Below are 71,183 nucleotides of genomic sequence, written 5' to 3'. Positions count from 1 at the left end.
GTCCAATCAAAGCTATGGTAGATATAATGTGATTTGATGTCATTTCATCTGTAGCCAATGACCTTAAGCCTTCTTTGACGGGCACTTCTAATGTAAATCTATGGCAGCACCCAAGGGGGCTTGAACTGCTATCTCTCCCTGTAGATTATGTGGTGACGTAGTGTCCCCATGAGTGACAGAACACTGAGCCAATCACGGCGCAACTAGAGAAGATTACCAACGCCTACGCTCTCTATATTCTGCTGGCTGCCCCTCCACCACAGAAAGCACTGAGCTAGGCTGAAACACCTGCATTTTGGAGCTGCCTTTGAGAAGACGCTTTTGAGCATGGAAAATGAGTTTTCACACATTGCTGTGGAAGCTCCTAAAGTTAGGGCAAGTGTGTAGGCTGTGAGAACAGTCGGCATAGCCTGGAGTGCACAGTTGAATGTGCTGAGGATGTTGGCTATTGTCCATTTTCCATCTTCGGGGGGAACCGGGGTGTCAGTCATTTTCTTCACCAGGAACTCACGAGCCACAGTATATTCAGATTCAACCACATCAGTTCCAGCTAATACCAGGAGAGGGGTTACCTTTGATGGGTCCAGGAAATTATCCTCGGCCTCTGGGTTCAAAGCAGCCAGTGCGCCAATGAGCTCGCTACTGCGCACTCCAAAACGCGCATTCATCTCTCCTTGCACAGCATCGATAACACTGTAAAACAATCTCATGAACTCAGTCTTTTCATCTATGTCACTTTGTGGCTGACCAACTGTTTCTTCAACTGCAAATCCGCAGAGGTTCTTATTAATTGTGCGTCTTCTCTTGCTTGGACCAGGGTCGGTGGCCGATGCTGGAGGAGCACATAGATCCCACAGTGCAGAAAACTCGTTTTCTGAGCGCAGTGTCTTCACGCAGTCAGAAGCGCTGTTCACAAGTGTCACCGCAGTGAACAAGTCCATATCTTCGGCCTGTAGTAGTCTGTTAGGCGGCTCGAAAAGTGACAACAGTTTCATAACAAGGTGCGCAATGAAAAGAAAACTGCGCTGCGTAATGGCACGAAGCAGCCCCGTAGCCTCGACGCGCACCTCCGCTCCAAGGCCTCGTGTGTTTTCCACCTCGGTCAGTAATGTGGATATGTCGTGAAAACTCTTTACCACAACTTTGATCGTTGCCAAGTGGCCAGTCCATCTATGGTCCAAGAGACGTTTCAGGGGGATCGCCTTTGTACAGAATAGCCACGGTTAGCTTCCTGATGAAGTTGTACAGCATGTTGCATACTCCAAAAAAATAATCGACAGCTGCTTCACTGGACATGGCATGAATCACAACCAGATGAAGTTGGTGATTAAAGCAGTGAATATATGGTATGTTACGATCCAGCTGGTTTTGGAGCAATTTCTGCACACCACCATGCCTGCCAGACATGAGTGATGCGCCATCATAAACTTGACTCAGGATTTTGTCCGTGCTGAGTCCGGCGCTGGTGAGCTCATCAATGATGACACCTGTCAGAGCCTCTGCATCACCTTTCTCAGATGTGGCCATTACCAAGAGGCGCTCACACAGACCATCGTTTTTCGAACCAGGATCTCTAGTGGCACAGCTAGCACTGCGATGCAGTGCCTTAGACCACTGCACCACTCGGGAGGACATTATCTCCACGTAACGGCAATTAATTCACCACTAAAAACTCCAGCATATCAATTTCAGCTGACATGTATCTGTTCTCTCTACGTTTTTCTGAATCTCTCCACATTGCTTCACAGGCTAAATGTTATTTTGAAGCTGCATGCTTATTTAAGCCCTTGCCTGTTCCAATTGCATGTTTCCAATCATTAAATCCCTTAATGGAGAAGGTCGAGTCCGATGATACAGATTTGAATTTCCTGCAGGCATAACAAAATGCGGAGTCCTTTTCCACCGAGTACTCAAGCCAGTCCCTGTTCAAATACCAGCTAGAGGAAAATGATCGTTTTTTTGAACCAAACATTTTGACTGGATATTTCCTCAACACAACCTGTTTGGGTTTGTCCATGCCGAGGTCACTCACACCCAATGATTCAACAGGCAGTTGTGGCCCAAATGCTGCCCCAGTCGCGGTTGCACTTGACCTGCAGGTCCTGCCAGGCCCAGGGTCGGACTCCACGGAGCTACTAGCATCAGGCTCAGACTGTCGTCCAGGGTCTCCTTCTCCAACTACAACATCAGGAGGCGTCGGTGTCGTATCCAATTTGGCAGAGGAGACTGTTGGTGGGCTTTTCAACCACTTACGGATATCCATGACGAACTGAAGCGAGTAAGCCTGGCGAAAACTCATCCAGCTTTCAAAAATGCGCGGTAACTGTTGAGCGGCTACACTGACGTAGGCTACGTCACGTACGTAGCCTAACTTTCTTTTTATTAAGGCCGTGATAGGCTGTTGCAGTGTAGATTACCATCAATCAAACAAAATCACACCATTGTTTCTTTATATTTTTAATGTTTTAATGATAAAGAATGCAACATTAATGCAACACAAAATTAGCAACTATTATAATATAAAATTAAAGTAATTTTTTTAAGAGATCTGGGCCTCAAGTGGGGGGGGGCACAAGCATTTTTGGGGGCGGGCCCCCGCCCCCTATGGCCCGCCCATAGCGACGGGTGTGCCATTGCTCAACCTTCTAGAAGGGTAGTGAAAGTTCTCTCTTGTGTTCAGAAGGGACCAGCGGAGTACATTCTGTCTGTGGTAAAATAAATGCACTTGTTGGAACATATCAAGCACCCTAAACCAATCTCGCAACCTGAAACTAAACACAGGTTCATAAAAATTGACCTGTGTGCAAGTGTCTGAAAACAGAAATGAGTTAAGAGACTTTGTAGCATTCGCACATTCTGAACAACCTAAATGGTAACTCTGGACTATAGACTAAAGACAAGATTTGTAGGGCCTTCAGATCCTCTAGGCCACAGACTTCGTCTTCAACAGCATAACCAGGCAGAGAAGATCCACTCAGTGCATGTTCCATCTGACATAGAGCCAAACGTATCTTAAGACATTAAGACACACGAAATGGAGGTAAAAACTTCCCATTTTGGGCTGAAATAGGTTGTCACAAGGTTTACTTTTGAAAATCTTCAGTTGAATCCTCTGGTTGGAAAATGTATCCCATATGACTGTCACTGATATGAATAACACTACTAAGACTATCAGGTGCCTCATGAAGAATGTCCTCTATGGTTTGTTGTTGTGACTCAGAAACACAGGACACAGCACACCAAGAAATGGTCTAGGAGTCATATTTGCAATATTGCATCAGTATTTCTTGAGGTTTTTTCCTCACACGTAATGTTCACAGCGTTTACAGGGCATTTGACACTTCTAGTTATAGTCAGGCAATTTCAGGCCTACCCGGAAATGACTTTTTACAACTCAATCTACACTGAACTAAAATATAAACGCAACATGTAAAGTGTTGGTCCATTGTTTCATGAGCTGAAATAAAAGATCCCAGAAATGTTTCATATGCACAAAAAGCTTATTTCTCTAAATTTTTGTGCACAAATTTGTTTACATCCCTGTTAGTGAGCATTTCTCCTTTGCCAAGATAATCCATCCACCTGACAGGTGTGGCATATCAAGAAGCTGATTAAACAGCATGATTATTACACAGGTGCACCTTGTGGTGGGGACAATAAAAGGCCACTCTAAAATGTTCAATTTTGTCACACAACACAATGCCACAGATGTCTCAAGATTTGAGGGAGTGTGCAATTGGCATGCTGACTAGGAATGTCCATCAGAGCTGTTGTTGGAGAAATTAACATTAAATTCTCTGACATCATTTTAGAGAATTTGGCAGTACGTCCAACCGGCCTCACAACCGCAGACTGCATGTAACCACGCCAGCCCAGGACCACCACATCCCGCTTCTTCACCTGCAGGATCGTCTGAGACTAGCCACCCGGACAGCTGTTGGTTTGTACAGCACAACCGAAGAATTTCTGCACACACTGTCAGAAACTGTCTCAGGGAAGGTCATCTGCGTGCTCGTTGTCCTCACCAGGGTCTTGGTTTATGGCGTTGTGTGGGCGAGCGGTTTGCTGATTTCAATGTTGTGAACAGAGTGCCCCATGGTGGCGGTGGGGTTATGGTATTTCAGGCATAAGCTACGGACAACTAACCCAATTGCCTTTTATCAATGTCAATTTGAATGCACAGAGATACCATGATGAGATCCTGAGGCCCATTGTCATGCCATTCATCTGCTGCCATCACCTCATGTTTCAGCATGATAATGCACAGCCCTATATCGCAAGGATCTGTACACAATTCCTGGATGCTGAAAATGTCCCAGTTCTTCCATGGCCTGCATACTCACCAGACATGTTTGGGATGATCTGGATCGACGTGTACGACAGTGTGTTCCAGTTCCCGCCAATTTCCAGCAACTTTGCACAGCCATTGAAGAGTGGGACAACATTCCACAGGCCAAAATCAACAGCCTGAACAACTCTATGCGAAGGAGATGTGTCGCGATGCATGAAGCAAATTGTGGTCACACCAGATACTGACTGGTTGTCTGATCCACGCCCCTACCTTTCTTTTTAAGGTATCTGTAACCAACAGATGCATATATGTACTCATGTGAAATCCATAGATTAAGGCCTAATAAATCTATTTCAATCGACTGATTTCCTTATATGAACTGTAACTCAGTAAAATCTTTGAAATTGTTGTATGTTGCATTTATATTTTTGTTCAGTGTAGATTGTGTCATGCCTTTATCGATCTAATATATTGTTTACTAGACCTACTACTTGGTACCTCTGTTTTGTTCTTTTCGCATTAATTCATTCATTCAATCATTCACTTTCGCAGTTGTGTCTGTATTCTAAGCCAAACTACTATTCAGTATTTTTGTTTTCATGCATGTATAACTAGGCTACTATTTTCAGCATTTAGTTTGCATTATTTTGGTAAGACAGCTGTGTGTACGGCTGCATTCACATAGGCTGCTTGTAATAGGGTAATTTCCCATCTAAACAGTATTGCTGTAGGGCACAGTCCATTGTGCTGATACAGCGCAGCAGAGATATGCTACAGACTTCAAAAGCACTCAGTGATCTTGGAGTCTCTGCATTTGGACTTTATGTTTATTATGGTATAGCGTGATTATATAAGCAGAATTCAGTATAATTCGAATGCAAGAATGTAACAATTTTCAACTGCCCCCTTATGGCCAGGTCTGACACACAAACACACACACACAAAAAGACCCCACAAGAGTCTGATGCTTTCACACTTTCACTTTCCACTTCTTAGAAATCATGTGGTGTTCAAGACAGCGTTGCTGATAATGCCGTGATGATAAGAAGTCCGCTTACACTGTTCTTTGATTATAAAGATTTATTGTATCAAAGTTCACAGTATTAATTTACAGATATCTGCAGTTATATCTGGAGAGAAACGGCCAATCTGTTGATCCAATATGTTGTCTCTCTCCCAGTCCTTTGTTTAAGACACAGTATTTATATCCAATGTAACGTAATATGGCATGATTTGAATAAACCAATCCCCGGCTTTCACATATCTCCAAATGTCCTCTATTCCAAGAAACCTATGTAGCAATGCTTTTCCAAATGCTTCAGCAAAGCAGAGTAAAGTTCATCTATTACACCATTTGCAAACATCAGCAAAATCAATAGACCTTCAGACACTACATATTTCCCCCCTTCGAGACTAATTAAGTCTCGAAAACAAAAAGAATAGAATTATGACAAATAACAATTTTTGTTCTTGAGTAACTTTAGCAATAAACCAAAATTTATGGAGAGTAAACACATGTTTATATAGACACATTTTTGTATGGGGTGTAAATAAATTGTTATGGAGTGTAAGAGCGAAAAACCTGTCTGGCAGCTTTCATTCCAAATATCCATCAGTCAATCAAGACAGGAAAATTCTCTCACGGCCCCTCTGCCCTAGGCGACCACCTAAGTACTCCAGATCAATTTATAAATCTTTATCAATGCATTTTAAGCTATGATGCAATTGAATACACATGAAAACCTCAGAAAACAAAATACAATCAAAAATGTCCACATTCAGGCTGGTCGACCCATCGGACCCTCCTGTGGATTCTCTCTGTCCCTGCCTAGACCCAATATCCCTAAGCTTCAACGAAATAAACAAAAACATCTGAGGTCCCCACATGTACCCAACAACAGAAAACATAATTCTTCAAAAATTAATACAGAAAGAATATAACACTGGAATGTAGTCCACTACACTGCAGCTCCTCCACAGTGTCGACTTTCAATGCGACGTCGATGATGGAATCTGAACATTTCCACACCTTCCTTGTTCCACTTCTTCCAGTCCATTCATATTGTCCATGTTTGAGTATTTGAGTCCCTCTACATATTCCCCCATATGCTTCTGGAAGAAAAGAAAAGACCAAACAGTATCTTTTGCAAAACAACACATTCAAATTAAAACATCAATATCAGCAATAATATAAGAATTCAAAAAATGATATGAATTCCATTTCCCCCCTTTGATTCATAAGAAAACACTAAATATCACAATAATATAATTATCCCACTATCAGATATTCAACATTTCCTATAATTATTTCAACCCTAGTTTTCATAACATTTTAGTCTGACTTTTTCAAATGTTTTCTTTCTCTAATTTTTTCAAAAACCATTTTACTGATTTATTTACAAAACTCATTCCCATTTTCTGAGGATATTAAATTGGGAAATTCCCACTTGCTGATGACTTCTTTACACAACAACTTTGCAACCGACTGAGCATATTTTAGCTTAGTTGGACATCTTATGCACCTCTTGGTATATGAATGTAACCAAGAATAACAGTCAAACATTATTTTTCAGACAGATTATGCACCTGCCTATGACATAGTCAACCTATTCAAGAAAATATGGTTCCCAAAAATCCTACTCCTTTGTGATCTTCATCCTAATCTCCCCTCTTGCAACATTAGCTAACCCATAGCTTCCTAAATCATCATGGTTTCTCCAAAACAATAATTGATTGCTACTCTAAGGATTTTTTTTTTCTATTGTCTTCAAAACACCTGCTTTTGAAAGTCCTTCAATTTCTGGTTCAATCCCTTGGATTGCTTCATCTTTCAATGGATACTGATTCTTCCAAGGAGGTCTGGCTCCTGGTCGAAGTTCAACTTTCACCTCGATTGGGCTGATTTCATAAATCCAATATCAGTACTACTTTGATATCTCAAACATTCTTGAACTTTTTGCAACATCTTCTCTTTAATAGGGTCTGAATCCATCTTCACACTGCAAATAGATTTGTGTGTTATCCGTACAGCTTGTGGCTCTCCTTGTCCTTCAGCCGAAATCATCATTTTGAGAAATCGGTGATCTTCACTCCTCCAAATCCCTGTCCTAATTAGTTGATTTGACATAGTGAGATGTGTAACCTCTTCAGGCTGAACACAGATAAAAGCAGCTCCGTTATCCGCCATCACTTCCAATGGTCGTTTGTTTACTTTCACCTCAATTGTTGGATCTTTTTCCGGTCCTGATGCTACCAGCTGACACCCCCCTTTCGGATCTTCTGGGCACCTCTAGAATCCTTGCTCCGGGCCCCTATAAGGGTTCACCGGTCCTCCAGATGATCTTCACTTGCTCCTGTATCTTCCTCTGAAATTCTTTCTTTCCAGAAACGATCTATGGATATGAAACAACTTGTACCACTAGTTGTGGCTGGTACAGTTGCATTTGACCTTGTTCAGTTGAAGCTGTGGCAGTGATTGTTGATTTGGTTCACACTGATTCTTCATAACCAAAGCTTTTCTTATCCTTCTTATTCTCTACCAGTTGTATTTGATTGAGTTTTCTGAGAGTTTCTTGGTCCTGTTCTTTCTGGTTGTGTTCCTTTTTCCGGTACAGATCCACTTGATGGGCTATATGATCTGTATAGACACCTTTTGTCATGCTTCCAAGTCCAACCACCTCTGCCAGTTTGCTCCTTACCGGTAAGGGCAGTCCCATCTGTAGTTTAGCTCTCAAGATTGACTGCTCAATTTGACTCACATCTGGATCATTTCCGGTAATATTTCTCCACACTTGATGAACTCTTGACACGTAGGCTCTCGGATTTTCTTGTTGTCCTAGTGGGTCAATCAGAATGTTGTCAGGATGCACATTTGTTGGAAACGTATCTCTCAGTGCTCTCCACAGCCGATTTCTACTTGCAGCCAACAATTCAGGGTCGTTCACTGCAGTCCCCACATATCTATGAAGTCCAGCTCTCTGAAAAAATTTTTCCATGCCTGGAATCCCAAGGAGATTAGCCAAAAGTCTCTTAATGTCTCCTATGGCAGACTGTGTTCCCACCGTAATTTCTTCCAACTTTGAAATCCAAGGATATGCTCCATCTTGAAGAGTAGGCAGCTTCTCAAGTATATCTGACATATCGGTATTCTGCAAAGGCTTATATTCTAGGTTTTGTCCTCGAATGATCACCGGCATAATTTTCTTACTAGTGCCCTCTTTTCTTGGCCTCAATGTATATTTATTCTCAGATTCTTGGGATTCTTTTCTCAGCAGCTTCTTTTTCTTTATCTTCAGCTTCTGGAGTTGTTCCTCCAGTTTTTTCACTTCTTCTAAACTAGTCACTTTATCCAGGCATGAGACGCATCGGTCTATATCTCTTTCTATTTCTTCTGTGCTAGTCATTGTAGGATAAAATCCTCTTGAATATGAAGCACCTTTAATCTCCAAATCTTCATCGTTGTCTCCATCTTCATTTTCATCAGAACTCGAATCACTTGTATTCTTCTTCTTCCAACTTCCATCACCCCTTCTTTCCGCTCTGGCCAACCTCTGTCTGATGACAGGGTCATATCCACCCATGATCTCTTCTGAATCACTCTGATCATCATCATCATCATCATCATCATCATCATAAAGTTCCATCCTCCTGAACCTCGCTCTACCCTTAGTTTCCAGACATCTCGTTTTCTTCCTGCTTTTGGGGTTTGGATTAATCTTTATGGTCGTTTCTGCTTGTCCTCTCTCTATTATTTGTTCATCTTCATCTCTGATGCAATAGTCACCCTCCTGAATGATCACTGGAAGCTGAGGATAAACGTCCTTAAACTTGGCTTCTTTCTCATAAGGTGGGGGTGTTTTTGCTGAATCCATATGTGAGAAAGGTGTATTGACTTCTGCAATTACTTTTTCTGTCACCTTCACCTCTTTTGCCATTTTCTCTGTACCTCTGTCTCTCTTATCTTTTGTATCTTTTATCAGTTTTTGTCCTTCATTTTCAAACAGCTTAAGAACACCCAGCTCTCTTTGTCTTTTTTCTTTGCGTAGTTTTCCTTTCTTCCCCTTCTTTTGATCTGCCTTATACGTGGATACAAGCACTTGCATTATCTTGATGACGTCTGGGTTAAGAGTCCCTTCCACTGGCCATGGTTGTTCAATGTCAGGCCAACGTTTATTCAATTTTTCGGATAATCTTGCTATACCATTAACTAGAGGATTACTATTCTGTACTACATCAAGAGGAGTAATTGCTTTTGTAGTTTTGATGTCCTTTTTCCCCATTGTAACGACTCTGTTATGTGTTTCCCAATTTTTTTATTTATAGTTTTATTAACATTTTTTTATATTTTTTTTTATTTTATTTTTTATTTATTTTTTTAAATTAAAAATAATTAATCAATTAATTAATCAATATATCAATTTATTTTATGAATTTTATTTTACCAAATTATTGATTAGTGGCAGTCTTACCACATCCGATCAGGAAAAGTAAAGGAAAGTAGTCAACTTCAGAGCAATCCAAAAATAAAAGACCTCTAATCCTGCAACACTACAGCACTCACAAACCAATTGCTTAATAAGCACCCAATTACCTTAATTTTACAGAATAATGTCAATGCTGGATTTCCAACACAACTCTAATTAAAACAAGTCATTCACAAAAACTCTAATGTGCAATTATCAATTACATCAATTCATCAGTCTGTTGCCAAGTTCCTGCGAAATGGTCACAACATGAAATATCCTATGTATACACAATGTATGTATTATATCCTGTAAGGGAAAGTAGGTTTTGTGGATAAGAACAGTACTGGCCTTGATTGGACTGGGTTGTTGTCGCTGATGTACTGGTCAGCACCTCCTCTCTCTCTCTCTCTCTCTCTCTCTCTGTCTCCTCCTTCTCGTCTCTCATATGACAGAAAAACAAAAGGAACAGACAACAATTTAGGATTTTATGCATACTTATATTCACATTCACGCTAAGAAATAAGCAAACAGCTTAACTCAGGAATATTATAAATAGCTCAATAACATTTTATTTTATTTATTTATTTTATTATTATTATTTTTAATCCGTCAATATATCTCTCATTCACCAACTCAACCGATATCAACCAAACAGTTTCACAGTCAAGCAACAGTTAATTCAACAAACAGAACACTCCACTTGTGTGCAAGTCTCTGTCTGCTCCCTCTCTGTCTACGTAACTCTAAACTCATAAAATCCTACGCGTGCGCAGTTCAGTCACCAATGCGATTTCAGAGTGAAAGGAACAACAGAGTAGACAGACCCGCTGTCGCTCCGTTCTCTCCTCCCATAGACAAACAATAACACTTAACAAAACTCACAAACGAACACGGAACACATAGAACATAGAACACAAATCCCACTTCCAAGTTTGTTATCTTCACTTATCGTAATCTGCAGATTTATAGTTATGTTGTTATCAATTACAAAACATCTCTATACACTCTTAAAAAAAAGTCCTCCCTGTAGGCTCATGATTAGTTAGTAAACGTTCTCTTTTTATAGAGACTCATATGATTTTTTAACTTATTGTCCTTCCAGGGGGCTCATAGTTTATATAGTTAACAATTATTAACGTTCTCACAAACAGAGACTCATAAGGTTTTTAACCTTAACTTCATTCTAGGGGCTTAACTTTATTCTAGGGGCTTAACTTCTTACAAAAATCCCTGTTCTTAACCAATATATATATATATATATATATATATATATATGTGTGTATACATCTCTAACATAGATTTTATCCTAACATGAGTCGACACACAGTTTAAACACAACAGAGACGTCTTTATTTTATTATTTTTCTCTCTCCCACACACACACACACACACATAGGCTCTCTTCCTCTCACACACACACAATTCAAGAGGAATGCATCCGTTCATACAATACACTAAGCATGCTACCGTCGCTCCTTATTTCTCATTGTTCCTTCCTAAATTTGTGCTACCTCGAGTTGCAGATATTCAATGAGAGGTTACTTCGAACATATACTTCGTCAACTATATTCCGAGAGGTAACGTGCAATTGAATGTATCTTCCACAAACTCACAGTTCCCAGAACTGACCCGAAAGTCAACCTAGTGACTCTCCTAGGATTTATGGCCCATCTTAATGATCGCCTCGTTTGAGGGCTTCCTTAAATCAGCGACGTCCTAAAAGTATACTTTTCCTTATTTCCTGGCCTTATTCCTTCATGCTTTTCCTGGACACTCTCTCACACTTTTTCCAAGCCAAAATATGTGTGTCCAGTGTCAATAATTCCTATATACTCTCCCCCCTGTTTGCGTTGTTCCCAACGCAAACAAAGGTAGAAATTTAGAACGGACTTTCATCCCACAGCAAATAACAGCAAAGCGCACACACACAAGTCCTTTAACGGTACATCTGAACAAACACAGACACAAGCACACGAACCGACCAGCGCCCAAAGAACTGTGAGTAATCTCACCTTATCTGCCGGCGTCTTGAGCGGGAGTCATTTCGTAGCCCATGAATGGAATGCTGAGAAAAGACGTAGCACGTCCCAAATCCTCGTCGCCATTAAAATGTGGTGTCTCTCTCCCAGTCCTTTGTTTAAGACACAGTATTTATATCCAATGTAACGTAATATGGCGTGATTTTAATAAACCAATCCCCGGCTTTCACATATCTCCAAATGTCCTCTATTCCAAGAAACCTATGTAGCAATGCTTTTCCAAATGCTTCAGCAAAGCAGAGTAAAGTTCATCTATTACACCATTTGCAAACATCAGCAAAATCAATAGACCTTCAGACACTACAATCACTACCGGGTTTTACTGAGTTATTGTAAGAGTCAAAGTTAACATGTTTGTCCAATTAGGCTGGAGGATGGAGACATGTTGGCTGGGTGGCGTTGGAGGAGTGGGATGGGAGGTTGGGGGTGGAGGCCCACTTCTTTTCCTGTTTATACTCTACAAGTAGTGGCATGTTATCTAAACAGATAAGTACCCAGCCTATCAGTTTCCCCCTCCCCTTCTCTGATAAAACCATGTACTCTAATTGGTTGGTTCGATTTCATGGGCTAATAATGATAGAGAAGTTGAACTATATATGTTTGAGCCACAACAGCAGGACATCACATCCACTTCAAGATTCCCATCCTGAGAACACCTGTAGACTGAGCAGAAAGGTAATGATCAAACTAAACTACTCTGAACAAACTTTTAGTGTCACATCACTTAGACTATGTGCATAAGTATTTGTGAGCTTGGGGTGTGAACAAAAGAAAAGGATGACTGTGTATATATTATGTCTGACTACCTGTATAGGGTTTTCCTTTGGCATGTGTGTGCTCCGCCCTATGGTCACGTAACCTCTGACATCTGCCTTTAACTCAATGGATCACTGCTAGGATATGAGTGAAATATATGCTCCCACCCCTCTGATCACAAACAAAAATAACAATGGGAGATTCTCAATTGGGTAAAAGTCCGTCCTCTCCTCGGCACATCAGTCCTCCTCTCCTTCATGAACGGGAAACCGATGAGTGGTTGAGTGGTCAAGGAAAGGGTCAATTCGTTAGTAGGCGAATGGAGGAGTGTCCTCGCCTCCTCGATAGTCTCCTCCTGCCAAGAAAGCTCAAGAGTATCCTACCTGAGTCCTCCGTGGAAGAGTTTTGAGATCCGCCACATCACCTTTGAATCAGCTGTTTTGTCAGAAGAGAAAAACATGCATATGTTAAAAAACAATATTCTACTTTTATCTAAAAAAATGTCTAGCACAACTAGCTTAATTTATTTGTACTACTTTACACTTATTTTGGGATTCCAACCTTGAAGCAACCACAGATGCAGCCAAATATATTGGCACTATTGCACGATTCACTATTTATTTTAAAATAAACATTTAAATAAATGTTTGGGGTTCATTCGTGTATTTGTTTGATTTACAACTGCACAGGACCAAAAATTATAATCAATCTAAATGGAAATTGCGATTTTTCACTTCCAAGTCGTAATATGGCCTGGATTAAGGATCTATTAAATCTATATTGCTGAAGCGTTAGAGATTGCACAATATAAATTGAAAGCTAATTAAGGTAAAAAAGTAAGAAGTTATTTAAGGTGATTTCCGATTGAGCTGTCATATGCATTGTTTACTGTGAATGCAGTCTCCTCTAACACGGGAACATTGCCTTTTAATTTCAATCATGCTGTAACGCTAAACATCCGCAATACAGATAGAATAGAGCCCTACATTTCGTTGGAGGCAAATTATTCTGGTTTATGTGTAATGAATCTCACCTGTGGCAAACTCAATGGAGAATCTCAGCTGGGGATGGTTTTTGTGTGTGGGAGGCATAGTACAGTGTCTCTATGTACAGTACATGAAATGCAAACATGTGCACATTCCAGATACGTGTCCCTTGGTCCATTCAAAGATATAGCATCATGATTTCAAGTATTGTCTTACATAGTATATATTCCAGCAGTCTATGCTGATTATTAGTATTGTTACATATTTGACGATTTGTCAAGAAAGACAATCACACAACAGGGATATAAAAATAAAAACTACAATTAATTTGGTGGTTGCTTATATTTGTGTTATTTCGCACATGTACAAGTGTGTATTAATGCACATATGTGAATTGGAAATGTGTTTTTTGCATATCCCAACTCCCACTGATGCACCCTCGGAGACTGAGGTTCACGGCCAGGGTCTGCCGATATCAACGACGACCCTGGAGCAGTTATGGTTAAGGCCCTTGCTTTTCACCTTTTCGGCTCGGGGATTTAAACTAGAGACCTTTCGGTTACTGGCCCGAAGTCTTTAACCGCTAGGCTACCTGCCACCCTAAAAATAAAAAGACCGGCATGAAATTAAGTAGACATTTTGATTGTGGGATTTATTGGTAAAAAATATTATAGGACAGGTGAGGACGATGACAGCTTTGCACACGCTTGGCATTCTCTCAACCAGCTTCACCTGGAATGCTTTTCCAACAGTCTTGAAGGAGCTCCCACATATGCTAAGCACTTGTTGGCTGCTTTTCCTTCACTCTGTGGTCCGAGTCATCCCAAACCATCTCAATTTGGTTGAGGTCGGGGGATTGTGGTGGCCAGGTCATCTGATGCAGCACTCCATCACTCTCCTTCTTGGTAAAATAGCCCTTACACAGCCTGGAGGTGTGTTTGGTCATTGTCCTGTTGAAAACAAATGATAGTCCCACTAAGCCCAAACCAGATGGGATGGCGTATCTCTGCAGAATGTTGTGGTAGCCATGCTAGTTAAGTGTGCCTTGAATTCTAAATAAATCACAGACAGTGTCACCAGCAAACACCCCTACACCATAACACCTTCTCCTCCATGCTTTACGGTGGGAACTACACATGCGGAGATCATCCGTTCCTCTGCAGCAGAGGGAATTCTGGGTCAACCATTCCTATGACGGTCCTCATGAGAGCCAGTTTCATCATAGCGCTTGATGGTTTTTGCGACTGCACTTGAAGAAACTTTCAAAGTTCTTGAAATGTTCCGTATTGACTGACCTTCATGTCTTAAAGTAATGATGGACTGTCGTTTCTCTTTGCTTATTTGAGATTTTCTTGCCATAATATGGACTTGGTCTTTTACCAAATAGGGCTATCTTCTGTATACCACCCCCCCACCCCACCCCACAAATTAACTTTTAAGAAAGCACACCTGTTAATTGAAATGCATTCCAGGTGACTACCTCATGAAGCTGGTTGAGAGAACGCCAAGAGTGTGCAAAGCTGTCATCAAGGCAAAGGGTGGCTATTTGAAGAATCTCAATATAACACTTTTTTGTTTACTACATGATTCCATATGTGTTATTTCATAGTTTTGATGTCTTCACTATTATTCTACAATGTAGAAAATTGTAAAAATAAAGAAAAACCCTTGAATGAGTAGGTGTTCTAAAACTTTTGACCTGTAGTGTATATACAAGTGTTTGAAAAAAGGAGATATGGTGAAACATATGTTATTGTTATACTAATTAACTTTTGATGGTCTGTGGCACTGGCCTTTCCCCAGGCCCTGACACAGTCATGATATCACAACTGGACTGATTTGAAACTAGAAAAACTCAATAGATAAATGTATTTTTTGCTATGATTGAATATTGTAAACTGTGTCAAATCAGCAAACATTTTACTTTCAGTTTCTTTTTTACACTGGCTGTTTCCCAATGTCTCTTTTCTCTCCCTACTGACAGCCCTGTTACCAAAACCATGTCAAGAAACCAGCCTGAAGGTATGTAATATGAATCACACAGGACAGGAGCAAGCTAAAATAATCATATTTAGAATAATGGAATATTGAGATTGGCGAATGGGAAATGCAGAGTGACAATAACTCTTCCAGATTTTTGAGACTGTCTCTCTGTTCTGTGTTCACAGTTGACGGCATAGAGGTGAACGGGCCCAAGAACAGCACCGATGTTGAGTGGTCGGATGACCATAAAAAAGTAATGCATACAATTGAGGTCGGAAGTGTCTCTGCATCCGCCGGGCCGACGAAGGCCACATTGGGTCTGGCAGCTACCACCGGCTTTGATATAGGCAAGGAAGGGGTCGGGGCACAATTTCTTGGTTCAGGCTTCTCTATCGGGAAGAAAACATCAATTTCTCTGTTTGGTTCCAAGCTTGAATGGGACTTCAGCAAGTGACACACCACCACTCAGAGCCCAGAGGTCCACTGCTTTGGAGATGTATTCATTCCACCTGTTTAGTTCTCTTATCGCCTACAGACAAGGCTTCAGGGCCACAGATGTGCTTGGTTTACTTACACTTAATGAAAACAGCTTGATGTATTGTACTTAATCAGTGGACTGAATTTACAATATATTCTTATCAACTCTATTGGTGACTGTTCTTTTTTATGCACACACACACACACACAGACACACACAGGTATGTACATGTATATATGGGTTAGACAACATCATGAAAACAATGCGCACACTTCAATGGGGTAGAAGTCTGTGAGTTGATGTGATTCTGGATAGCCAAATGGATAGCAACAATGACAAGAAACTGCCATGTGGGGAATCATAATTGGCTTGTTTCAGCTAGTTTTATCTTATTCTTGATACCATGTTATGTTTTGACTGATTTCATGTTAATGCTAATATGGCTCAAATTCACTAGTTAGCTAACCAACAACTGTAATGATGTATCTGAGAGACATTAAAGTGCTCATTATGCAAATGTATTTATGTTTTCAACAAACTTTGGAGACTAAATATATTTTATATGTTGTCAACATTCTAAACCAATCCTGTCTGTTTTGCCCCATAGTTGCGCATGCATCGGTTTTGTTGCTAAACAATCAACCTATACATGTATCACAGAAGCCTCTTCTCCTCCACAGCACTATATCACCCCCTAGTGTTCAAACTGAGCTGCTGCAGAACAGGACACTTTCTTTTGGGGCTGGATACATCCGCATACACACGCACTCATGGACACACACACATGCACTTTTGTTGCACAGTGATTTCTGAATCAGAGATCCGAGGTCAGACTAGCTCCATATTAATAGAAGCTACATCGTCTAGACGGCAGGGGCGACAGGTAGTCTAGCAATTAGTAACCGGAAGGTTTCTAGTTAGAATCCCCAAGGTGGAAAAATCTGCCTTTCTGCTCTTGAGCAAGGCAGTTAACCCCCCGGGCGCCAATGACATCGATTAAGGTAGCCCGCAGCATCTTTCTGATTCAGAGGGGTTGGATTAAATACGGAAGACGAATTTAGGTTGAATGCATTCAGTTGTGCAACTGATTAGATTTTCCCTATAACTATAACTTTCCATAACAAATTAAATAATTGAAATATACCTCTCTCTCACTCTCTCCTTCTCCTTCTCCCTCTCTCCTTCCCCCTCTCTATCCCTCTCCCTCTCCCTCCCCTCATCTCCTCTCTCTCTCCCTCTCTCTTTCTCAAGCTCCACACAGCTGATTTGGGAGGTCAGGGTTCAACCTGTGGTCCAGTCCATCATGAGCAAGATCCAGAGCACTGGGCCCCTAACACAGAGCATCTAATGCAGACGTCACTTTATCCTGGTGCCGGGTCTGACACATACAGACACACGCACGCATTAGAGGACCTGAAAAAGAGCAAAAGAAAATATTGAAAATACATAATTTTGGTTAAAAAGCCATTGAAAGCTGTATTTAACAAATTGTGCTCACTGGCTAGCGTATAGGAAAGTTCCCAGCACCTCGATATTGATCCCAGTCTGACCAAACTCAACGCCAGTGTCAACGGCCACACCCGTCTTGATCTTCGATGGCCCGGGGACGCGGATGCACTCACGAGCTCCGCCTTGGCCTTCGCTTATACACACAGCAGGGATACCTCAGTACCAATGCCAGCTTTTGGCCCCATGGCCTCTGGTTCGATTATGCTGTCTTAAATTTTGCTGTGACACCCTCCAGCCTTCGCGCCCCATCCCACTTTGGGGACGCACTTTCCTGGTTTATTCTCTAATCCATTCCAGTAGCAGCCCTCCTCTTGTAGGATTCCTTTGTGGTAGTTTACAGGGCCGGACAAAGTTGTCTATAGTATCCACCCATCAATTTCTTTCCTTTTTTCAAAATACATTTGCATATAAGGGGGGAGGAGGGGCATACGAGCAACACGTCAACTTAATTTCATGCCGGTCCTTCCCTAGCCTAGTGGTTAGAGCGTTGAACCAGTAACCGTAAAGGTTGCTAGAGTAAATCCCCAAGCCGACCAGGTGAAAAATCTGTCAATGTGCCCTTGAGCAAGGCGCATAACCCTAATTGCTCCGGCGTCGTCATTGATAATGGCAGACCGTGACCCCACTCTCTGTGTGTGTCTCAGTGGGAGTTGGGATATGCAAAAAACACATTTCCAATACACGCTTATACATATTTGATTTGAAATAGGACAAATATAATATTTTATTTTTATATCCCCGTTGTGTGATTGTCCTTCTTGCTGAATAGTCAAATATCTAATAATACTAATAATCAGCATAGACTAATGGAATGTATACTATATAAGCTAGGGCTGTGGCAGTCATGACATGTTGTTAGACAGTAACTGCCGGTCTCACAGTAATTGACCGGTAATGAACATAAACACGTTTTCCCCATTCCCGAGCGAGTGCGCATATGAGCTACGTTGAGTGGAAAAGTGATCATTTGAAACAGGTCCTATATGCTAGATTTAGTGTTATTTGAAAACATTAGTTGTGAATGATACAAACCTTAGAATGTCTCAGAAATCAGAACGTGGGCTGCATGGTGCTTCTACATCTGCATTGCTTGCTGTTTGGGGTTTTAGGCTGGGTTTCTGTATAGCACTTTGTGACATCTGCTGATGTAAAAAGGGCTTTATAAATACATTTTATTGATTGATATGTTGGAAAATTGATTGGATTTGGAAAAAGTCGCAAAAACAACAAGTAATAAAAAAAAATCACAAAGTTATGGGTAAAAATTATTGACACCGCTATAGATTCTTATAAATAAAGTGTCAAAAGTGTTTTATTTGGTCCCATATTCCTAGCCACAATGACTACATAAAGCTTGTAACTCTACAAACGTGTTGCATGCATTTGCAGTTCGTTTTGGTTGTGTTTCAGATTATTTTGTGCCCAATAGAAATTAATGGTAAATAATGTATTGTGTCATTTTGGAGTCACTTTTATTGTAAATAAGAATATAATATGTTTCTAAACGCTTCTACATTCATGTGGATGCTACCATGATTACGGATAATCCTGAATGAATTGTGAATAATGAAGAGTGAGAAAGTTACAGAGGGTCAAAGATCATACCCCCAAGACATGCTAACCTCTCACCATTACTAATAACAGGGGAGGTTAGCATGTCTTGGGGATATGATATTTCACCCTCTGTAACTTTTTCACTCATCATTATTCATTATTCCTTCAGGATAGTCTGAAACACAACCAAAACGAACTGCAAATGCATCCAACAACTTTGTAGAGTCACAAGTGTTATAGGAATATGGGACTAAATACTAAACATTTGACTATTTTATTTATAAGAATAAAAAACATCATCTCTTTCTCTGAGCAATTGTATTAGTACAATATAATATAATTGTAAATGAGCTCAGTATTTGAATTATTTATTTTATACAGTCATTACTGCTCATCTTTATCAAGGGTGTCAATAAATCCAGACCCCAATGTATGTAATAATCAGCATAGACTGCTGGAATGTATACTGTTGCGGATATTCTGAAGTAAATGCCCAGTTCACTATAAACTCACTATCACAGTGGCAAAGTACCTCTCCATAATGTCCGCCCAGTAACCTGACAGCTCACCTGACGGGTCAGGTGGTCACCAGCTGACCATATTAAGATGGCCGCCACACACACACCACACCAAACAATTAATGGAACAGCAGCCATCGATGAAAAGCACATTATCCGCGAGGCGAAGAGAGGAACACAGCTGGATGATATGGGGGTAGCAATAGCGGAAGCATTGTGCGATTCTGTTGGCGCGAGAGTCCAGTTGGTGAGAATGAGTGGACGATGGTGAAGAGTGGAGTAAAAGGGGCTAAAGTTGGAAAAGAACAGCAGGTTATGGTTGGAGTGAGATTCACCAGCAAGGATGGTTTTTGGGGTGACACATTTGCAGTCTGGAAGATGGTGAAGGACGAATTGGGAAAAGTGGAATCGGTCAGAGACCAGGAGCGGTATGATGTGTATTTTGCATGTGTCAAAAGCGCAAAAGGAGAAAGCTCTGTGGCTCTACAAGATATTAAAGTATGATGTGGAAAGCTATGATTTGTCAGAGTAGGGCACCAGTTAAAGGCGTCATCTCTGGTGTCTTGTTGGACATAGAGGCTGTGTGGTTTAGGGATAACATGCCAGGAGTGGTAGACGCATGTTGCTTGACCCGAATGATAGACGGAAAGAAGGAGCAATGCCTATCGGTTTTACTGTCATTTGATGAAGTGGTTTTCCCGACTCATATAAAACTTGGGTATGTGAGATATGCGGTGAGACCGTATGTACAGAAACCACTGCAGTGTTACAATTTTAAAAACTTTGGACAGGTGGCAAGTGTTTGTCGAAGGAATAAATATGTCATAGTTGAAGAGTCAGATGAAGCATGTTACTGTAATAAAACATCTAAGAAGCTAGACATCATTGTGAAGGCGGCAAATAGATTTCTGGATCTCCAGGACTTTACAGCCGAAATGTTACCGGGAGTACTGAATGAAGAGGTTCCCCCCTCCCAGGTTCCTGATCCTGTGTAGGTATCTGAATAGACATGTAAATCCAACAGAAATTCAGGGTAGTAGAGTGAAATTTTGTTCGTGTTTTTGGTAATTAGTATGAATTTGTTCATCCAAAACAGATTTTGGGGGATTTTTTTTACTACTTCGTACAGTAGGTGGCGGCATTACACCTTATGAGTGTAGTCTGCCAATAAACCTCGAAGAAGAAGAACAGCAGTATGCGTCTGACCAAAAGTGAGTTATCTGATGTTTTGTCTTACTATGTACTTTCATTTGTCCTATAGTTTCCGATTTATCAGATGATGATCTTGAACTTTACTTATGATGCTGTAATTGCCCTATTGTTTAGCATGTTGCATATTGTTCATTTAAGTTTAAGCAATTTCAGTACTGCTACTTATAGCACCCTTTGAGTAGCATTATATGGGAAATGTCTATTGATGAATTGTGCCTTCGGTAATTGTAGCTTATTGTGGATTTATGTCGATAACTGTCACTTGTTTCCTTTGATCCTAGAACCATACATACTACATTTTATAACTTAAATGTCCTCTGATTGACCTGCGTAAATAAAACGGATCAAAGAGAAGTCCTGAATCTCTCTGACAGGAACCCTTGGGCGGCCATCACTGTGCACTAAAACCAGCCATACAGTCCTTTCAAAACTAGACCATTTTTTACATGGTCCTTCAAGCGGATTATACAAAAGGATATATACAGGACATTCTCATTTAGCCAGCTCTCGGGAAGGACGCCCAGTCCGACAGTGCCATTCACCAAAGCGGTATGGCTATGAGCACTTTCACCTAGAGGATGGCAACCTCCACAGAGCTGATGCACCTACCAGCTTACCACCGGCACAACCAGTGCACCATCTCCACAGAGCTGATGCACCTACCAGCTTACCACCGGCACAACCAGTACACCACCTCCACAGCAGAACCAGCAACAAGAGCTGAACATGAAGTCATTAAGAGAGCTTGTGGTGTCTAAAGCCGAAATTGAAGAGATGGCACAGGCTGAGCACTTTAGGAGCCAACTGCGCCAGTACAGGAGGCGCCATGAAGGCATCAGGTGCTTGACCACATTTCTTAATTCCTATTGGAGGAGAATCACAGTCACTCAATCCCTGGCCACAGTCAGGACAGTGGGCCTCCGTCTGGTCCCCGCACAACTGCTCCTCAACCAGCAACAGTACAAAGTAACACTTCTGACGCCGATGAGTCCTATGTCTCATTTCAAGGTTTGCAACCAGAGCAAGAGGAAGCCGAGCCTGGACCTCAAGACAGGCTCCAAGAGACAAGCCTCTTCCTCACCTTAGAGGTACCTCTACACCAGGTAGGTACCTCTACACCAGGTCCCAAAGACAATCCCCCTCAGTGGTCCTCCGGAAGCTAGAGGCTTCCCACTTTGACCCTGAAGTCCTCCAACTGGGTAAACCCCAACCACAAGGTTCTAGCAGTCCTAACCTGTTATCCTCCGTAGAGGGTGCTTTCACAACATACAAGTTGTTCCAACTACCTACACCTTCAGCCTCAGCCAGGCCTTCAGATTGGCAAACTGCCCTGTGGAGAACACTGAGGAGCAGTGCCGGATCCTTTCATCCTATCCAGACTGCATCCCATGGACAGCAGAAAAGGGTGCAACAGTTTAGCAGAGTGCAACACTGCAGCTACAGCAGAAACCTAAGTCTCTCAAACTCAAGCAAGATGGACATCTGACCTACCATGGTCGCTCCTCTCCCCGTAGGCTTTACAGATGCTCCCCACCCCTTGGCAGCAACCCTTCTAATTTTGTGTACCCTGCGCGCATAACCCATGTGGAATTCCGGGTCTCTGGCAGCGCTTGGAACTGACGATCTGCGGTCAAGAACGCTGAGTTCATCTCTGCCCATTCTGTCCTTCAGTCCCTTGACTTTTTGGCCCTGACGGAGACATGGATCCACCCAGAGAACACTGCTTCTCCAGCTGCTCTTTCTTCATCAAACTACATTTTCTCTCATTGTCCAAGAGCATCTGGTCATCGCGGTGGTGGCACAAGTCTACTAATTTCTCCTAAATTGAGATTTTCGCTTTTCTCCCTCTCACCTGTTCATCTCCCCTCATTTGAATTCCATACTGTCACTTGTCCACTCAAGCTTAACATTGTTGTCATCTATCGCCCACCAGGTGCCCTTGGAGAGTTCCTCAATGAGCTTGATGCGTTGATGAGCTAATTTCCTGACGATGGCTCACCACTCTTCGTACTTGGCGACTTCAACCTCCCGACGTCTCCCTTCGAATTCATTTCTTTCCAACTCTCTCTTTCCCCTCCTTGCCTCTTGACCTCACACTTTTCCAATCCCCTACAACTCACAAGGCAGGCAATACACTTGACCTCATCTTTACTGGAGGCTGCTCGCCTACTAATCTCACTGGAACCCCCCTACAGGTCTCTGATCACTACTTTTGTTTCCTTTTCTGTCTCCCTTTCTGCGGGTAGCTGAGCAGAAATTGAGGGAAACTAAACCTATCATCCTTTCACTCCCTCTACCACTCTGAATTTCAAGCTTCTGCCTCTAACCCTAGGAAACTATTTTCCACCTTCTCCTCCCTCACTGCGGACAACTTTGTCAACCACTTTGAAAAGAAGGTTGACGACATCAGCTCCAAGTGATTTTAATTGTGTAAGCAAGGTTTGAATTGATGTTTTATCAAACATATCTGTCTGTGCTTCTTGCGGTCAATTTGCAGTCTACAAATTATTTGTAATTATGTTCCGGCCCCCTGACCATACGCTCAAGAAGAAAATCGGCCCATGGCTGAATCTAGTTGATGATCCCTTCCATAGATTGTGATCCCTTCCCCCAGCAAAATGTTCTAAAAACCTGTTTTTGCTTTGTCATTATTGGGTATTGTGTGTAGATTGATGAGGAAAAATAACAATTTAATCCATTTTAGAATAAGGCTGTAACGTAACAAAATGTGGAAAAAGTCAAGGGGTCTGAATACTTTCCGAATACACTAGCTGTTATAAAGGCTTTATGAATGCATAAATAAGGACACCTACAGTAAAGTGTTACCAACATTTCTTTCAGTCATTTAACTTCATTACTAAACATGATCACTCACAATGCAAGAGGGAACGTTTCTTTGTATTTTCCTGGAAACCCTGTGACCCAATTAGATTCATGTTGGTTGCCCTAATGTGTTGTTAATGTCTCTTCCTCATCTTTGTGACAAATGGATGCAGTGGAAGACGCATGACATCAAAAAGTGAACACACAGACGTCATCTTGGTTTTATCCAAGAGTCTCTCACGCTATCCTGAGTGTGCACTACGCACTCAACAGAGAGTTACCTGATACGTGCATAGGTCTGTCTGTGTTTAGAGGGATTACCCCCTCCCCCTCCCGCAAGCAGAAGAGGCATTAGGAGAGGAGAGATGGCACTGTGTACCTGTAGGGAGACTTGTTAATACAGCCACAGTGTCTAGGACCCTGGGTAGGCACCCTCTCAAACTGCTAAGCCTGCTTCTGAGGGCTTAGTGTGTCTGGGTCCCTGGCCCTACACTTAGCTACTTGTACTGGCACACTTCTACTGACCAAAACCCTACCAATATTCCATTTGTATGACTGATGCCTTGTATGGAACTCATGCACAGGTGTCATGGAAGTACATTCAGTCATATAGGAGCCTGTCCATACAGTCAGTACACTAGACAGCTCATGCAGTACGAAGTCCTTGACTTGTCTGAGTTCTACTTGAGGTTCTCTACTCACTCTGTCACTCTTCATTCATGTCTATTCCTGACCTAATTTGTCTCTGTTTGTTTACCTGTTCAGTCTGGCAGCAGTAAAGATTAGTGCAGTGAAGAGACCATTCAGCAGTGGGTAATGGGGCGGCGCACAATTGGCCCAGCGTCGTCCAGGGTAGGGGAGGGAATGGTCGGCAGGGATGTAGCTCAGTTGGTAGAGCATGGCGTTTGCAACGCCAGGGTTGTGGGTTCGATTCCCACAGGGGGTTGGAAAAAATAAATAATGTATGCATTCACTAACTGTAAGTCGCTCTGGATAAGAGCGTCTGCTAAATGACTAAAATGTAAATGTAATGTAATCCTATTCCGAATGATCCAGGAAATGGTTTCCTCCCTTCAAGTCACTTCATGTACATAACTACTTAGGAGTCATCATTTAGAGTGAATTCTTCCCTAATAGTTACATTTGTCATAACATTTCAGCATGATACAAACATTTGCAGTTTGTTGATAGCGAGAAATCTAGAATTCTTATTGCCAAAACTCAAGTGTGAATCATGTAAAGCTTATTTCTCTCCAATTGTGTGAACAAATTTGTTTACATCCATGTTGGTGAGCATTTCTCCTTTGTCAAGATATACCACACCTGTCAGGTGGATGGACTATCAAGAAGCTGATTAAACAGCATGATCGTTACACAGGTGCACCTTGTGCTGGGACAATAAAAGGCCACTCTAAAATGTGCAGTTATATCACACAACACAATGCCACAGATGTCTCAAGTTGAGGGAGCGTGCAATTGGCATGCTGACTGCAGGAATGTACACCAGAGCTGTTGCCTGAGAATTGAATGTTCATTTCTCTACCATAAGCCGCCTCAATATCATTTTTGAGAATTTGGCAGTACGTCCAACCGGCCTCACAACCGCAGACCACGTGTAACCACGCAAGTCCAGGACCTCCACATCCGGCTTCTTCACCTGCGGGATCATCTGAGACCAGCCACCCGGGCAGCCAATGAGTCTGTGGGTTTGCACAACCGAAGAACTTCCAGAAACCGTCTCAGGGAAGCTCATCTGCGTGCTCGTCGTCCTCACCAGGGTCTCGACCTGATTGCAGTTCGGCATCGTAACCGACTTTAGTGGGCAAACCGCTCAAGTGGGCGAGCGGTTTGCTGATGTCAACATTGTGGCGGTGGGGTTATGGTATGGGCAGTCATAAGCTATGGACAACGAACAATTGCATTTTATCGATGGCTATTTGAATTCTCAGAGGTACCGTGACGAGATCCTGAGGCCCATTGTCGTGCCATTCATCCGCCACCATCACCAAGTTTCAGCATGATAATGCACGGCCCTATATCGCAAGGATCTGTACACAATTTCTGGAAGCTGAAAATGTCCCAGTTCTTCCATGGCCTGCATACTCACCAGACATGATGTCACCCATTGAGCATGTTTGGGATGCTCTGGATCGACAGCGTGATCCAGTTCCCGCCAATATTCAGCAACTCGCACAGCCATTGAAGAGGAGTGGGACAACATTCCACAGGCCACAATCAACCGCCTGATCAACTCTATGCAAAGGAGATGTCGAGTTGCATGAGGCAAATGGTGGTCACACCAGATACTGACTGGTTTTCTAATCCACGCCCCTATCTTGTTTAAGGTATCTGTGACCAACAGACAGTATTCACAGTCACATGAAATCCATAGATTAGGGCCTAAGGAATTTACAGTTGAAGTCAGAAGTTTACATACACTTAGGCTGGAGTCATTAAAACTCGTTTTTCAACCACTCCACACATTTCTTGTTAACAAACTATAGTTTTGGCAAGTCGTTTAGGACATCTACTTTGTGCATGACACAAGTAATTTTTCCAACAATTGTTTACAGACAGATTATTTCACTTATAATTCACTGTATCACAATTCCAGTGAGTCAAAAGTTTACATACACTAAGTTGACTGCCTTTAAACAGCTTGGGAAATTCCAGAAGATGATGTCTAATTGACATAATTTGAGTCAATTGGAGGTGTACCTGTGGATGTATTTCAAGGCCTACCTTCAAACTCAGTGCCTCTTTGCTTGACATCATGGGAAAATCAAAGGAAATCAGCCAAGACCTCAGAATAAAAATTGTAGACCTCCACAAGTCTGGTTCATACTTGGGAGCAATTTCCAAACGCCTGAAGGTACCACGTTCATCTGTACAAACGATAGCACGCAAGTATAAACACCATGGGACCACACAGCCGTCATACCACTCAGGAAGGAGACGCGTTCTGTCTCCTAGAGATTAACGAAGTTTGGTGCGAAAAGTGCAAATCAATCCCAGAACAACAGCAAAATACCTTGTGATGATGCTGGAGGAAACAGGTACAAGAGTATCTATATTTTTATCCACAGTAAAACGAGTCCTACAGTGGGGGAAAAAAGTATTTAGTCAGCCACCAATTGTGCAAGTTCTCCCACTTAAAAAGATGAGAGAGGCCTGTAAGTTTCTCAATACTTTGTTATATACCCTTTGTTGGCAATGACACAGGTCAAACGTTTTCTGTAAGTCTTCACAAGGTTTTCACACACTGTTGCTGGTATTTTGGCCCATTCCTCCATGCAGATCTCCTCTAGAGCAGTGATGTTTTGGGGCTGTCGCTGGGCAACACAGACTTTCAACTCCCTCCAAAGATTTTCTATGGGGTTGAGATCTGGAGACTGGCTAGGCCACTCCAGGACCTTGAAATGCTTCTTACGAAGCCACTCCTTCGTTGCCCGGGCGGTGTGTTTGGGATCATTGTCATGCTGAAAGACCCAGCTAAGTTTCATCTTCAATGCCCTTGCTGATGGAAGGAGGTTTTCACTCAAAATCTCACGATACATGGCCCCATTCATTCTTTCCTTTACACGGATCAGTCGTCCTGGTCCCTTTGCAGAAAAACGGCCCCAAAGCATGATGTTTCCACCCCCATGCTTCACAGTAGGTATGGTGTTCTTTGGATGCAACTCAGCATTCTTTGTCCTCCAAACACGACGAGTTGAGTTTTTACCAAAGTTTTATTTTGGTTTCATCTGACCATATGACATTCTCCCAATCCTCTTCTGGATCATCCAAATGCACTCTAGCAAACTTCAGACGGGCCTGGACATGTACTGGCTTAAGCAGGGGGACACGTCTGGCTCTGCAGGATTTGAGTCCCTGGCGGCGTAGTGTGTTACTGATGGTAGGCTTTGTTACTTTGGTCTCAGCTCTCTGCAGGTCATTCACTAGGTCCCCCGTGTGGTTCTGGGATTTTTGCTCACCGTTCTTGTGATCATTTTGACCCCACGGGGTGAGATCTTGCATGGAGCCCCAGATCGAGGGAGATTATCAGTGGTCTTGTATGTCTTCCATTTCCTAATAATTGCTCCCACAGTTGATTTCTTCAAACCAAGCTGCTTACCTATTGCAGATTCAGTCTTCCCAGCCTGGTGCAGGTCTACAATTTTGTTTCTGGTGTCCTTTGACAGCTCTTTGGTCTTGGCCATAGTGGAGTTTGGAGTGTGACTGTTTGAGGTTGTGGACAGGTGTCTTTTATACTGGTAACAAGTTCAAACAGGTGCCATTAATACAGGTAACGAGTGGAGGTCAGAGGAGCCTCTTAAAGAAGAAGTTACAGGTCTGTGCGAGCCAGAAATCTTGCTTGTTTGTAGGTGACCAAATACTTATTTTCCACCATAATTTGCAAATAAATTCATTAAAAATCCTACAATGTGATTTTCAGGATTTTTTTCCCTCAATTTGTCTGTCATAGTTGACGTGTACCTATGATGAAAATTACAGGCCTCTCTCATCTTTTTAAGTGGGAGAACTTGCACAATTGGTGGGTGACTAAATACTTTTTTTCCCCACTGTATATCGACATAACCTGAAAGGCCGCTCAGCAAGGAAGAAGCCACTGCTCCAAAACCGCCATAAAAAAGCCAGACTAAGGTTTGCAACTGCACATGGGGGCAAAGATCGTACTTTTTGGAGAAATGTCCTCTGGTCTGATGAAACAAAAATAGAACTGTTTGGCAATAATGTTTGGAGGAAAAAGGGGGGGCTTGCAAGCCGAAGAAAACCATCCCAACCGTGAAGTACGGAGGTGGCAGCATCATGCTGTGTGGGTGCTTTGCTGCAGGAGGGACTGGTGCACTTCACAAAATAGATGGCATCATGAGGAAGGAAAATTATGTGGATATATTGAAGCAACATCTCAAGACATCAGTCAGGAAGTTAAAGCTTGGTCGCAAATGGGTCTTCCAAATGGACAATGACCCCCAATCATACTTCCAAAGTTGTGGCAAAATGGCTTAAGGACAACAAAGTCAAGGTATTGGAGTGGCCATCACAAAGCCCTGACCTCAATCCTATAGAAAGTTTGTGGGCAGAACTGAAAAAGCGTGTGTGAGCAAGGAGGCCTACAAACCTGACTCAGTTACACCAGCTCTGTCAGGAGGAATGGGCCAAAATTCACCCAACTTATTGTGGGAAGCTTGTGGAAGGCTACCCGAAACGTTTGACCCAAGTTAAACAATTTAAAGGCAATGCTACCAAATACTAATTGAGTGTATGTAAACTTCTGACCCACTGGGAATGTGATGAAAGAAATAAAAGCTGAAATAAATTATTCTCTCTACTATTATTCTGACATTTCACATTCTTAAAATAAAGTGGTGATCCTAACTGACCTAAGACAGGGCATTTTTACTAGGATTAAATGTCAGTAATTGTGAAAAACTGAGTTTAAATGTATTTGGCTAAGGTGTATGTAAACTTCCGACTTCAACTGTATTTCAATTGACTGATTTCCTTATGAACTGAAACTCAGTAAAATCTTTGAAATTGTTGCCTGTTGCGTTTATATTTTTGTTCAGTATAATAAGGTACATTAAAACGTGAGCACAGTGCCACTCAGGAGTCATCTTAAATATAGCGCTAGAATACATTTGAAGAAGAAGATGTTTCCATTGACAAGCAATTCATAATTTGTGTCATTGGTTGCACTCCAACTCATTTTAAACACAGTCGAGCTGGAACGTACCGCTATGTCTGTTCAGAGACGGTCTCTTATGCTACAGAGAACCTCAAATCTTTCTAATCGTTGACTAAGAGAAAGTTCAGAGGTGATGAGAAGTCACATGAAGATCAGCTAAGTATGTTGGAATATAGTTGGAATTTAATTGACTTCAACATTTTCAAGGGCATACCGGTAAGACAATAAGTACCCTAATGCTGTAATTGTCTTATGCATCAGGAGTGTACACATTTACCTTCACACAGGTCGTGACACAGACATCATGGGAGTAATCAAAAGAAGATCACGAATTCAGATAAAATCAAATGATGATAAGTGACATTGAGAGTATAGTGTTGGTGATGTATTTAGATGAAATGATCATGTTGGTGTCTGATAAAGAGAGCTGACAGCTCTGTAGGTACAGTAGGGAAAGGGGGAAATTCACCACTTGGTTATTTGGTCCGCATACCTTTGAGTGATTTCAGCTGAATCTCAGTTCATCAGGAAACTAATTTGCCTTAATTTGAAGTCCATTCACCTACTGGACACAATGGCTAACATTAAAATGCAAGTGGGTCCTCAGCCTATGCCCACTTATCATTATTAACCATAAAATGGTCATTGGTCTGTAAAAACAGTGTCCCTGACCGCATACTGCATACGAGACTCCCATAATTCATCTGCACAGCTGTACCACATCACCGTTGTGGGATAGTTGGGCTGGAGGAGAGATGTGTCCATGGTGTGAGGTCACAGTGTGGGGCGGAGTCAGGGGCGGAGTCAGGGTCAGTCTGACCAGTCGTTGTCCTCCAGTTCGGAATCGTCCTCTGAGTCGCTGTAGTCCACTGCGATGCGTCGGGACAGGATGGTGGCCACGTCGTTCCCCACAGGCTCCCGCTTGGCCTGCTGCTCCTGCTGCTCCTGCCCCTTCTTCAGCTGGATGCCTGAGAAACACACACACACAGACCCACACACACACACACACACACAGACACAGACCCACACAAACAGACCCACACAAACAGACCCACACAGACCCAGACCCACACAAACAGACCCACACAGACCCACACCCACACAAACAGACCCACACAAACATACCCACACACAAGAGACATTCACACACAGTCTAAACATGAACTTCTGTGGAAATACTTTGTATTAAAAAAAATAACCTCTGCTGTCTCCAGAAGATAGGTAAACATCTAAGTACAGCTAAACTTACCCATGCGAATTGCTGACAGAAGGTCACTTCGAGTACCAGTGACAGGCTGGGTGTCCTGTCTCTTCCGATCACTGAGTCCTGCCAGTTGGGGTGGGGCGGGAGGGACTGGTGGTGGGGGTGGACCTGGGGGAGGTGGAATCATACGGGGTCCTGGGGGAGATAGCATTGGGAGACAATAGCCTGAGGATCCAGTAAGGGGGGTGGGGGATACCATGGGAGAGCCAAAGGCTGTCTCTGCAGATGGGATAAGAGGGGCTGGGGGAGGAGGTGGTGTTCCGGAACTGGCACAGTACTCCATTATACTGAGAGAGAAAGATAGAGAGAAGGTTTTCAGTTTTAGAACAATTAGCATAAACAAATCAGATTCACTAACCTATATTACAGATTTCTTATTGTTACAGTCACAATACCTGTAGTCTGCAGGTGGAAGCGTTATAGTGCCATTCATTCTCTCAGTGGAATGATGCAGAGGGGTGGGGTGGTGTGTGCGATTGAGAGTCCCCTCTCTGTAGCTGACTCCGATGCTGTGGTACTCATGCTCCACAGACTCATGGATGTCTGCAGGCTGGTAGGGGTGAGCCAGGGTGTGGTTGGATGTAGCATGGGGAAGGCCTGGAGCAGTTGGGTAGTCTGGCAGATCATATCTAGTCAACATTAAAAGTCATTATTATTAACTCTTTACACTGATAATATTTTAATATGCCATTTGGAAAGCAAATGGTGAAGGAAGCCTTTGCTCAGGAGAGATGAATATAGTCCTAATTGGGGGAAGGAACCACTGACCTGCTCTCCGGGGAGAGGGAGCCCTCAGACGACGCCCCCCGGTGGAGAGAGTGAGGGTGGCGATGGTCTGGGCGAAGCTCTTTGTCGAACGCCATCATGTTCCACTCGTGACGGCGGTTTCGGGCTTTACGAACCTTCTTCACCTCACGCTGAAGTGTGCCGTCAACACATCGCTTCTGCTCCTGAGAGAGAGAGCGAGGTCATTTTGCAAATAGGTGTGGAGTTATACAGGATATTGTCTACACAAGTTGCTAAGAAGAAATGAGCTGTTTAAAGTGAGATATTAAGAGTCTCTCACCCGTTGTCTTCTTCTCTCCTTCCTCTTATCCTCCGTGTCCTGCAGCATCTTCTCTCTCCACAGGTCAAAGAAGTAGGACGGGTCTGTGTAGAACTTCATCCCATCAGTGTGGTCATCTCTGTGTCAAAAGAGAGACTAGTTAGCTATACGTCACGACTGGAGGTTAAAGCTCGTCTGGTGATTGTGATGCATCCACACGAACCTGTAGGCAGAGAGGATGCTGAGAGGAGGAGGCTTGTCGCTGGTGTTGTACATCTCCGCCACAGGGTTGGATGTGCTGCTTTTGGACACCACCTGCTGGTCCTGGACTGTGGAACACTTAAACGCCTTCCTCATGTTGATGTCCTGCAGAGAGACTGGAGAGCAAAACAGAGCATGTGAGATTGATAGAAAGGTAAGCAATAAGAAGATACTGAGATAAGTAGATTATGGGCCATGCAGAACCAGAGACAAGGAGGACAACTAATGAGTCGGTTCTTCTCTTTCAACATTACAGAGAAGATTATTCTTTTTTTCCCTTATCCCCTGACCCCTGACCCCAACTGACCCTCTTCCACAGTGGAATCCAGCTGGGTGACCTTGACAGCCAAGCGGTCGATGCGGTCTTGGAGACCGTTTGCACGCACGTAAAAGGTGTTAGCCTCACTAAACAGCTCTCCAAAGACGTCCTCTGCATGTTTACCTGAAGCATGAGGACAGAGAGTAGTCATTACTACAGACTTTCACCGTGTCCAACTGGTCAGACAAGATGATTGGAGAAGTACACTTCATACTACACAGAAAAGAGCAAAGAGATAAGTTGAGGTCAAGTTGAACAGACAGGAGCAACTTAGTGATGGAGATTTCCAACCAACCAAATTATTGAGATTTGTCAAAACGCTGAGACAAGAGCACAATCTCTTTCTTTCTCTCTCTCTGTCCCTCTCTCCCTCACTCCTTTATTTGCTTCTGTGAAACTAAGCTCTACAGTAAGCTCTAATCTCCAGTGACTTCATACAATCCCAACCCACACAGACACAGTAATATGGGTATGTATGGACCAGATGTCTCATCCTCTAATTCTCTCTATCCCTCCCCACACTAAAACACACACATCTGTCAATATCAACATGTATTTTACCAAATAGATTCCAATCATTAAAAACATTTAAATGCACTGAGTTAATTTATCTGCATAAGCTGGTCATTTTTCCAGTGTAACACTGAGGGATGTGGGTGTATAGGTCACCATTCTGGAGGATGGATGCATAAATCTGGTTAAATGATAGGTGATTACTTAATGTACATAACGAGGGGGTGTGACTGTGTGGAAGGTGTGTCTTACTTAGACTGCTGAGCTGACGTATGATGGCAGACAGACTGTTGTTGGTGACGCACTCCAGCTCACTGCCAATCCCCTTGGGCAGCGCCCCGCGGCAGAGGTTCCGGGGCTCTATGTTCCTCTTGACCAGGGGCATGATCTCCCCTCACACCACGCCACACACCACCTGCTGGGACACACAGCCACTGACAATAACCTCCATGTTCCATTAGACACAAACAGACAATTCAGACCAGATTAAGGCATGAGACAGAGGCAGTCGACTCAAACCTCTCCGGATTATATTACTAACCAAATCCCATTCGTCTTTATGTAATGCCATCAGAGCACATACAAGTTTCATCATGGAACAAACTACTCTTTACGTCACCCCAGAGCCTTTCATTTCATTCATGGAAAATTCCTTAGAGGCAATTCATTGTATTAGACCCTGAAACAGCCAATCAAGACTTGTTTCCAGACATTTAACTGCAGTAAAATACATTAATTTACACATAATCACAAGGGGTCCCCCTGAGTGACTATAGGCTCAAACTATGCTTTTTGTAAACAACCTGGTATCAAACCCTGTTTTTTTGGTATTTCAATATTGTGTTGTATAGTCAACTGAGCTAAAGCCTATGGGTTACCTCTGGGAGACACAGGTTTTAGCTTTCAGTCAAGGCAAGCATACTAATACAACTGTTGAATCATTTTTGAACCTTTGCTATTATAAATTATTATTTGGCTTATATAAGGGAAGTATATATGAATGTAGTCTTATTTGAAGTAAGGATTATGCTAAATTTAAGTTAGGGGCCTTGCTGTGCAACATATTATGAATGGTGACACATGCCATGCAAGACTGGGAGGAACCTCAGCAATGTTAAACTCACCATCCAATAAAAAAATTTAAAAAATATTTCAATGAAATTACGTTGAACGAACATAGAATATATGTTGAATTGACGTCTGTGCCCTGTGGGCTTGATCATCATGGCAAGCTTGAGCACACATTTATCAACAAACCATGAATCCAAAGCATCCTACAGCCTTGAGCAAGCATCCTACAGATTTAGCAATTAAGCAAGCAAGAATAGCAAGGTTGTCCCAACCAGATGCTCTGAGGTGATTAGAAGAGCCAATAAGTATAACAGTATCAACTGAGCGAACAGCGCACTGTTTGTTTCAAACCACTTTAGAGTGATACCTTATCTTGATTGTAACAATTAAGTGCCTGCAACTCCAGATGGACCGACGAATGGTGGTCTGTGATCCGTGAGTGACCGAGGGTTTTAAATAGCAGCACCCTAATTGTAGTAGCCTACATATAATACACTTAAACAGACATAACAAAGGAGGGAAGATATCGGGATATGATTAACAACATGATAAAGACGGGACGCTCACCAAATGTGTCCTTTTAGGAGTTTTCAGCTGCAGTCCACCAGTAGAGTTGCTATTCTGTCCCCTCATCTCACCAGGATTCTTTCTGTGAGGAGCAATCTCCCGCACAAATCAGCATCCAGGCTCAGAGATTTAATTAGCAGATTTAGTTGTGTCGTCCAATCAGGTTCGCCAAAAACATCCATCATGACAACCATGGGCAGTTTGACAGCGCGACGTGAGTGAGTTTTCGGGATGATGACGAGATCCCTATTTTTGAACACAAGCTTACATTACATAAATTGCATTATTAGGCCTTTGTGACTTTGGTTTAGGCCAGTTCTTCTGAAATGTATAAATAAACACTGAAAAATGTGTCTTCGAAGATATGACCCCTTTCGGATTGTCAATTAATTGTTTCAAAAGATAACGGATTAAACCAGGGGGTGATCATTTATGACACCAGCCAACAGCGGGCATCCCACCACCACGACGGCTACACCCCGTTGTCAGACGACCTATTTTCTTACTTTTAGGCCTACGAGTTGTTGTTTTTTTGGCACATTCAATCATGTGTCTGGCAGCTCTACAAATAGTTAATTTCAGCTAGGCCTACATGAGAAAATAATTGTCACGATTAGTGAGCTTGATGGAATTCTACAGTCAGATAACAATTTGTGATTACAAGATAGATTTTTCATCTTTCAGATTGCATGATTAGCGTTATAGTTTTGGAAAGGAGATCACCATATACTCATTCTCTTAAAATCTTATCCTGCTACTAAATTGATATAACCAGTGCAATTCAATATTGCACACAGGTGAGTGCTTGCCTAAGGATGCCTTTCTCTGTTCGTTTCTCCTTCTCTTTAGTCCAGCTGGATTCTGTCTCTCAGAAGAGCCATGGGGCCAAAGTAGTCCCAGCCAGGCAGGGGCGCAACTTTCACTGGGGACAGGGGGGACATGTCCACCCCAAATTCTGAACTAGCATTTTTGTCCCCCCCCCAGTTTTATCATTGGAATGTGATACAAAACAAGGCAATGGTGTGCTTTAGGACCATGTAGACACCTCCGAGCAGTCGGGTAATACAGTATTTACCCTCAATGACAATGCATTTACATTTACATTTTAGTCATTTAGCAGACGCTCTTATCCAGAGCGACTTACAGTTAGTGAGTGTATACATTTTCATACTGGCCCCCCGTGGGAAACAAACCCACAACCCTGGCGTTGCAAGCGCCATGCTCTACCAACTGAGCTACAGGGGACAATGCCACTGTTGATGCCAATGTTTTCACACATCACTATCACCGCACCCATGTACACCCCCAGTCACTAATACCTCTATTAGGCTATCCATGACACTGAGCCCCAATACACTATATCATGTATCCTCCATTTATCACAGTTTTTTCCCCCCTGTGATGATTATAGCTAGGCCTATACCACCATTACCCCACAATTATCCTTCAGGTTCCCTTGTGGTAGCCATGTTTGTTTCATTACCAATTCCATGCAGCTTCCTGCTATGGGTGGCTTCCTGCTACTACTTATGTCTGACTTTAGCTTGTTTCCTGCTGTGTTTTCTATATGTTTTGTGTCATTTGTGAGCTATGCCAAGATTTTCCTCTTGTAGGACAATAAACATGATTCTGATTCTGTCTGATTACCTAGGCCTAAAACGGTCTCCATAAAAAGATACTGCTGAAGATAGATGCTTCAGATGGACATAAGGAATTATGGATAAAAACATGTCTTAAAATGGGAAGTAAAAACGTAAAAACAATGTTTTAACTTAAATTGTAAAAGCAGAAGTTGGCACGAGACGTCTAACTAGCTGCGCAAACATTCAGCAACCATGGACAGCAATGCGATCAGCGCGAACTAAAACAGAGGATTGGTCGCCACTTCAGCAGCATGGCGGTTGAACTGACTTTATGTCCCCCCCACTTCTAAAACCAAAGTTGCGCCCCTGAGAAAGGCCTGATGATAAACTCTGCAACCACCAGAGTAAATTCTGTTGATGTATAGTGGTCCTCTGTAGCTCAGCTGGTAGAGCACGGCGCTTGTAACGCCAAGGTAGTGGGTTCGATCCCCGGGACCACCCATACACAAAAAATGTATGCACGCACGACTGTAAGTCACTTTGGATAAAAGCGTCTGCTAAATGGCATATTATTATTATTATTTATAGAGATCACATTGAGGAATGTTTTAGATAAAATAAGTGGTAAATGATGGTGTCATGATATCATGATACAGTATCATGTCATCTAAATCATGATGTCATGTCAAACTCTTCATGCTTATTAATACACACTTGTACATGTGTGAAATAGGACAAAATATAATAATAAGTCCCCACTAAATTATTATTATTATGTGACAGGGTTATGTGCATAGTGTAGCTGTTGCATCGGAAATACTTAACAGTAGGCCTAATATAACTATATTATGGACAACAACAAAAAACATCCGAAAAAGTCCAACAATTTAATTGTGTAAATTATAGAAATTAGTACAGGATATTTACAAAGAAATACTATACATTTTAAGGAATAATAAAATATGAATGTTTGAATTATTGGTAACTGACCAATTGCAATTATTCTCCTAAACATTTTTATTAGTCTAAACTGGCTGCCACACATTTACATTACATTTCCTGGGCTTATTCATATTTTCCTATTTGATTACCCAAATACTCTTTCAAAGTCAAAGTCACAAATTATATGATCACTTCAGTGTGCCTGGGTTTAGTGCTGGTATAGCTGGATGGAGGGCAGGGAGATGGGAGATGACGGCTTTCCCCTTGTGAGGTATACAGAGTAGGCATTTGAGCCATATAAGGATGCATTATGGAATGATGAAGCATGGAGGGGTGAACCAGGGTGGAAAACACCATGGAGGGGTGCATGGTAAAAGGTTGGACCATGGAGGGTTGTGGGCTGGTGGGAGTTTCCTGCCTCTTTAAGGTTTGGTGGACACGTGTGGGTCCAGTTGAACAGGCTTGGCTGGCACTGGGAGGGTAGAGAGATGAGGTGGAACCACAGGACGTCCCTGTACTCACAGTCATGGGTACAACCTCCTGCTGCTGCTCTCCACTCCCACCCTGGGGACCAGCGTCTGGGCTTTGGGAGATCTCCTGTTTACGACTCAGACAGACACCCATGGCCACCATGGAGCCCAGAAAGATAAAGGCCAGAAACACAGAGCCCACGATAACAAAGGGAACATAGACAGGTACTACAGAGTGAAAAGAAAGCACAAAAATAAAGAGGGCAGGGGAGGAGTGGAAGGATTGATTGAGTGGAAAGGAAAGAAATACATTTTAAGGATGACATTCCTGTGTAAATATTTTGGAGTTGTATACACTATGCACTTGAATTAGACTCCCCTGTTCTTCAGTTCTAGCAAGGCTGGGGATGTGTTCATATTCCAAGAAAAGTATTAAACTGTGCAAAACATGAAGAAAAAAAACGGTTCATTGAAAAGCTTCTTGGCAGCAGATCAAGTCTTAACATGATTCTCGTGATGTGAGGAGTAGGCTAACTGCATGTTGAAGAATTTAATAAATGCTTGGACATGAGGCCACACTTTAAGGCAAATTTGGTGGGTTGGATTCAAGCACACACTGCATTAGGCTTTCTCATTCATCAATACCATTTATAAGGAATTTCACTGTGTGTGTAATCAAGGAATAGGTAGCTTTGCCTAAAAAGTATAGGCCTTCTATAGCTAGCACATTAGGCCTTTATGAAAAAGAATAATTAACCAAGCAAGGATAAAAATTGAAGTATGTGTTCCTATTTCAGTAGCCAAAGCTACAACTTACCTGCGATCTTGGCATCTTTCTCGTCATCAGACGTGCCAGCCTGTAGAACTTGCTCGTGGTTGATGCAGTTTCCCTGATCCAGTCTTGCGCCTATGAGTGCGCAACAGTAGCGCAGCTCACAAGTTCCACAGCAGATCACTGCTTCTCTTTGATCGTGGCGCTCCGGACAATGGAAACCCCCTCGCCAGGTAGATTGCGCGTCCTTCCAACCATGGCAATACTCACCATTCGTCCACTGTTGCGTCATGCCCACTTGGAAAATCATACTGATAAAAGCCCCAACAGCAAAACGCACGGTCCACATCCCGTTCCAACTTGAGAGACGAATCCTGTGTCCGTATTTTTTGTTATTACAAAATAACCTGGAAATAAATCCTAAAAGATGATAAATAACATATGAGGCTCAATCGACCACCCTTTCTGCGATAGGCTAGGATCACTGTCACATAGGCTAGGCCTATGACAACTAGGTTATTTAAACCGATCAAAAGTTATGAGCGCAGTGCTTGTTCCCATTTCAAAAGGGCAACTAGACATATCTAGAATAGGCTAATAAAATCATGCAGGGAAGCTATAGGTAGGCTATGTAAAATGAAGGCTTACCATTGGATTCACGCCGTGTGATGCTTCATAACATGAGTGCATTCTGCTATGTGGATCTGTTCTCTCCATAATTTGTGTCATGGGACACACTAATTTTAGACTATTCGTTACAGATACTAGCCTATACTGTATGGGCACATGGATATATGTGTGTATAGATATGTAGCCTATTTTGCTGATTAAATAGCCTAGCATAGTTAGGCCAATTTAATCTTAAAATCTTAACTGGACAGTTTATTCGGCTAATAGATCGCCCAAGTTTAGCCCTATCACAGCAAAAACGGTCTAAGTGATTGGATATCATTCGACTGTGTTGTTACTGCAAAGCAATAGCTTTATTTTGACTGTGTTGCTACTGCAAAGCAATAGCTTTATTTTGACTGAGTGTCTAAGTAAACTTTGTCAATGAGGAAAGGAGACGAGGAAATAACGTCAATGATATTGGAACGCAGCCGCCGCCGCCCCATTCGAACTAAAAGAGCCGAACGGGTAAGGAAACTGTTGCGCTGTTACGCCATTTTGGCTCCCAGAGCTCGTCTTTTCTAATGTAAGCCAGGGCCTCCGAGCCACAATGGTGATTGTTTCCCAAGATAGTCTTGCGTCTGTCAGCTGATCAGTCTCCTCATCCGACAGAAATTTCTGAAGGGCCCTGGACCATTGAATACTAAGAGAAGGTAATCAAACCGAATCATATTAATCAAATTTAGTTTGATAACATTATTGTCAATTCATTGCAACTGGCTAGTAAACTATGATAAACCACGCAGATTAGCTAACCTTAGCCAGCTAGCAAACTGTTGTTACCTTTCCGTTCTGTCAGTGTCACCTGCCTGACTCTACGATTAGTTTAGCTCTATCTAGCTAGTAGCTACGGTATATGGTTTGTGTGATAAACAACTAAAACTAAGACTGTATTTCATAACTTTTGTAGTTGTAATATGGTCTGTAGAGACTAATTAGCTAGCTTCCTAGCTTGTTGTTTTTCTCCTGCTTTTGTAAAGCAGATGGTATCGAAAATCTCCAGGTATTAGCACTGAGCAAGCTTACATGTCACAGAACCAATGAATGAAATGTGTCTTTTGATTCTGTGTGGTTATGGTGAATTATATTCATTAAGTACTTACATTTATTTTAACAGTTTATCAATATATAGCTAGTGTCATGTGTCGTCATAGTGGAGTGTCGCATGATTGATCTCTCTGTTTTTCCTCTCAGTACTCTTTGCAGACACGCTCAGGATGGACACTTCCAAGCTTCCTAAGATCCGTGATGAAGAGCGGGAAAGCGAGTTTGGATATGTGCATGGAGTTTCTGGTCCAGGTCAGTGTCTGCAGTTCCAATCAAGGATCCTAGGGCTTTAGTTCAGTGAGCTACCAACGTTTTAATAGCACCTGGTCAATTTGGCCTGCTATTTTCCAATATGGCAAAAATATTATCTATTTAGACTTGACCATGTAGCCAGACTGCCTGCTACTTTCAAATAACATGTTGTCTGTCGTGTGTTTTTTTTGTCTAACCTGTTTAATCAACAGTGGTGACGGCCACCGCCATGGCAGGAGCGGCCATGTACGAGCTGGTGCGTGTGGGCCACAGTGAGCTGGTGGGAGAGATCATCAGGCTGGAGGGCGACATGGCCACCATTCAGGTCTACGAGGAGACCTGTATCCTTTCCAGTCATACCTGCTCTGCTGCTAGACATACAGTTACTCCCACCTTCACTAACCGTTGACTGTTCACTTACTCTTGTGTACTTCCATTCTGATGTATTCTAACCTGTCCTCTTGTCTGGCATATACTAGGCTATGTTGTTCGTTTTCCTGAATGTACGCCACAGCTGGTGTGTCTGTCGGAGACCCTGTCCTTCGGACAGGAAAGCCCCTGTCTGTAGAGTTGGGGCCGGGAATCATGGGGTCCATCTTTGATGGCATCCAGCGGCCCCTCAAAGACATCAATGACCTCACTCAAAGCATTTACATCCCCAGAGGAGTCAACATTGGAGCCCTCAACCGTGACCTCAAGTGGGAGTTTACACCTGGCCAGAGTCTTAGAGTAAGAAAACAATGTCTTTCCTTGTGAGTAAGCAAGGTGTGTTTGAATGTGTCTCCACTGAAATATGATCCATCTCCTGAATCTACATATTATGTTCTCACCCTCCCCCTGTCCATCTCTGCCTCAGACCGGCAGTCACATAACAGGTGGGGATATCTACGGCACAGTGTTTGAGAACTCGCTGATCAAACACAAGTTGATGCTCCCTCCCCGGAGCAGAGGCACTGTCACCTACGTGGCCCCACCTGGAAACTATGATGTCAACGTGAGTAGAGCCGGGACGAAACCAGTATCGCGATACTCGTTAGTGTTGTGGCAAGGAAACGAAACACGAATGGGTTTAACTTCTTTATGAAAACAGCCCCAATGTTGGAAACAGACATAATGATGTTGTCATCCAGAGTCACATTTATGTACAGTATTTTCCAAACTATAGTACAACAAATGTTACATACAGCAGGTTTTTAAAGGACCAAAGAGTTTGGTCTGCTTCATGTTTTAAATTGCCATGTAAACAAATATTGCCCTACTGGTATCATCACAGCCATAAGTGTGAGTCACCCCCCACCTACTAACATCTTTACAGCTGAATGGCATAATGCCATTGTCTTGTCTCTGTTGTTTGGTCAATTGTGTCTGTGTTTCGGCAGGATGTGGTGCTGGAACTGGAGTTTGAGGGTTTGAAGGAGAGGTTTACCATGATCCAGGTCTGGCCAGTGCGACAGATTCGCCCGGTCACAGAGAAGCTACCTGCCAATCACCCCCTGCTCACCGGCCAGAGAGTGTTGGATGCCCTCTTCCCGTGAGTATACCTATCTCTACTTTCTTTTCTTTTGTTTCTACTCACCCCATCCCACTTTATATCCTTTCATCCTGACCCTTACTTAGACTGAGGCCTCTGACAAGTCACCTGCTTCTGGCTCTGTGTTTGTCTGTGCTCACAGGTGTGTCCAGGGTGGTACTACTGCTATCCCAGGAGCCTTCGGTTGTGGCAAGACTGTGATCTCACAGTCGCTGTCCAAGTATTCCAACAGTGATGTCATCATCTATGTGGGCTGTGGAGAGCGTGGAAATGAGATGTCTGAAGTGTTGAGAGATTTTCCTGAGGTTAGTGACAGTCTGTGTGTCAAGTTCCAAATCATTGACAACATGTTCATGAGATCAGTGAATTATTCTACTTGGGTGTCTGGCATAGCCGATCACCAGTTTGTGATGTGTTTTCAGTCTGACAAATGGTATTGCTCCCTGCACCATAGCTTACAATGGAAGTGGATGGAAAGGTTGAAAGTATCATGAAGAGAACAGCGCTAGTGGCCAACACTTCCAACATGCCTGTCGCTGCTAGAGAAGCCTCCATTTACACAGGTACCAGCCGATCACATTACAGATGGAAACCTAGAAAGCTGGTGTCGGCTGTTTTGAATCATTATCGTTGTTGTTGGTAGTTGTAAATCTGGAATGTGGGGGGATTAGTCACCATTCATTCTCATAACCTTGTGGTGACTGGAATTCTGTGCCTCTGATTCTGACTGTATCTACTTTGTGCCACTGCAGGAATCACTCTGTCTGAGTACTTCAGAGACATGGGCTACAACGTTAGTATGATGGCCGACTCCACCTCCCGGTGGGCCGAGGCTCTCAGGGAGATCTCAGGACGATTGGCTGAGATGCCTGCTGGTGAGTACAATAAGCCAATAGCAATCAAGTATCTTCTTTTTAAGACTGTTACAGCAACATGTCTGTCATTTTGAACCAGTCACAACTCTGTGTGCTGTTTGTGCACAGACAGCGGGTACCCTGCCTACCTGGGAGCCAGACTGGCCTCCTTCTATGAGCGTGCTGGCAGGGTTAAGTGCCTGGGCAACCCAGAGAGAGAGGGCAGCGTCAGTATTGTTGGAGCGTGAGTACTACATCATTCTACCAGCAGGGGGAACCTCTATCACCACCCCTGCCTCCTGGCATTAAGGGTCAGACAGGTTCTGTCCTGTACCAGTCCTGCAACACCAGATACCTGGACCATGTAGTGTAATCCTCCTTGGAACATATTATACAGTGATGGCAGACTGTTGTCTGAATACCTTGGCCTTGTGTTATTTCTCCTAGTGTGTCTCCCCCTGGTGGAGACTTCTCTGATCCTGTTACTTCAGCTACACTGGGTATTGTACAGGTAATGCCTCAATTGTGTATATATTACAATTTTTTAGTTTGGACAATTCAAACCTTTACTCTTCCTACTCCTCATTACTGTTTTTATTCTCTCTCTCTCTATCTCTCTCTATTCCTCTCTCTCTCTCTCTCGATTTCTCTTTCTCTCTCTATTTCTCTCTATTTCTCTCTCTCTCTCGCTTTCTCCTCTCTCTCTCGCTTTCTCCTCTCTCTCTCGCTTTCTCCTCTCTCTCTCGCTTTCTCCTCTCTCTCTCGCTTTCTCCTCTCTCGTTTTCTCCTCTCTCTCGCTTTCTCCTTTCTCTCTCTTTCTTCTCTCTCTCTCTTTCTCCTCTCTTCTCTCTCTTTCTCGTTTTCTCTCTCTCGCTTTCTCCTCTCTCTCTTTCTTCTCTCTCTCTTCTCTCTCTCTTTCTTCTCTCTCTTTCTCTCTCTCTCTTCTCTTTCTCCTCCTCTCTCTCTTTCTCCTCTCTCTCGCTTTCCTCTCTCTCTCTTTCTTCTCTCTCTCTCTCTCTCTCTTTCTTCTCTCTCTCTTTCTTCTCTCTCTTTCTCCTCTCTCTCTCTCTCAGGTGTTCTGGGGTCTGGATAAGAAGCTGGCCCAGAGAAAGCATTTCCCCTCAGTCAACTGGCTGATCAGCTACAGCAAGTACACACGGGCGCTGGACGAGTACTATGACAAGCACTTCCCTGAGTTTGTGCCACTTCGCACCAAGACCAAGGAGATCCTGCAGGAGGAGGAGGATCTGGCTGAGATTGTACAGCTTGTAGGCAAGGTGAGGCTGAACCCGTGCGCGGAAGAGTTAAGGTTATGGGTTGATGATGGCCATTTATGCACGCACTAGGCACTTATTGCTGTCCCCCATGTCATCTTAACAACAGGCATCTCTCGCTGAAACCGACAAGATCACATTGGAGGTTGCTAAACTACTCAAGGATGACTTCCTGCAGCAGAATGGCTATACTCCATATGACAGGTAAATGCACACACTGGCACACATTCATCTGTGTCATAAACATACAAAAATGACTTAATCATCGGTTATTAAGCACATATTGGTTAATTTATTGACTTTTCTGCCCTTTTCCCGAAGGTTCTGCCCTTTCTACAAAACGGTGGGCATCCTTTCCAACACGATTGCGTTCTACGACTTGGCGCGACATGCAGTGGAGACCACTGCTCAGAGTGACAACAAGATCACCTGGTCCATGATCCGGGAGCACATGGGAGAGATCCTCTACAGACTCAGCTCTATGAAGTTCAAGGTACATGCTTGTTCAGCCCCTTTATCCATGTTCATCTGCATTCAAAATCAACTTCCTCAATCCCTCTACCACCTCTGGTCTTTGTACATCCAATGTGGGACTTTGTCTTGAAGTGTCAATGTGCCTCTGTGTCTCCTAACCTCAGTGTCTCTGTGTAACTATGTTGTTTCAGGACCCAGTGAAGGAGGGCGAGGCCAAGATCAAAGCAGAGTACTCCCAGCTGCTGGAGGACATGCAGAACGCCTTCCGTACCCTGGAGGACTGAGCTCTCGCCTCCCTCCCCTCCTAGCCCCAGCCCCCAGTGCTCTCAGTGGCCCCTGTTTGTGAATATCTCCTTAGGCCAGTGACAGTCATACCTCAGTCATTCCTAAGTGTCTATTCCTCCACATTCCAACATGATGTTCAACCCCTTTATTACCACCATGCTCTTTTTATTTAAACACCATTGTCATGTACAAGGCAGTACTGGATTTTTTTTCTTCTTTGTTTTGGTTTAAACTTGAATTTATGGATACTAAATCTCACATTTGAGAGTCTATTACCATTAGTAATCCCATCATCCCTGACCCCATCGCATGGATGTGCTCCTCCTCTCCCTTCAGCCCCCTTGTCATCCATGAAGAGCACACAACTACAGCCCTGGTTACAGCCAATAATCAGTGGACCCGGATCAGGTGCTACACTTGTACTTAACTACTAGCTACAACACGTGGAGTGTTACCTTCATCTCCCAGGTGTGACTTACCACCACCAATAGTGATCGTTAAAAAAGATGAGAATGTACACAGGGGTAACGGGACAGAGGCACCTTGTTTATTTCAGGAGGTTGACACCCTCTTTCTCTCCCTGCCTCTCAGATTTGATTTTATGTTATAGCTTCTCTCTGTGGATATTTTGATGTTGTCAATGTTGTTGTTTTTCTGTTGTGTGAGACGGAGACTCTGTGTGTGTGTGTGTGTGTGGGTTAGAATCCGTTGTCTCCTCCTTAAAGGTATATTTATGTCACATGTATTGTATGAGTCTAAAGAAAATTAAATGAATGGGAAATAATAACAATTTGCCTGGTGTTTTATGCTGGATGGAGATGGTCATAGTCAAATAGTATTGACTTACAGTGCATTTGGAAAGTATTCAAACCGCTTGACTTTTTCCACATTTTGTTAAGTTACAGCCTTAATCTAAAATGGATTAAAATATATATATATATATATCCTCAATCCACACACAATACCCCATAGTGACAAAGCAAAAACAGGTTTTTCGAAATTTTTGCAAATGTATAAAAAAAGAAAACGATCACATTTACATAAGTATTCAGACCCTTTACTCAGTACTTTGTTGAAGCACATTTGGCAGCGATTACAGCCTCAGGTCTTCTTGGGTATGACGCTACAAGTTTGGCATACCTGTATTTGGGGAGTTTCTCCTGTTTCTTCTCTGCAGAGCCTCTCAAGCTCTTGTCAGGTTGGATGGGGAGCATCGCTGCACAACTATTTTCAGGTCTCTCCGATGTTCGATCGGGTTCAAGTCCGGGCTCTGCCTGGGCCACTCAAGGACATTCAGAGACTTGTCCCGAAGCCACTCCTGCATTGTCTTGGCTGTGTGCTTAGTCGTTGTCCTGTTGAAAGGTGAACCTTCGCCCCAGTCTGAGGTCCTGTGCGCACTCGAGCAAGTTTTCATCAAGGATCTCTCTGTACTTTGCTCCGTTCATCTTTCCCTCGATCCTGACTAGTCTCCCAGCCCTGCTGCTGAAAAACATCCCCACAGCATGATTCTGCCAGCACCATGCTTCACCGTAGGGATGGTGCCAGGTTTCGTCCAGATGTGACGCTTGGCATTCAGGCCAAAGAATTCAATCTTTGTTTCATCAGACCAGAGAATCTTGTTTCTCATGGTCTGAGAGTCCTTTAGGTGCCTTTTGGAAAACTCCAAGTGGGCTGTCGTGCCTTTTACTGAGGAGTGGCTTCCGTCTGGCCATTCTACCATAAAGGCCTGATTGGTGGAGTGCTGCAGAGATGGTTATCCTTCTGGAAGGTTCTCCCATCTCCACAGAGGAACTCTGGAGTTCTGTCAGAGTGACCATCGGGTTCTTGGTCACCTCCCTGACCAAGGCCCTTCTCCGATTCCTCAGTTTGGCCAGGCAGCCAGCTCTAGGAAGAGTCTTGGTGTTTTCAAACTTCTTCCATTTAATAATGATGGAGGCCACTGTGTTCTTGGGGACCTACAATGCTGCAGACATTTTTTGGTACCTTTCCCCAGATCTGTGCCTCGACACAATCCTGTCTCGGAGCTCTACGGACAATTCCTTCGACATCATGGCTTGGCTTTTGCTCTGACATGCACTGTCAATTGTGGGACCTTATATCGACAGGTATGTGCCTTTCCAAATCATGTCCAATCAATTGAATTTACCACAGGTGGAGGACTCCAATCGTGTTGTAGAAGCATCTCAGGGATGATCAATGGAAAAAGGATGCACCTGAGCTCAATTTCGAGTCTCATAGCAAAGGGTCTGAATATTTCTGTAAATAAGTAATTTCTGTAATTTTTATTTTTTTAAACATTTGCAAAAATGTCTAAAAACCTGTTTTCGCTTTTTCATTATGGGGTATTGTGTGTAGATTTGAGGATTTTTATTTATTTAATCAATTTTAGTATAAGGCTGTAACTTAAGAAAATGTGGAAAAAGTCAAGGGGTCTGAATACTTTCTAAATGCATTGTAAATGTATTGATAATGTGCTTTTAAGACACAATTACAGCTAGTAACCTTGACGCCACGAAGGACATAATTTCCCAAACCATACAGTGGGGAAAAAAAGTATTTAGTCAGCCACCAATTGTGCAAGTTTTCCCACTTAAAAAGATGAGAGAGGCCTGTAATTTTCATCATAGGTACACGTCAACTATGACAGACAAAATGAGAAAAAAAATCCAGAAAATCACATTGTAGGATTTTTAATGAATTTATTTTCAAATTATGGTGGAAAATAAGTATTTGGTCAATAACAAAAGTTTCTCAATACTTTGTTATATACCCTTTGTTGGCAATGACACAGGTCAAACGTTTTCTGTAAGGCTTCACAAGGTTTTCACACACTGTTGCTGGTATTTTGGCCCATTCATCCATGCAGATCTCCTCTAGAGCAGTGATGTTTTGGGGCTGTCGCTGGGCAACACAGACTTTCAACTCCCTCCAAAGATTTTCTATGGGGTTGAGATCTGGAGACTGGCTAGGCCACTCCAGGACCTTGAAATGCTTCTTACGAAGCCACTCCTTCGTTGCCCGGGCGGTGTGTTTGGGATCATTGCCATGCTGAAAGACCCAGCCACGTTTCATCTTCAATGCCCTTGCTGATGGAAGGAGGCTTTCACTCAAAATCTGATGATACATGGCCCCATTCATTCTTTCCTTTACACGGATCAGTCGTCCTGGTCCCTTTGCAGAAAAACGGCCCCAAAGCATGATGTTTCCACCCCCATGCTTCACAGTAGGTATGGTGTTCTTTGGATGCAACTCAGCATTCTTTGTCCTCCAAACACGACGAGTTTAGTTTTTACCAAAAAGTTCTATTTTGGTTTCATCTGACCATATGACATTCTCCCAATCCTCTTCTGGATCATCCAAATGCACTCTAACAAACTTCAGACGGGCCTGGACATGTACTGGCTTAAGCAGGGGGACACGTCTGGCACTGCAGGATTTGAGTCCCTGGTGGCGTAGTGTGTTACTGATGGTAGGCTTTGTTACTTTGATCCCAGCTCTCTGCAGGTCATTCACTAGGTCCCCCCGTGTGGTTCTGGGATTTTTGCTCACCGTTCTTGTGATCATTTTGACCCCACGGGGTGAGATCTTGCATGGAGCCCCAGATCGAGGGAGATTATCAGTGGTCTTGTATGTCTTCCATTTCCTAATAATTGCTCCCACAGTTGATTTCTTCAAACCAAGCTGCTTACCTATTGCAGATTCAGTCTTCCCAGCCTGGTGCAGGTCTACAATTTTGTTTCTGGTGTCCTTTGACAGCTCTTTGGTCTTGGCCATAGTGGAGTTTGGAGTGTGACTGTTTGAGGTTGTGGACAGGTGTCTTTTATACTGATAACAAGTTCAAACAGGTGCCATTAATACAGGTAACGAGTGGAGGACAGAGGAGTCTCTTAAAGAAGAAGTTACTTGCTTGTTTGTAGGTGACCAAATACTTATTTTCCACCATAATTTGCAAATAAATTCATTAAAAAAATCCTACAATGTGATTCTGGATTTTTTTCTTCTCATTTTGTCTGTCATAGTTGACGTGTACCTATGATGAAAATTACAGGCCTCTCTCATCTTTTTTAAGTGGGAGAACTTGCACAATTGGTGGCTGACTAAATACTTTTTCCCCCACTGTATTTAGTCTTTCTCATATACATTTGAAGTCGGAAGTTTATATACACCTTAGCCAAATACATTTAAACTCAGTTATTCACAATTCCTGACATTTAATCCGAGTAAGAATTCCCTGTCTTAGGTCAGTTAGGATCACCACTTTATTTTAAGAATGTGAAATGTCAGAATAATAGTAGAGAGAATGATTTATTTCAGCTTTTATTTATTTTGTTACATTCCCAGTGGGTCAGAAGTTTACATACACTCAATTAGTATTTGGTAGCATTGCCTTTAAATTGTTTAACTTGGGTCAAACTTTTCGGGTAGCCTTCCACAAGCTTCCCACAATAAATTGGGTGAATGTTGGCCCATTCCTCCTGACAGAGCTGGTGTAACTGAGTCAGGTTTGTAGGCCTCTTTGCTCACACATGCTTTTTCAGTTCTGCCCACACATTTTCTATAGGATTGAGGTCAGGGCTTTGTGATGGCCACTCCAATACCTTGACTTTGTTGTCCTTAAGCCATTTTGCCACAACTTTGGAAGTATGCTTGGGGTCATTGTCCATTTGGAAGACCCATTTGCGACCAAGCTTGAACTTCCTGACTGATGTCTTGAGATGTTGCTTCAATATATCCACATAATTTTCCTTCGTCATGATGCCATCTATTTTGTGAAGTGCACCAGTCCCTTCTGCAGCAAAGCACCCCCACAGCATGATGCTGCCACCCCCGTGCTTCACGGTTGGGATGGTGTTCTTTGGCTTGCAAGCTCTCCCCTTTTTCCTCCAAACATAACGATGGTCATTATGGCCAAACAGTTCTATTTTTGTTTCATCAGACCAGAGGACATTTCTCAAAAAAGTACGATCTCTGTCCACATGTGCAGTTGCAAACCATAGTCTGGCTTTTTTATGGCGGTTTTGGAGCAGTGGCTTCTTCCTTGCTGAGCGGCCTTTCAGGTTATGTCGATATAGGACTCGTTTTACTGTGGATATAGATACTTTTGCACCTGTTTCCTCCAGCATCTTCACAAGGTCCTTTGCTGTTGTTCTGGGATTGATTTGCACTTTTCACACCAAAGTACATTCATCTCTAGGAGACAGAATGCGACTCCTTCCTGAGCGGTATGATGGCTGCGTGGTCCCATGGTGTTTATACCTGCGTACTATTGTTTGTACAGATGAACGTGGTACCTTCAGGCGTTTGGAAATTGCTCCCAAGGATGAACCAGACTTGTGGAGGTCTACCATTTTTTTCTGAGGTCTTGGCTGATTTCTTTTGATTTTCCCATGATGTCAAGCAAAGAGGCACTGAGTTTGAAGGTAGGCCTTGAAATACATCCACAGGTACACCTCCAATTGACTCAAATGATGTCAATTAGCCTATCAGAAGCTTCTAAAGCTATGACATCATTTTCTGGAATTTTCCAAGCTGTTTAAAGGCACAGTCAACTTAGTGTATGTAAACTTCTGACCCACTGGAATTGTGATATAGTGAATTATAAGTGAAATAATCTGTCTATAAACAATTGTTGGAAAATTACTTGTGTCATGCACAAAGTAGATTTTTTCTTTTGGAAAAGTTTTTATTTGTCAATTCCTTTTAAAACAGCTCACATTTGAAATACATTTACACACATAAAAACGGCATAAAGTGCATTAAAACCAGCATTACATTACAGTTACATTTTAAAAGGTACATGTTGTTTATTTAAAACAATAAAACAATCCTACATAAAAGTACCCATTCCTGTAAAAGCCAATTTAGTAAAAGCCATTTTAAAATGTGTGTACATGATTTAACAAAGTAAAAACATTTTTTAAGACATAAAAAGCCTGTCAAAAAAGTCACTTTGTTAAAAAAGCTGTCTTCGGTCCTTTGTACAAAAACGGGGTGAGTCCTTATCGAAAAAGCCTCCTCTTGCTCTTCCTGAATCAACTCCGTACCCATCCGTCGGGGCCCAGAGGAGACTCCCCCCCTAGGCGCATCGCCCTAGGCGCCGCAGCGCTGTCAGGCCGTGGCCGCCGGGACCTTGGGTGTTGTGGGGGACCCTTCGCCTGGGGTCGAGGCCCCCTGTCGTTCGTACCACCCCAGGGCTTCCGTGGCTACTAAAGCCACTGCCTGGGGGGTGGTCTCAACCTGTTTCCCTACCAGCAGGTTGCGGGAGGACCACAGTGCGTCCTTCAGACACGTGAGGGTGGGCCAGAGTTGTGCGAAGGCCTTTGTTGTAATAGGCCTTCGGCCCACCCCATACAGCACGAGCTGGGGCGTTAGGTCCTCCCCTGCTGGCAGGCGTGGGGAGATCAGGGGGCCTGCTTCCTTCCACAGGTCCCGTGCGGCTCTGCACTCCCAGAGCAAGTGCCTCACCGACTCTTCTTGGCCGCAGCCTGGTCGGGGGCACGCGGATGTCCTCGCCATGCCCCGGGAGTGCATAACGGCCCCCTGACCGGGAGGATCTCGTGGGCGACCATCCAGGACAGGTCACGGTGCCGATTCAGCAGAGCAGGATGGGACACGTTGCGCCAAACCATTGAGGGCTCGCCCTATAGCAAGCCCGCGCACTGGACACACCGGTTCCCGTTCCTGCACAAGAGAGAGAAGAGAGCGGTGTTTAGTTAAAACAGTGACAGGCTCCTTTTCCAGTTTAAAATGTCTTAAAAACTTTTGTAGCTGTATATAGTGTGTGGGGAGCAGGAAAGAGACTGGGGCTCGCAGGTCGACTGGGATCAGCCTCAGAGACCTGAGGTAAGATCCCAGCCAGAACCGTGCGAGGGCCTGGGTCTTGTTGTTGACCGGGGAGGTGGCAAGAGTAAGATGTAACGCTGTATAGCGGCTGCCCAGGAACAAGTAGAGGTCAGGCAAGCCTTTCCCCCCCTTGAACCTGGGCCTCTTTACCACCTCCCTCCTCAGCCTCTCCCACTTGCTTCCCCACAAAAAATAAAACAACATCCGGTCCAGAGCTAAAAGAGTTGTTCGTGGGGGGATAAAAACAGAACTGATCAATAAAAGGACAGGTAAAATCACCGCCTTGATGATTAAAACCTTTCCCTCCAAAGTCAGCTGTCTCAGTCCCCAAAACCCTAGTCTCTGTCTAACTGTCCCTAACATCCCAGTCCAATTACCACTACCACCTCCCTCTCTGTCAAATTTAACTCCCAGAACCCTTATGTCTGTCATTCTAACTGTCAGTGGTAGTCCTGTCAAGTCTGAGTCTGCCCATGGTCCGAAAAATTGGGCCTCCGTCTTGGTTCTGTTCAGTCTCGCCCCAGAGGCTCGTCCGTACCAGTCAGTCCTGTCCAGAGTCCTGTCGACAGATAAAAGGTCAGTGCATAAAATGTTAACGTCGTCCATGTAAAAAACGCACTTGGCGGTCATCCCCCCACTCCCTGGGATACCCACCCCACTGATCCGTTGGTCCCTTCTCAAGACCTGTGCCAGTGGTTCTATGCAGGCCACAAACAGGAGGGGAGATAATGGACATCCCTGACGGACGCCGCAGTGTACTCCCACTGCTCTTGACAAATGCCCATTTACAAGGATTCTGCTGGTGATGTCCCCATACAGCAATCCCACCCAAGCTAGAAACCTTTCAGGAAATCCCATTTTTTGCAGTACCTTGAAGAGGTACTGGTGCGAGACCCGTGTCATGCACAAAGTAGATGTCCTAACCGACTTGCCAAAACTATAGTTTGTTAAAAAGAAATGTGTGGAGTGGTTGAAAAATGAGTTTTAATGATTCCAACCTAAGTGTATTGTCACGGTTTCGGCCGAGGCTGCTCCTCCTCCTTGTTCGGGCAGGTTTCGGCGGTCGTCGTCCCCGGAGTACTAGCTGCCACCGATCTATGTTTCATGTTCGTTTGGTTGTGTCTTGATGTTGTACACCTGTGTCTAGTTAGTCCTCATTAGTGTCCTATTTAGTTCTCGTTGTGTGTGTCAGGTGTTGTGTGTGATTGCTCTTATGTTTGGTGTTCTGAGCTACGTGTTTCCCTCCGTTGTTTTGGAGTGGTTTTCGCACATGTTAGTGCGCCTATTGTTTTGACGCCTGTGTGGGCCTTTACTCCGCCTCCGGGCTTGTTTGCTCGTGTACTACGTGAATATTTCACTAAAGTCTTTTGGACTTAGTTTCTGCGTCCTGCGCTTGATTCCTGCACCACACCCACCTTCAGCACCCTGTGACATGTATGTGAACTTCCGGCTTCAACTGTACTTTATTAATGTATTTCCTCTTTCACAAAAACATTTTATTGGATGAATCCAAAATGGAAAAAGGTAAGGGCACCTGAATGTGACACAACTAAATGAAGCTCCTCATACTGCAACTATTTGAACCACTAGAAGAGGCCAGTAACCAGGTTTCCATCCAAACTTTTGTATGTGAGTAAAGTACATGTTGCATAAAGAATGTCATGACAGGCCTGATGGAATCCACAAATTTGTCGGTAAACTTTCCAAATGTAGACAAAACAAAATACGCTAAACAAAGTTGGATCTTTTTGTGTCTGTAAACTTAATTATGCGACAAATGGCAGTGGAAACACTTTTATGCTCAAATATTTATATAATAAATAATATCAATGTAAATTTGGAGTCACAGGATAACAAGTCTGTGTGGTTCTCCCCCAACGACTCCGGAAAGCATGTAGTTTATTAGGCTACAGATTAAATAAATTATGATGAAGTTCACAGGGTGGTGAGCTTGATGCTCCTTTCCAATAACTATCGAGGGTCTTATTCAAGTTTCAAATTTGTATGTCACATGCACAAGTACAGTGAAATGCCTTTATTGCAAGCTCTAAACCAACAATGCAGTAATCAATAACAATGTCATACTAAAAATAACTTACGGTAGAAATACACAAGAAATAAAAATAAGAACACCAGAAAGTAAGTTAGCATACTATATGCAGGGTCAGTTCCAGTCCCATATTTACAATGTGCAGAGATACTGGAGTGAATGAGGAAGATGCATTATACGAAAGTATGTGGACACCCCTTTAAATGAGAGGATTTGGCTATTTCAGCCACACCCGTTGCTGACGGGCGTATAGAATCGAGCACACAGCCATACCATCTCCATAGACAAACATTGGCAGTAGAATGGCCTTACTGAAGAGCTCAGTGACTTTCAACGTGGCACCGTCATAGGATGCCACCTTTCCAACAAGTTAGTTCGTCAAGGTTCTGCCCTGCTAGAGCTGCCCCGGTCAACTGTAAATTCTGTTATTGTGAAGTGGAAATATCTAGGAGCAACAATGGCTCAGCTGTGAAGTGGTAGACCACACAAGATCCCAGAATGTGACCGCCGAGTGCTGAAACGCGTAGCGTGTGAAAATCGTCTGTCCTCGGTTGCAACACTCACTACAGAGTTCCAAACTGCCTTTGAAAGCAACGTCAGCACAAGAACTGTTCGTCGGGAGCTTAATGAAATGGGTTTCCATGGCCAAGCAGCGGTACACAAGCCTAAGATCACCATGTGCAATGCCAAGCGTCGGCTGGAGTGGTGTAAAGCTTGCCGCTATTGGACTCTGGAGCAGTGGTAACGTGTTCTCTGGAGTGATGAATCACGCTTCACCATCTGGCAGTACGACGAACGAATCTGGGTTTGGCGGATGCCAGGAGAACGCTACCTGCCTGAATGCATAGTGCCAACTGTAAAGTTACGAGCGATTACTCACCTCGTATTGGACAAAGATTTTCTCGCTCTTTTGTCCATAATAATCTCATCAAGTAGGCTATACACGCACTGTATCTGTTGGCTGTTCATGTGCCAATACCAGAGTGGGCACATTCACTATATAGATGGGATAGCTGACAACGTCACGAAAACGATGCGCACGCTTCAATGGCGCAGAAGTCCATGTGTTGTTGTAATCCTGGATGGCCAGATAGCTACCAACAATGACAAGAAACTGCCATGTGGGGAATCGTAAGTGACTCGTTTCAGCTAGTTTCATCTTGTTCTTGATACCATGTCTTGTTTTGAGGAGTTTTGACTGATTTCATGTCAATGCTAATATGGCAAAAATTTGCTAGCTAGCTAACCAACAACTGTAATGATGTATTTGAGAGACAACAAGTGCTCATTGTGCAAATGTATTTATGTTTTCAATAAAAAAATGATGTGCACTATGTGATCATGCACAGCCTTTTATCGGCAACAAGTCAATTTGATGGAAACACATTTCTGGTGGGAAAATGCGCATATTGTTTTTATGTGGATTTTAGAATATTTGCATGAAAATCTGTCGCCAATTGGATGGAAACCTAGCTACTGTCATAAAAGTTGTCTCCTTCAAAAGAAACAATTCACAAAAATGTATAGTTTTTAAAAAATCCTGTATTGAAACAATGCATTGTTTCTTTACATCAAAACCAAAATATGTAAATAATAGAAAATAGTTGGAAAACAAAAACGAACAAGTATTTTCTCAATTGCATCAAAATCAGCTTATACTGTATAAATCCTAAACAACTTGCAATGTAATCCTATTGGATTCACTGTTTCCCACAGTTCTAAATGCTGTTTTTAAAAGGAACACACAGGACAGAATCATAAATAATTGTCCTGATATGGAGTGTTGTGGAAAATCAATCAGAAATCAAAATACTTTCAGAGTTTTTGTTGCAACAAAAATGACTTTATTAGAGTTTCAACAAAGTCAGGCCGGTCTGCAGAGTAGCCCCGCCTCTCTCTTGCTCTCCCTCTATATATACCCCCTTCCGTCTCCCTCTTCACTTAAAATCCCTCCTCCTACAGTTTCCCGCTCTTTTCCACTCCACGCCCACTTCCTTTGTCTCTGAGGGCGGCTAAACTCGACTTTTATTATGCACATAGTACTCCAACCAATCACTCACTCCCCTGTCTTGCACACGCACTCATGTTTAGTTTAAACATGACAAGGCCCTAAATCCTTGAAACATACACAAACCCCACCCCATCATGCTGTAATCAATCAAGAAGATACCAAGGAGACAAAGGTCTAGCCCAAACTCCATTCAACCCTGGTGCCGCTCCCTTCACGGTGTTTGAAGAGAGAGACAAAAGGCCACAAGATAGTTTCAGTCTCTCATCAAATAAGACAGCCATGGATTTAAGTAAGAGCAAGCCATTTGACCCTAGGGCAGATTCCCTCTACACCTCAGAGCCAGGCTCGATAGTGCCGTCACTGCCATGGTGTCTGTTACAGGACCTTCGGTATGGGCAGCATCTTGAGTGGGGTTAGAAGCACCAGAGAATCCCCCCTGTCAAAGAGAGGCACAGTTTAGACACACGCACACGCACGCAGGTACACATGCAACCAAATAACTACACCCACTAACACACACACACACAGTCTTGCGCTGCTAACCTTGTAGGGACATACAATTCAGTCCCATTCAAAATCCTATTTTCCCTAACCTTAACCCTAACCCTAACCAAAAAACCTAACCTTAACCCTAACCCTAAACCTAACCTTAGCCCTAAAACTAACCCTATCTTCTAACCCTAAACCTAATTCTAACCTTAACCCTAAACCCACTAGAAATAGCATTTGACCTTGTGGGGACCAACAAAATGTCCCAAGTTGGTTAAATTTCTCTTGGTTTGCTATTCTTGTGGGGACTTCTGGTCCCCACAAGTATAGTTAAACACGTCCACACACACACACACACACACACAAACACAAACACAAACACACACACACACCCTCTACACAGATATTGCTCTTCCAACAGTTCACATATTCTAGTAAGGACAACACGGACACCATGGATTTACACAGAAATTACATCTGAGAATAGGCAGCCTAGAAAGACATCACAGCAAATCTGAAAGTGTCAAAATTCTAAAACTGGATTTACAACGCATCTAGAGTATGTACTGCATGTTATTATCATTTGCATAAGTAATACCTTTTTTGGAATATTTTCACATTTTGATATCATGATGGGATTTCAAAGGAAAGGTTAACAGCAAATAAAAACTCTCAGTGGTGGCTTCAAGTCATCACACACAGGCAGATGCCATACAACAACCTCCTCAACTGTATTATGTCTTCACACATAGGCCCACACCAGTGGAGGCTAATGGGAGGAGCTATAGGAGGACAAGCTTATTGTAATGGCTGGAATGGTATAAATGGAACGGTATCAAACATATCAGACATGTGGAAACCACACGTTTGACTCTGTTCCATTTATTCCATTCCAGCCATTACAATGAGCCTGTCCTCCTATAGCTCCTCTCACCAGCCTCCACTGGCCTACACTCCGTTCATTCCACTTTTGCTGACAACAGCTGTACATGCTAGTCAGACGTTGCCCTTGTTATTGTCTGCGACTGACTGCATTAACCCCACCAAAATAGATTAGAGAGTCTGTATCTGACAGAGCTTATGTGCTCCAGGCTTTTTAACTGCTGCATGGTTCCGGACTACAGCTTGACTAATGGGAGCATACCCAATAGCCCATGTCAGGGAGAGCTTCATCCTGTGTATTGATCCAGTCCGTCTACACAGCATCACCAGAGTGGACATTACTGTAAAGAGAAAATTCAGCTGTCTACCGATATCCAAATGAACCTGTAGTGTGCGTGTGTGTACGTGTGTGTGTGTGTGTGTGTGTGTGTGCGCCTATTGTGTGATATCTATAGTGAAATCAAAATATGCACACTTTTGAAATTTGATTTCACGTCATTGACTTGTGCACAATAACGTTTTTGCATAACCCTATAATCAGAATCCCATGTAAACGGGTACAAATTTCATAACTGTTTGTTTTTTTCAACTGTTTGTGTGCATTGTGAGTCGGTAGACAACTGTCTGTTTTGGTTGTTTGCTGCTCATTGTTCTGATACACACGCATGGGGCTTGGTTTACTCAGATGCCTCATTTAGGTTAGAGTTATAATTTGTCACCTCTGAATATGCACATTTTTATTTGTCAAAAGTCAATTATCATTTTGTTTATTTTGAGAATAACCTTACATCAGAAAGCACTGCTTTTGTATAACTGTACCTATAAACATAAAGTGTTTAACTGGAGTTATACATGACCAGGGCATAGATACACTTAGAGTTGGATTCCTGCTTCCCATCACACACACGCTTGACTCCTCCAGAGTCTTCTCTGTGAGTGAAGAGTGGGGATGGGTCATGTTGCTGGCTGGAGGAAATATGATTCTGAAAGGTGGGTGTGTCCCACAGATCTTCCCACTCTCCTCTTGCATGACTGTATGTCGTCTGTCTTGTCTCCCACACTAACTCAAGTGTAGATTATCAGGGCTGTTGTTGGACTTCTTAACACCTCAGTGTTATCATCCATGGAAAAGGACACCCATGCCACACTCTCCATCTAGCTACAGCAACACCAGGCTAAAGTTACCTAAAGTTACAGCAAAACAAAACAGCACACAAGCTTACCAAACCAACAATTCGGCAGCTGTGAAACCAAAATGGTATCAAACTAATTTTAAAGGCCATTGAAGGGAACAACTAGCTAGAGAAGGGTGATTGACCTATAACACGTTAGAGCAGGGTGATGGTGATATCAGGGGTGAGGTCTATACATCTGTGCTTAGGAATTTAAGGCAATTTCAGTATAGTCTAATATCATGTATTTCTATAGAGATGTTGATAAATGATAAGCTATTCAATGTCTCAGGTGCAGAACATTGACTTTGCCAGGACCATCAGCCTCAGCCATTCACAGCACTGAGTGGAGGTAGGGATATTATGTCAGACAAGTACATTTTGTTAATGACCAACAAAGCTTTTAGCCTACTGTTTACATCAGCACATTTAAAAGAATACCATTCCCCCATGGTGTATCGCAATAGACCATTTGAGCTATTTAAATTATGTTGCCCCTTCCAAAGTAGTCGGGCGCAGTGGTGACACTTTCCGCCTGAGAATCCGCGGCATGCATAGCACCTCCATACGCTGCCACACGCTGTCGCTGCCACTGCAAGGCATGCTAATGTCCTTTTTCAACACTGTCACCCAAGCCAATCTGGCTAACTCCTCTCATCATGTCTGCTCCTCTTCAATGACCGACATGTTGCTTTCCCATGAGGAGGAATAAAACTTAATCAAGCTCTCCCCACCAAAAAACGGCTGGATTACAGGATATTACAGTATACAAAGTTTTTGACTGAAACGGATATCACACCTACCAACGCTTGCCAGATACCCCGGTACCACCTGGAATTTCTATTCGGACCGAAGTTTATTCTAGTGTAGACGCGTCAACGGACCTTATACTAAAACAGATTGAAACGGATCTCATGTTTGACATGGAAAATCTGAAATATGTTACAGGAAAAACATAAGAGAAATAATAAATAATTGATGTTCCTAAAACAAAGGGTCTTTACCCTAGTCTTCGAGGAAAAGGTGCTTTCACCGAAGAAATCTACAGTCCAGGTAAATGTAGGCTATGCACTTTTTTTTCTCAAAGGTAAGCTAGAGGCACACAATTTTGCACAACCATGTAGGCTACTGAAGCAGGCACAGGCTTTATGAGATGTAATTCTCTGGGAACAAGTTTAAACTGCAGAAGTATTCTAAATATTGACTACCTTGTTTATTGGTATGCGATATACCATTCATTAACCTCCTGAGTGGCGCAGTGGTCTAAGGCACTGCATCGCAGTGCTAACTGTGCCACTAGAGATCCTGGTTCGAATCCAGGCTCTGTCGCCGCCGGCCGCGACCGGGAGACTCATGGGCGGCGCACAATTGGCCCAGCGTCGTCCAGGGTAGGGGAGGGAATGGCCGGCAGGGATGTAGCTCAGTTGATAGAGCATGGCGTTTGCAACGCCAGGGTTGTGGGTTCGATTCCCACGGGGGGCCAGTATAAAAAAAAAATGTATTCACTAACTGTAAGTCGCTCTGGATAAGAGCGTCTGCTAAATGACGTAAATGTAAATGATTTAGAATATTGGATTGAAACATTAATCATATTTAGTTGATAATTGTTTAATACATTTACATTGTTTGTTCAACCTTTCCCTTTAAACTGTGACTATAGCCTACAGTTATTTCAAGTTCATTTATTGAGAAATAAAATATTTAAGTCAATATTTAGACTGCTTCTGCAGTTTTAACTTAAATTCACCCACTGTCGAAGAGCTGGGCTATATTTGAAGTAGTATACCAGAAGACAAAGTCCAACACTGGCAGTCACTCCAACAACGTACATTCTATCTCACTGTAAGATAGGCGTGCTTGGGGACCCGGGTTTAGTTGGCCCAGATAGGTCTTCCCTAATGACATGACGGCCTTATTTCTAAAAGCGACATATTAGAGGAAAGTAGTTTTATTATAAAACTTGTTAAAATCGAAAGCTATTTTAATTGACTCCATTAATTGACTCCCCTTGTCACTTCATGAGGCAGATGATGGCAAAGTATTCCTAGTTGGGAAGGCTAGTAAAATGTGCGTGCGCGCGTGCGCGTGCATGTGTACGTGCAGTCGATTTGAGTGCAAGTAATGGAGACCTTTCAGACAACGTAACCTTGATGTCTTCATTATGATGAAGAACTGTCTGTGGGGGGATGATTTCATTCCATCCATTAAGTAGACCATCTAAGAGAGTCCTCAAGTCAAATGTAATTTTCAAGGTCTTTCTCTCCCTGCTAGTTAATTGATTGATTATTGGCACAGATTGGCACCCATATATACCCCTCATCTGGTGCGCCAGTCAGTCCTGCACACCTTGAGGGCCGGATTTGAGAAAGGTGACGCCCCAACCGTATGTACCACTAGAGCAACAAGCTAGCTTTACGTATACAGTGCATTCGGAAAGTATTCAGACCCCTTGATTTTTTCCACATTTTGTTATGTTACAGAGTTATTTTAAAATGGATAGAAGAAAAAAAATCCTCATCAATCTACACACAATACCCCATAATGAAAAGTGAAAACAGGTTTTTAGAAATTTTTGCAAATGTAGTACAAATAAAAAACAGAAAAGCCTTATTTACATAATTATTCAGACCCTTTGCTATGAGACTCGAAATTGAGCTCAGGTACATCCTGTTTCCATTGATCATCCTTGAGATTTTTTTACAACCTAATTGGAGTCCACCTGTGGTAAATTCAATTGATTGGACATGATTTGGAAAGGCACACACCTGTCTATATAAGGTCCCACAGTTGACAGTGCATGTCAGAGCAAAAACCAAGTCATGCGGTCGAAGGAATTGTCCGTAGAGCTCCGAGACAGGATTGTGTTGAGACACAGATCTGGGGAAGGGTACCAAAACATTTCTGCATCATTGAAGAGCACAGGGCCTCCATCATTCTTAAATGGAAGAAGTTTGGAACCACCAAGACTATTCCTAGAGCTGGCCGCCCGGCCAAACTTAGCATTCGGGGAGAAGGGCCTTGGTCAGGGAGGTGACCAAGAACCTGATGTTCACTCTGACAGAGCTCCAGAGTTTCTCTGTGGAGATGGGAGAACCTTCCAGAAGGACAAACATCTCTGCAGCACTCCGCCAATCAGGCCTTTATGGTAGAGTGGCCAGACGGAAGCCACTCCTCAGTAAAAGGCACATGACAGCCCGTTTGGAGTTTGCCAAAAGGCACCTAAAGGAAACAAGATTCTCTGGTCTGATGAAACCAAGATTGGACTCTTTGGCCTGAATGCCAAGCGTCACGTCTGGAGGAAACCTGGCACCATCCCTACGGTGAAGCATCGTGGTGGTTGCATCATGCTGTGGTGATATTTTTCAGCGGCAGGGACTGGGAGACTAGTCAGGATCGAGGGAAAGATGAACAGAGCAAAGTACAGAGAGATCCTTGATGAAAACCTGCTCCAGAGCGCTCAGGACCTCAGATTGGGGCGAAGGTTCACCTTCCAACAGGACAACGACCCTAAGCACACAGCCAAGACAATGCAAGAGTGGCTTTGGGACAAGTCTCTGAATGTCCTTGAGTGGCCCAGGCCCAGACGATCAAATATCTCTGGAGAGACCTGAAAATAGCTGTGCAGCGACACTCCCAATCCAACCTGACAGAGCTTAAGAGGATCTGCAGAGAAGAATAGGATAAACTCCCCAAATACAGGTGTGCCAAGCTTGTAGTGTCATACCCAAGAAGACTCGAGGCTGTAATCGCTGCCAAAGGTGCTTCAACAAAGTACTGAGTAAAGGGTCTGAATACTTATATAAATATGATATTTCAGGGTTTTTTAAATTATAAATGTGCAAAAATTTCTAAAAACCTATTTTTGCTTTGTCATTATGGGATATCGTGTGTAGATTGGTGAGGGGAAAAAAACGATTTACTCCATTTTAGAATAAGGCTGTAATGTAACAAAATGTGGAAAAAGTCAAGGGGTCTGAATACTTTCCGAATGCACTGTAGGAGGCGACAGTTGACTTCAGGCCTTGACAGAGGTGATGTCACCATGCAAGTTTAAGATGTTATGTAACCATTACCTCAGTGGTGGAATAAGATTTCCAACACAGTCCAATTTACTGCAGCACTTCACTGAATGAAGACTGAAGACTACTCTCCATATTGTCAAAGACTCCAGCCACCCTAGTCATAGACTGTTCTCTCTGCTACCGCACAGCAAGCGGTACCAGAGCGCCAAGTCTAGGTCCAAAAGGCTTCTTAACAGCTTCTACCCCCAAGCAATAAGACTCCTGAACAGCTAATGATGGCTACCCGGACTATTTGCATCCCTCTTTTACCCTGCTTCTACTCTGTTTATTATCTATACATAGTCAGTTTAACTCTACCCACATGTACATATTACCTCAATTACCTCGACTAACCGGTGCCCCCGCACATTGACTCTGTACCGGTACCCCCTGTATATACCCTCCCTACTAGTATTTATTTTACTGCTGCTCTTTAATTATTTTGTATTTATCTCTTTTTCACTTAACACTTTTTTTCTTAAAACTGCATTGTTGGTTAAGGGCTTGTAAGTAAGCATTTCACTGTAAGGTTTACACATGTTGTATTCGGCGCATGTGGCAAATAAAATGTAATTTGATTTGATATCCTTACCACACCCAAATAACAAATAATTTCTATACTGAACAAAAATATAAATGCAACATACAACAATTTCAATGATTTTACTGAGTTACAGTTCATATAAGGAAATCAGTCTATTGAAATAAATTCATTAGGCCCTAATCTATGGATTTCACATGACTGACAGGGCACAGCCATGGGAGGGCATAGGCCCACCCACTTGGGAACCAGGCCCACCCACTGGGGAGCCAGGCCCAGCCAATCAGAATGAGTTTTTCCCACAAAAGGCTTTATTAGAGACAGAAATACTCATCAGTTTCATCAGCTGTCTGGGTGGCTGGTCTCAGACGATCTCGCAGGTGATGAAGCGGGATGTGGAGGTCCTGGGCTGTTGTAGTTATACGTGGTCTGCGGTTGTGAGGCCAGTTGGACATACTGCCAAATTCTCTAAAGTGACGTTGGAGGCGGTTTATGGTAGAGAAATGAACATTACATTCTCTGGCAACAGCTCTGGTGGACATTCCTGCAGTCAGCATGCCAATTGCACACTCCCTCAAAACTTGAGCCCTCTGTGGCATTTTGTTGTGTTATAAAACTGCATATTTTAGAATGGCCTTTTATTGTCCCCAGCAGAAGGTGCACCTGTGTTATGATCATGCTGTTTAATCAGCTTCTTGATATGCCACACCTTTCAGGTGGATGGATTATCTTGGCAAAGGAGAAATGCTCACCAACAGGGATGTAAAAAAAAATTGTGCACATAATTTGAGAGAAATAAGCTTTTTGTGCGAATGGAAAATGTCTCATCTTTTATTTCAGCTCATGAAACATGGGACAACACTTTACATGTTGCATTTATATTTTTGTTCAGTATAGTTATCATGTGGTTTGACTGTCTCTCTACTGTTGCTATTCTTTTGCACAGGACCTTCAAGTGGATCTGTGAACAGCCAGAATGAAATGGGAGAAGTTTAAGCCTCCAGAGCCAGACGATCCCATGTGCTGTTGTGAGTGTGATTTGGACCCACATGAATGCTGCTGTGACTGTGACGATCTGGATGAAGCTTGCAGCAGGTGAAATAGGTGGAATGGGGAGGATCATGGCAGGACTCAGCAGTCCAAGTTCAGGTCTAACCAGTGCTTGACATGGACTGAAATATGTGCCGGTATTCATTTTGGGTGCTGGTACTGTTTATATTTAGTTGCAGCAGCTCCACAATACTTTTGAGCTAATATTCTATAAAAGGAACAGGAGTTCAAGCAGTAGAACATTTGAGGTGCTGGTATTCATCTCCGGTGAGCTCCTACCCAAGTCAAGCACTTGGTCTAACCCCCTGCCCTCTCTGTGTTTCCCTCTCTGTCATCCCTACCCTTATGTCTTTTCCAGGTGGCTGAAGGGTAAGCCTCAGAAACCTGACTGTGCGTTGCCTGTGTTTGGTGCCGTGATGGACCGGCTGAGGTTGAGACTGTTATCAGGGGACAGGCGGGTGGAGATCTCCATGGTCCCAGCTCTAGTGCTGCTTCCCCTGCTACTGCGGCTGGCAGCCCTGCACTTCCTGCTGGGCCTGGTCATTCTGACAGCCCTGCCTGGCCTGGTTCTGTGGTACTACTACACCACACACAGGAAGAAGGGCCGCACCCTCTTCTTCCTCAGCCTGGCACTCTTCTCCCTAGCCTACATGTACTTCCTCTTCATCACAGAGATCCTACCTCGTGGGGACGTAAGTCACCTGCAGCTGGTGACCGTGACTACGGGTGTGGTTCTTACTCTTATCTCTCTTGTGCGCACCAAGAGGGGGCCAGGCTTCGTGCAGCCTTCCCTGGCTGACACAGACAGCACCAGCACCAATCATTACCAACTGCCTGACAAAGACTCTGCCTCTCAGAATGGAGTGGACCAGTCGGTGGTGCCAGCCCCCCCAGCCAGACCAGTGGAACAGCAGACACAGTCCCTGAAAGCAGAGGGGGCCAGGTGTCCTCTGTGCAAAGTGGTGCGTCCCCCTCGGGCGGGACATTGCCGGATCTGTGGAGGCTGTGTCCAGCGCCTGGACCACCACTGTATCTGGTGAGTGTCATTAAACACCTTTGTCTGTTGTGGAGGACCAGTCATTTAGTACACCATTATTTGTGCAGCGACAGGATGACTTGTGAAAAATACCTTTCTGCAACACTCAGATAACCACAGCCTGACTACACTTCCCTGCTATACACACATGCAATATTTTCATCTCTCAGATCCCCCACAATTATATTTGCTCAACACTTCTCTTCCACACATAATCATGATCTCACTAAGTGTCATACTGTCAGGCCAAAAAGACGTCACCAAAGCAGACCAGGCTGTAGAGACATGTGTAGTGCCCACAGGGGTTCACCCTTCAGCAGGGTGAGGCGACCTCAAACCAGGACAATCTGTTATTTATGGCATTTAGATACATGCACCAACACAACCAGACACATTTAGAGCATGTAGTCACATTCTCTCACATTCATGCTAATTGTACTCTCACATGTAAACACAGCAGAAGTTGGTCATTTGAACTGAGGGTATGTGTGTGTGTGTGTGTGTGTGGTGTTGTGTTGTCTTGTGTCTGTCACTGCTGAGGCAGGATAAACAGCTGTGTGGGCCAGGCCAATCATCGCAGCTTCCTGCTGACCCTGCTCCTCTTCCTGTTGACCTCTCTGTATGGGATCAGTCTGGTGCTGCGCAGCGTGTGTCCTCAACAGAACCTGCTCACCGCCCTGCTCTACTGCCCTGGCGTCTACAGTCAGTACAGGTACACCTGGTATTTGCTTAAAATTTACACACATGAAAAATTTGTTACAAAATGACAATTGTAACTACATAGTAATTATCTAATAATTACTTTGGGTTTATTTAGCATTCATTGAAACAAGAACCACTATATTTAAGCAGTAAGGCCCGAGGAGGTGTGGTATATGGCCAATATACCACGGCTAAGGGCTGTTCTTAGACTGGACACAGCCCTTAGCAGTGGTATATTGGCCATATATCACAAACCCCCGAGGTGCCTTATTGCTATTATAAACTGGTTACCAATGTAATTAGAGCAGGAAAAATAAATGTTTTGTCATACCCGTGGTATACGGTCTGATATACCATGGCTGTCAGCCAATCAGCATTCAGGGCTCAAACCACCCAGTTTATAATACCTACTATTTGGCACCAGGTAGTTACCAAATATTTTGAGTTACTTGAAATAAGTACTAGAAGATTTACTTAAAGAATCAATTAACTAAAACCAACTGAAATAGAACTGAAAGATAAAGTGTTATGTTGTTTTCTAAGTGTAACTATGCTCATGCTGATGTTTTTCCAGCTCAGCCCTGTGCTTCACCTGTGCCTGGTACAGCAGTATTGTCACAGCAGGCCTGCTAAACCTGCTGGTGCTGCAAATGATCAATATCAGCTACAATGTGACGGAGCGGGAGGCACAACTTGCACTGCGGAAGAAAAATGGCCAGAGTCGTCCGTGTGGCCTCGTTGTCGACACAGGGGTCTACTCACGTGGCTTCTGCCAGAACTGGGCTGAATTCCTGGCCATGGGAGAGCCTGTTGATAGACCATCCTCCGTCCTCACTGACTTGGTTTAGCCTTGGCTTAACACCATGCCACTCTGCCTAAGCAGGTCAACCTTGCTGGGTTTCAACTGGCAATGCCTTTTCTCAGCCATGCTGCTGGTGAGCTGTGTTGCTTTAGGGACTGTGAGATGCTCTGGAACTCGACATATTGCAACTCAGAGGTGTTCATTTTTAATTGTTATAGACCTCTACATTCCAAACACTCCAGTTAGAGAAAATAACCATGATCCTCCAGGTTGTCATGGATATGACACTCTTAATATTAGTTATGTAATAGCATGGTGTTAATATAAAGGGTTGCTCTGACTAATAGGATTTTATGTTTTAACCTCTGACAAATATCTGTTTGATTTTGCTGTCACTATCTTTTTCCAAAATGATGTAAAGATTCGTAACCATGGTAGACTAAATAGCAATAGATTAATAGAAATACATAAGTTAGAGAACATGTTTAAGAAACTGTAGACTACTTGACCTGACTATAAGATTACTTCAAAGGGAGGAAAGCTCTGCATGTTCTGACAGAGATGACAGACACACATCCTCTCACCCACGCACACATACACTCTTTGTAGTTGAAGTGCTATTATTGTTAAGTTTGAATGTATAGTAAATTATTTATATTTCAACTATCCTTTTACTTGTATAAGACTAAGACTCATCTTCCTTTGTATCTTGTTTGTTTGTCATGCCAATAAAGCATATCTTATCTAACGGCTAACGGTGAGAGACAATGTTGATTGCGGGGGCATAAAAAACCAGTCGACCAGGGCTGCTGTGTTCACAGGAAGTGGCTAGTGAGCTCAGGAGACCTCATCTGTGTCATCATGGAAACAAACCTACAGAATGAGAGTCTGTGTAGAACTGTCACTAGTTCGTTAGTAAACGTAAAAAAAAAATTCTATATTTTAACTGTTTAAAATCCACCTCAACTTGGATTGCAAACGTGGCTACTGTTGAAGATACAGATGAAGTCGGAAGTTTACATACACTTAGGTCGGTGTCATTAAAACTCGTTTTTCAACCACTCCACAAATGTCTTGTTAACAAACTATAGTTTTGGCAAGTCGGTTAGGACATCTACTTTGTGCATGACACAAGTAATTTTTCCAACAATTGTTTACAGACAGATTATTTCAATTATAATTCACTGTATCACAATTCCAGTGGGTCAGAAGTTTACATACACTATGTTGACTGTGCCTTAAAACAGCTTGGAAAATTCCAGAAAATGATGTCATGGCTTTAGAAGCTTCTGATAGGCTAATTGACATAATTTGAGTCAATTGGAGATGTACCTGTGGTTGTATTTCAAGGCCTACCTTCAAACTCAGTGCATCTTTGCTTGACATCATGGGAAAATCAAAAGAAATCAGCCAAAACCTCAGAAAAAAAATTGTAGACCTCCACAAACCTGATTCATCCTTGGGAGCAATTTCCAAACGCCTGAAGGCACCACGTTCATCTGTACAAACAATAGTACGCAAGTATAAACACCATGGGACCACGCAGCCGTCATACCGCTCAGGAAGGAGACGCGTTCTGTCTCCTAGAGATGAACGTACTTTGGTGCAAAAAGTGCAAATCAATCCCAGAACAACAGCAAATGACCTTGTGAAAATGCTGGAGGAAACAGATACAAAAGTATCTATATCCACAGTAAAACGAGTCCTATATCGACATAACCTGAAAGGCCGCTCAGCAAGGAAGAAGCCACTGCTCCAAAACCGCCATAAAAAAGCCAGACTATGGTTTGCAACTGCACATGGGATCAAAGATCGTACTTTTTGGAGAAATGTCCTCTGGTCTGATGAAACAAAAATAGAACTGTTTGGCCATAATTACCATCGTTATGTTTGGAGGTAAAAGGGAGCTGCTTGCAAGCCGAAGAACACCATCCCAACCGTGAAGCATGGGGGCGGCAGCATCATGCTGTGGGGGTGCTTTGCTGCAGGAGGGACTGGTGCACTTCACAAAATAGATGGCATCATGAGGAAGGAAAATTATGTGGATACATTGAAGCAACATCTCAAGACATCAGTCAGGAAGTTAAAGCTTGGTCACAAATGGGTCTTCCAAATGGACAATGACCCCAAGCATACTTCCAAAATTGTGGCAAAATGGCATAAGGACAACAAAGTAAAGGTATTGGAGTGGCCATCACAAAGCCCTGACCTCAATCCTATAGAAAATGTGTGGGCAGAACTGAAATAGCGTGTGCTAGCAAGAAGGCCTACAAACCTGACTCAGTTACACCAGCTCTGTCAGGAGGAATGGGCCAAATTATTGTGGGAAGCTTGTGGAAGGCTACCCGAAACGTTTGACCCAAGTTAAATAATTTAAAGGCAATGCTACCAAATACTAATTGAGTGTATGTAAACTTCTGACCCACTGGGAATGTGATGAAAGAATGTCACGGTTTCGGCCGAGGCTGCTCCTTCTCCTTGTTCGGGCAGGCTTCGGCGGTCGTCGTCTCCGGAGTACTAGCTGCCACCGTTCTATGTTTCGATGTTTGATTGGTTTTGTCTGTTTTGTTACACCTGTTCCTTGTTAGTGTTCATTATGCGTCCTATAAGTTCTCTTGAGTTTTGTCATGTGTTGTGTGTAATTGTTCGTTGTCACTGTGGGATGCTAGTTCGTTTTTGTCTCTCTGTTCGGTGTAGTAGAGAGCTCCGCACTTTTGTGCCTTTGTATGTACTTTACCGGTGTGCGTAAAGTTCGCTTGCCTGCTAGGTTGTATGTAGCCGTGTTTGGCTTGCTCTTTTTTGTCTTCACTAAAGATGTCAGTACGAAGCCTCTGGGTGTTCTGCGCTTGATTCCACACCACTTCTACACTCAACAGTGACAGAATTACACACCATTACTATGGAATCAGCAGGAGCAGCCGCACCTACCGAGATTATTGAGGAGCGCCTTCGTGGACAGGAGGACAGGATCAACCAGATCGGCCACGCTCTGGATAGGGTGATGAACACCCTCCATCGATGGGAGGCCAGCGGGGTACCCACGCCCCCACCTACCACACCATCACCATCGGTCAGTCCACCTGTCCAACTTCCGGAACCCAGTGGGTTTCGGCTCTCGCTCCCGAGGGCGTACGACGGCACCGCGGCCGGGTGTCAGGGTTTCCTGTTGCAAATCGAACTCTACCTCGCCACCGTACACCCGGTGCCCTCGGGACATGAGAGCGTTTCCGCCCTCATCTCCTATCTCACCGGCAAGGCGTTGGAGTGGGCCAACGCCGAATGGAGGAGGATAGACGCCGCAACGATCACCTATGCGGAGTTCTCCCACCGCTTCCGGGCAGTGTTCGACCATCCACCTGAGGGGAAGGCGGCGGGGGAGCGTCTATTCTACCTCCGGCAGGGGATGAGGAGCGCTCAAGAGTTTGCACTGGAGTTCCGGACTCTAGCGGCAGATGCAGGGTGGAATGAGCGGGCCCTCATAGATCACTTCCGCTGCAGCCTCAGGGAGGACGTCCGTAGAGAGTTGGCGTGCAGGGACACCACTCTTTCGTTTGACCAATTGGTTGACATGGCCATTCGGCTAGACACCCTGCTCGCCACCCGTCCTGGGTGGGGGTCGCCCATTCCACCCTCCAGCACCTCTGAGCCGAGTCCTATGGAGCTCGGGGGTGCTGGCGCTAGAGAACGGAGGAGAAGGAGCCCGAGGGGGGCCGTCCCCTGCACCAACTGTGGCCGTGGAGGGCACACCGCGGCTAGGTGCTGGGGAGGGTCTCCTGGAGGACGAGACAGCAGGCCACACATTGGGGAGTCCTCCCAGGTGAGTAGGCGCCCCACTTACCCAGAGCTTTCTGTCGTGCACATAACCATACCTGTTTGTTTTCCACAGGTTGCACCTCGTTCCCAGCATAAGGCGCTAGTAGATTCAGGCGCAGCTGGGAATTTTGTAGATCGTAAATTTTGTATAGAGTTAGGGATCCCTCTCCTACCGGTTAATAATCCCTTGCCTGTACATGCCCTAGATAGCCGTCCGTTAGGATCCGGGTTGATCAGGGAGGTCACAGTGCCACTTAGGATGGAGACGCAGGGGGGTCATGAGGAGACGATTCAGCTATACCTGATTGACTCTCCTGCGTATCCGGTGGTGCTGGGGCTTCCCTGGTTGATTACTCACGATCCTACCATTTCGTGGCGAGAGAAGGCTCTTAAGGGGTGGTCTGCCCAGTGTGTGGGGCTATGTCTGGGTGTTTCCGTAGGGGCGACCTCGGTGGAGAGTCCAAACCAAATGCCCGCAATGCATGTTCCCCCCGAGTATGAGGATTTAGCACTCGTGTTTAGCAAGGCGAGGGCAGCGCGATTGCCACCTCATAGACGGGGGATTGTGCGATAGACCTCCAGGCAGGGAGCTGCGCTCCCACGGAGCCATGTGTATCCTTTGTCACAAGAGGAGAAGAGGGCAATGGAGACATACATTGCCGAGTCTCTGAGACAGGGATACATACGGCCCTCCACTTCCCCTGCGTCCTCGAGCTTCTTTTTTGTGAAGAAAAAGATGGAGGTTTGCGCCCGTGTATCGATTACCGCGGTCTCAATCAGATTACTGTGAAATATAGTTATCCACTCCCTCTGATTGCGACTATGACGGAGTCATTACACGGGGCACGGTTCTTCACAAAATTGGACCTCAGGAGCGCATACAACTTGGTGCGCATTAGAGAGGGCGATGAATGGAAGACAGCATTCAGTACTACCTCGGGTCATTACGAGTATCTCGTCATGCCATACGGGTTAATGAATGCTCCATCAGTCTTCCAATCCTTTGTGGATGAGATCTTCCGGGACATGCAGGGGCAGGGAGTGGTCGTGTACATAGACGATATTCTAGTGTACAGTTCTACCCGAGCCGAGCATGTAGCCCTGGTGTGCCGAGTGTTGAGGAGGCTGTTGGAGCATGACCTGTATGTCAAGGCAGAGAAATGTCTGTTCTTCCAGGAGTCGGTCTCCTTTTTGGGTTATCAGTTGTCCGCGTCAGGGGTGAAGATGGAGGT

At 43.5% G+C, this 71,183-nt stretch overlaps 4 protein-coding genes across 7 annotated transcripts; 2 read left to right on the top strand and 2 right to left on the bottom strand.

Moving 5' to 3' along the window:
• Positions 1–29,166: 29,166 nt before the first annotated feature.
• LOC121541244 (wiskott-Aldrich syndrome protein family member 3) lies at positions 29,167–34,450 on the bottom strand. Of its 3 annotated transcripts, none has more exons than XM_041850227.2 (9): positions 34,347–34,450; positions 32,961–33,126; positions 32,184–32,318; positions 31,839–31,992; positions 31,637–31,754; positions 31,339–31,520; positions 30,966–31,199; positions 30,556–30,857; positions 29,167–30,274 (listed from the first exon to the last, which is right to left on the bottom strand). In XM_041850227.2, exons 2-9 carry the CDS (start codon positions 33,091–33,093, stop codon positions 30,117–30,119), a joined length of 1,416 nt encoding a protein of 471 aa, XP_041706161.1. In that variant the 5' UTR covers positions 33,094–33,126; positions 34,347–34,450; the 3' UTR covers positions 29,167–30,116. The 3 variants fall into 3 exon arrangements, with proteins under 3 accessions (XP_041706161.1, XP_041706162.1, XP_041706160.1); XM_041850228.2 differs by having other exon boundaries at positions 31,339–31,514; positions 32,961–33,123; positions 34,347–34,444; XM_041850226.2 differs by having other exon boundaries at positions 29,168–30,274; positions 32,961–33,123; positions 34,347–34,444.
• A 2,407-nt stretch (positions 34,451–36,857) lies between these two features.
• Positions 36,858–38,808, bottom strand: LOC121541243 (protein shisa-2-like). Its single transcript, XM_041850225.1, has 3 exons — positions 38,762–38,808; positions 38,159–38,533; positions 36,858–37,569 (listed from the first exon to the last, which is right to left on the bottom strand). The coding sequence occupies exons 2-3, from the start codon at positions 38,460–38,462 to the stop codon at positions 37,052–37,054; spliced, it is 822 nt and encodes a 273-aa protein (XP_041706159.1). The 5' UTR covers positions 38,463–38,533; positions 38,762–38,808; the 3' UTR covers positions 36,858–37,051.
• A 500-nt stretch (positions 38,809–39,308) lies between these two features.
• LOC121541934 (V-type proton ATPase catalytic subunit A-like) lies at positions 39,309–45,286 on the top strand. The gene is made up of 15 exons (XM_041851329.2): positions 39,309–39,435; positions 39,977–40,081; positions 40,294–40,422; positions 40,596–40,810; positions 40,938–41,075; positions 41,461–41,612; positions 41,755–41,917; positions 42,067–42,175; positions 42,365–42,487; positions 42,596–42,710; positions 42,914–42,977; positions 43,540–43,743; positions 43,850–43,944; positions 44,062–44,233; positions 44,406–45,286. The coding sequence occupies exons 2-15, from the start codon at positions 40,000–40,002 to the stop codon at positions 44,496–44,498; spliced, it is 1,854 nt and encodes a 617-aa protein (XP_041707263.1). The 5' UTR covers positions 39,309–39,435; positions 39,977–39,999; the 3' UTR covers positions 44,499–45,286.
• Positions 45,287–58,541: 13,255 nt separating this feature from the next.
• LOC121541242 (palmitoyltransferase ZDHHC23-A) lies at positions 58,542–66,881 on the top strand. 2 transcript variants are annotated; one of them, XM_041850221.2, is made up of 5 exons: positions 58,542–58,999; positions 63,495–63,643; positions 63,957–64,634; positions 65,179–65,346; positions 65,911–66,881. In XM_041850221.2, the coding sequence occupies exons 2-5, from the start codon at positions 63,525–63,527 to the stop codon at positions 66,182–66,184; spliced, it is 1,239 nt and encodes a 412-aa protein (XP_041706155.1). In that variant the 5' UTR covers positions 58,542–58,999; positions 63,495–63,524; the 3' UTR covers positions 66,185–66,881. The 2 variants fall into 2 exon arrangements, with proteins under 2 accessions (XP_041706155.1, XP_041706156.1); XM_041850222.2 differs by having other exon boundaries at positions 65,175–65,346.
• The last annotated feature ends 4,302 nt before the right edge of the window (positions 66,882–71,183 follow it).

This window comes from Coregonus clupeaformis, chromosome 27 (genome assembly GCF_020615455.1).
Source record: "Coregonus clupeaformis isolate EN_2021a chromosome 27, ASM2061545v1, whole genome shotgun sequence".
NCBI classification, from domain to species: domain Eukaryota; kingdom Metazoa; phylum Chordata; class Actinopteri; order Salmoniformes; family Salmonidae; genus Coregonus; species Coregonus clupeaformis.
Note: the sequence above shows the minus strand (reverse complement) of the source record. Positions and strands in the feature narration are given on the sequence as shown.

Excerpts from the sequence above, each read along its gene's own strand:
- LOC121541244 (XM_041850227.2), bottom strand. The coding sequence starts at position 33,093 with ATGCCCCTGGTCAAGAGGAACATAGAGCCCCGGAACCTCTGCCGCGGG. Across the intron at positions 31,521-31,636 it reads AGGAGAGAAGAAGACAACGG|GAGCAGAAGCGATGTGTTGA; the intron begins GTGAGAGACTCT and ends TCTCTCTCTCAG. Across the intron at positions 31,200-31,338 it reads TCCCTCTCCCCGGAGAGCAG|ATATGATCTGCCAGACTACC; the intron begins GTCAGTGGTTCC and ends AATGTTGACTAG.
- LOC121541243 (XM_041850225.1), bottom strand. The coding sequence starts at position 38,462 with ATGTGGACCGTGCGTTTTGCTGTTGGGGCTTTTATCAGTATGATTTTC. Across the intron at positions 37,570-38,158 it reads GAAAGATGCCAAGATCGCAG|TACCTGTCTATGTTCCCTTT; the intron begins GTAAGTTGTAGC and ends TTCACTCTGTAG.
- LOC121541934 (XM_041851329.2), top strand. The coding sequence starts at position 40,000 with ATGGACACTTCCAAGCTTCCTAAGATCCGTGATGAAGAGCGGGAAAGC. Across the intron at positions 40,082-40,293 it reads GCATGGAGTTTCTGGTCCAG|TGGTGACGGCCACCGCCATG; the intron begins GTCAGTGTCTGC and ends TTTAATCAACAG. Across the intron at positions 42,488-42,595 it reads ATTGGCTGAGATGCCTGCTG|ACAGCGGGTACCCTGCCTAC; the intron begins GTGAGTACAATA and ends GTTTGTGCACAG.
- LOC121541242 (XM_041850221.2), top strand. The coding sequence starts at position 63,525 with ATGAAATGGGAGAAGTTTAAGCCTCCAGAGCCAGACGATCCCATGTGC. Across the intron at positions 64,635-65,178 it reads CTGGACCACCACTGTATCTG|GATAAACAGCTGTGTGGGCC; the intron begins GTGAGTGTCATT and ends CTGCTGAGGCAG. Across the intron at positions 65,347-65,910 it reads GGCGTCTACAGTCAGTACAG|CTCAGCCCTGTGCTTCACCT; the intron begins GTACACCTGGTA and ends ATGTTTTTCCAG.